Source organism: Prunus mume, linkage group LG3 (genome assembly GCF_029339155.1).
Source record: "Prunus mume cultivar Tortuosa linkage group LG3, ASM2933915v1, whole genome shotgun sequence".
Taxonomy (NCBI): Eukaryota; Viridiplantae; Streptophyta; class Magnoliopsida; order Rosales; family Rosaceae; genus Prunus; species Prunus mume.
Window position 1 is genome coordinate 27,172,457 of NC_142700.1, and position 72,089 is coordinate 27,244,545.

The 72,089-nt window shown below is 37.0% G+C and overlaps 5 protein-coding genes and 2 long non-coding RNA genes across 7 annotated transcripts; 3 read left to right on the top strand and 4 right to left on the bottom strand.

The window, feature by feature from the left end:
- Positions 1-863: 863 nt before the first annotated feature.
- On the bottom strand, positions 864-6,373 carry LOC103327054 (N-acetylglucosaminyl transferase component family protein / Gpi1 family protein). The gene is made up of 10 exons (XM_089048977.1): positions 5,905-6,373; positions 5,392-5,691; positions 5,136-5,276; positions 4,946-5,049; positions 4,629-4,850; positions 3,587-4,081; positions 3,135-3,136; positions 1,853-2,269; positions 1,301-1,394; positions 864-1,222 (listed from the first exon to the last, which is right to left on the bottom strand). Exons 1-10 carry the CDS (start codon positions 6,076-6,078, stop codon positions 1,111-1,113), a joined length of 2,061 nt encoding a protein of 686 aa, XP_088905103.1. The 5' UTR covers positions 6,079-6,373; the 3' UTR covers positions 864-1,110.
- Positions 6,374-10,268: 3,895 nt separating this feature from the next.
- Positions 10,269-10,629, top strand: LOC148919275 (uncharacterized). The gene is made up of 3 exons (XR_016124996.1): positions 10,269-10,322; positions 10,407-10,491; positions 10,563-10,629. It is a non-coding gene; the product is annotated as an uncharacterized LOC148919275 (long non-coding RNA).
- A 12,694-nt stretch (positions 10,630-23,323) lies between these two features.
- Positions 23,324-28,704, bottom strand: VPS20.1 (SNF7 family protein). Its single transcript, XM_008229197.2, has 6 exons — positions 28,424-28,704; positions 27,855-28,007; positions 27,445-27,597; positions 26,201-26,284; positions 23,639-23,786; positions 23,324-23,557 (listed from the first exon to the last, which is right to left on the bottom strand). Exons 1-6 carry the CDS (start codon positions 28,523-28,525, stop codon positions 23,532-23,534), a joined length of 666 nt encoding a protein of 221 aa, XP_008227419.2. The 5' UTR covers positions 28,526-28,704; the 3' UTR covers positions 23,324-23,531.
- A 3,604-nt stretch (positions 28,705-32,308) lies between these two features.
- Positions 32,309-33,623, top strand: LOC107881471 (uncharacterized). Its single transcript, XR_016125483.1, has 3 exons — positions 32,309-32,611; positions 32,751-32,862; positions 33,508-33,623. It is a non-coding gene; the product is annotated as an uncharacterized LOC107881471 (long non-coding RNA).
- Positions 33,624-34,340: 717 nt separating this feature from the next.
- On the top strand, positions 34,341-35,165 carry LOC148919276 (protein FAR1-RELATED SEQUENCE 5-like). Its single transcript, XM_089048836.1, has 2 exons — positions 34,341-34,815; positions 35,053-35,165. Exons 1-2 carry the CDS (start codon positions 34,341-34,343, stop codon positions 35,163-35,165), a joined length of 588 nt encoding a protein of 195 aa, XP_088904962.1.
- A 5,958-nt stretch (positions 35,166-41,123) lies between these two features.
- On the bottom strand, positions 41,124-41,627 carry LOC148919277 (uncharacterized). Its single transcript, XM_089048837.1, has one exon. It carries the CDS (start codon positions 41,625-41,627, stop codon positions 41,124-41,126), a length of 504 nt encoding a protein of 167 aa, XP_088904963.1.
- Positions 41,628-45,077: 3,450 nt separating this feature from the next.
- Positions 45,078-47,324, bottom strand: LOC148919278 (uncharacterized). The gene is made up of 5 exons (XM_089047699.1): positions 46,806-47,324; positions 46,637-46,721; positions 46,470-46,565; positions 45,579-45,985; positions 45,078-45,483 (listed from the first exon to the last, which is right to left on the bottom strand). Exons 1-5 carry the CDS (start codon positions 47,132-47,134, stop codon positions 45,339-45,341), a joined length of 1,062 nt encoding a protein of 353 aa, XP_088903825.1. The 5' UTR covers positions 47,135-47,324; the 3' UTR covers positions 45,078-45,338.
- Positions 47,325-72,089: the final 24,765 nt, after the last annotated feature.

The window sequence follows — 72,089 nt, forward strand, 5'->3', positions numbered from 1 at the left end:
AGCCGTATCAATGACTTAGAACTGGAGCTGAATGTTCTTCATCGCGGAGCCAATGAATGGATCCGACACCAGCGCAATTTCACCCCATGGCCAGTTAACAGAATTGAATGTGGTGCTTTTCACAACGGAGAATTCTATTTTTTCGCCTGCGGAGGAGACAGGTTGATCCAGGTCGCTGTCACTACTGCCGGCAACCTACAGTGGCAGTGCTTTTCCATTATTCCTGTTTCGGCACCAGCTCCGGCACCAGCTGAAGATGAAATTGTATCATTGAGAGATGAAATGGGTTATTTGGACAAAAAGAATGTGAAGCAGCAGCTGGGGATGGGAAGGGACGTTTCAATTTCTACTTGTGGAACACAAATCCGGGCGTTGGATGGTGAAGACTCTGTTGTTTTCAATGAGAACGAGAACATTGTGTCTGCTGAACAATCCTCCTCATCCACGACCAAGAGCCCTGATTTTAAAGGGATTTGGATCCACCCAAGATTCTGTCAAATCTCCCCAATTCATCAGAGTTGGTGATTCCGTTTTGCTTTCTAAATTGTTGGTCAACTTGGTTTCTGAATTTAGCTGCTTGGAAAATTATTATAGCAGTTTATCTTTTGCTGGTAAACTTGTTTCTTGGTTAATTCTAAGTACCTGATTTGTTATATCTTCTTTGCTATGCATTGCTAGAATTAACCTGAATTGAAAATTATAATACAGCTAGTTTAAATCCAAACATGTTTGCTCTAGAATTCATTCTCATGTTTCTAAGCAACGCAGGTAATAGAGGTCGGGTAGGCTTTAACTCAGGGCAGCTGTAATAAGTAGCTAACAACAATTCAAGCAGACTTTCTAGATTTAACACTTAAACTAAGTTTAATAAGCTGAAAAAATAACCTACTTTTTCTTTACATAAAACCCATCCTACAAATCCTCCAAAATTGAATCAGGTGTGGAGCCTGAACGGTCCTAAAAGCAATCAATGGGCAGCAAGAGTGGTTACATGAGAGAGAGAGAGAGAGAGAGAGAGAGAGAGAGAGAGAGATCGCTAGCTAGGTTAAATGAAGAATGCAATTAGTTGTAAAAAAAAAAACATATATAAAAAATTTAAAAAATCTCTAGTCATCTTCTGTAGCATGCAAGAATTGAATCGTGGCAAAGCCGCCAATACTCTTTGTAGGAGATTAGCATCCATGGAAATATTGGAAGATCAGTCCCAATTGTAGATGGAATCCTGGAACCAATTTTAAAAATTAAAAAATTGAAATATCCACAAAATAACCATCAAAACTATATTCAAATTTCAACTCACCGTCTGCCAGTAAGGACTCCATAAGCTGCTGTAGCAACCAATGTCCGAGGTTTCCCAGAAAGAATCTTGTTGTAGTGAGGCATGACTATTTGTCCTGATATGCATGCCCCATTAATAACAGTCGGCAGAACAAATACCAGACATAAATAAGTACTTCACCACTTCAACAGTAGAGATGTATCTTTCAGCTATTATCATGAATATGCATGCATATGCATATGAGTTACCTTAAAGCTTTTAAAACAAAATCAGCATATAACTTGCATTTGGAGCTAGCTGGACTACTCCTTTTAACCATTCAAATTATCAAAGATCAATGCTACAGCACATGCGCACACACGTAAACAGAGCCTCACAACTTTACACTCAAAATTATTGAAGTTTTAAGGCCAAAGCTAATAATGTTACATGGTCCTGACTCCTGATAAGACTTAAAAATGGTGAATTATTTCAAAATCCAAGGCCAAGTAGTTGACATATGATGGTTTCAGAATTCAGATGCAATCCAATGAAACATCACTAATTCACTAAATAAAAGAATCGAGCTCTCACCTACAGTCAAGAAGTTGCTATGAAGAAATGAAACCACAACAGAAGCTTTCTCTCCAGTTAGGCCCTTTTCACTCTGCAATTTATCCGCTGGTGAACTAATATCCTTATGTGAATAAATGCAATCACTCCAAACAGATACAATTTCAAACCATATCCCAGAGGGAAATCTTTTTGGCATGACCAACCAAAGGAAAATTTTGATGTAAGGTGTGGCATGAATAACAGATATAGTGATTTCAATCAGTATATAGATAAGGCTGATGGTTGTATTCATAATGGTAAAGAAAATATAGAAAACAGAAGTTGTCGGTAATAGAAGCAGGAGTGGTGTGAACAGAAGAGATCCAACGATGTGTTGCTTGACAGTATAGTCATAGCTATCTAATCTCTGACGAAGAGGATTCCACTTTCGAACCCCTGGAAAGCATTCGGCAAGTACACAAGCAATTAGATGTTATAAAATAGAAAAACAATCATGGATAAAGGACAAATTTTACTTGCACCTTCCCCAATAATATATAATCAAAATTCTGATCGGAGTTTGCCATTCAAGAAAAGAAAAAATAAATGCCTTGAAAATTCCATTGAATATATTCTAAAGGGTATTGAATTGTAGCCGCATGCACAAGAAAAGAAGATTTTCTCAGAAAACAGCAATTTGCATCAACCAATGTCTTGCATGGAGTACAAGTGTACGTTTATTTACTTTCTTTTTTTGGTCGGTTGGTGGACAACATACACAAACATGATTCTGCTATGGGACTCAATAGGTGATATTAATAAAGTGTCTGAAGTTTTGAGTGCACACTAATTCTTAGATGGATATGTATAAATTACAGACAGTGTAAAGAACATAAAGACCATACGAAGTAGTTAACAAACATAAAAACCTTAAAAGTCACAAGTCGCGGGACTGATTCAACTGGTAGCACTATGGTAAACTTTGTCCCAGCACATTTAACCCAAGAATCTCAACGCTTCAAGGCACACTTATATGTTTCAAATATTTATTAAATTATGGGCACTAAAATTTATAAACTAATACAATTATACAATAAAATGCAAAAACAAAATCATAGTCCCAACTAGCTTGAGAAATAAAGAAAAGTCTGTGTCAAACCAATGAGGAAAGTTCCACAATAACAGCAATCATGGATGGACTTGCCTCCTTAATGGAATATTGGCTACTGGCAGAACTAGATCAAATTACACATGTACTCCCTGTATTTTAGCCTCTTTCTTACACTTCAATTCCTGTACACCTAAATTTTTCCAATTGTACCCCTGTATTTTAGTTCATTTGCAACTGAGGACAATACATCAACTCAGTCTAATACTTTAACAGACATGTGGTCGTAGATGTCTTTAGACATACCTATGTTTCCAGGTTGCCACTCCATCAATTTATTAGACGCAATTGATGTTTTGTCCTTGATTGTAATTGTAATCAACTATAGGGGTACAATTGAAATTTTGTTAACTACAGATAATTAAGTAGAAAACAGACTAAACTACATCAACTTAAAGTGTGATTTGACCGCAGAATATGTATTAAATACATAACAACCAAACCAACAGGTGATGAAAGCATTAAGGGATAGAGAATAGGTTGGTTAGAAAAATGACCCTATCGCATTCATAGGATTACCAAACAAAGTACATTTGCTTTTGGTTGGCCATATGTAGAAGTTTTAAAGACTGAAAACGCAAGAGCAAGAAATCCGAGAATAATACCTGAAAAGGCGCCACAAAGCTGCCAATGCCTGTATCTGAGTCGAATATAAAAGGGATATCAACCAGTGAAGAGTGGACACATGTAACGTTGCTAGTGCAATCAAGTCTTTTATCAAAGCAGCAGGTACAGTCACCCCAAAAATGATTCCTGATATAGCAAGTCCTCTAATGAAATAAATGAAGTGAAACCCCAAAAAGATCCAAATGGTAGACCAAATCTGGATAGCAGTTAGAGAAATCATCCCAAGAACTCCTGCCAATTCCGTGTTTAACTTAAAACCTGCGGGGACTCCCATTAACCACACACAACCTGAGCGCAATAACTCATTTGTAATGTCACTGGCAAATTTCAGGACCCACATGCAAGCAGATTCTGCATGATACAGCAGTGCCAAACCGAACAAGTTTCCCAGAAGTACATCAACAGCTAAACTTGACCACATGGAGTGCTTATGCAATGCAGCTTTCTCCGCATATTCAACACTTGATAGCGACCTTTGAAATAAAGAAGAAGATGATGAAAAAATTTGCAGTTTGTTCATAAAAGAAATAAGAGTTCAATACCAAAAAAGAAAAAATGATGATACAACAAAAGAAATAAATATCACGATAACTGTCAATTGGGGTCAAATATAAGGCAATGTAGACAAGGACGAAAAGAAAGAGATCAGGTGAATGCCAATCATGGTAGTCAAGCAAACCCAGCCTACAAAAGTACAGATCAGAAAACGTAAACATTTTATTAACATGCATAAGTTTACAGAGAAAAACTTCCTCATAAATCAAAATGGTGTGAAATCTGATAGCATTTGAAAACCAACTTATGAGTCAGATAACTTCCCAGTATTCAACATAGAACGCTAAATGAAATGGCATTTGAAACCCAACTTATCAGTTAGACAACTCAACTGTATTCAACATAGATTTCTGTATTTGCATTTGTAAATTTCATCAATAATTAGAATGCTATATGGAATGGCATTTTAAACACAACTCATCGATCAGATAAATTTCCAGTGTTCAACATAGAATTTCATATTACCTTGTGCCATTATCTTGAAGAAAGATTGGCCAATACAAGATCTGAGAACAACGGATTCTGATATTTATCCTTGAACTGCTGAATACCTTTACTGATATGATGTATACCCATGAATCTGATGCATACTTCAGAAGCCTATAGAGAAACTGAACAATGACATAGAATAACATGGACAATGAAGCCACAGACACAGCAAATAGTTGCCATGTGAAGGCAAGAAACCTGAAATGCCACACAAAGTCCATTTGAATACTACAGAGCAAAGCAGGACATCAAAAGCAAAGGAAGTGGGGAGGACAAATGTGTGAAGATAATACATGTAAACTGTGGAAAAGCGCACAGTAGATTTCTTGGGACCCATGCATCTTTCAAAAACTTTGTCAGCAGCAGCGGAGCTATTGATTGCCAGAATGACCGTATCCTGCATGAAAACAATATCATAGTCGTATTGCAATATTAACAACAAAGGTAAGTCTTGATGCACAAAAAATTCTCAAAAACTCCTACCAAGTCAAGGAGTGGCTGCTTCTGGTGAAGTTCATCAACCCACTTGGGTTTTCTCTCAGGAGCATTCACTTGATCAAATGAATTCCAAGGATGTAATGAGAAATGGTGAGCACCATAGGCTGGGGTCTCGTAGAATATTAACTACATTTGATCAAGAAAAGACAAGATTTTAATCAATCAAAACAGATGTCATGCTTAAAAATAAAAATTAAATTAAGCCCAACGCATGCCATTGAAGCATTCATGACTTACATACGTGGATATCACATGGAAACACCATTTGCCCATTCCAGTGGATGTGATGCAGTTTAGGAATCCAACTAATTTCTGTTCCAACTTGTTCTTGAGGATCACATAGCATCTGGATCCAATAACTGTTTCCTACAAAAGTTTGCCTACATTGTTCTAGTGATCCATTGAGATTGTGGCACCCACAACAAGATGAATGATATTGATCTTCTTTTGAGTGAACTTTAAAAAATTGACCCACTATACACAACATTGACTTATCCTGGAGTAACACAGGCATCCTTCCATTTGTGTCATGAAGGATTCCCTGAAAATAATAAATACTTTTCTTTGGTGAGAAGAAAAACACATACAATTTCAATAGAGCAATTTCCCAAACCATACAAAATAAGCAACAAATGAATGCATGCCAAAATCACTAAGTACAATGATAAAGAAACAAATTGAAACCTACCCAACTAATTGCAGTTACAAGTGATTGAAATCTGATTAGCATTCATTACTGAATAACATTATATACCTGAATGCATAATTTTTTATCAGAAAGGGCTTGTTCAGTGCAGGCAAAAGCTACGACAACGTCAAGAGAAGACAAAGACGACGAAATGAACCAACCCAGCAAGAAATTGGAGCAGGACGATGGTGTGCTCAATGAGAGTTGCTTTGGCCACCAAATTCTACACCTCCTTCCCATCCTTGTGAATATGATTGCTAATCAGTGGCTCAACTTACAGTCTCCATTTTATCCCAACTTGAAAAGTTTTATCGAAATTTTGCTTCTCATTCCAAAATTTGCTTTTGGTTCAGATCCCCCTTCTGAACCAGCTTGAGAGATTGGGGTTAGGGTTCTCGCTAGCTATTGTTCAGAGATGGAGAGGGAGGGAAGGGAAGCGAAATCGCCATGCATTATTCCTCTGGCTCCGATTCTCAGCGTCTGAACGGGTCATATATAATAAACGACCCCTGAATTATGTTATTCGCTAGTCCTCACTTGGTTTTTCAGCTAATTTCCTATAAAACTCATCCGCACGGCTCGTTTTTGAAGTTATAAATCTCGATCTTTTAACGAAGTTGGGTCTTGCTCGGTATATTGAAAAACAAAATATTGCGCTCAACTAGAGGTGTGTACAATGGGCCGGCCGATTTGAATATGGCTCGAGCCCGGCCCATTTAAAGAGGGTTCAGATGGCTCAGACTATAATGAGGGTAAGTTATAAGGGTTCACTTTATAGTCATTGGATCAATCCAAGGGCCGGGGAGAATTGGGATAAAATTGTGCAATCGGGTAGGTGAGGAACCCAAACCCGAATTTAATATCCAGCAATGAAGTTGGTCCCAACAAAAAAAAAAAAAAAAGGCAAGTTCGAAGTTTGAACAGAAAAAACCTATTGATCTCAAACTCATAGCTCAGAGAAACCGCTAAGCTCGAGAAGCGGTTGAAGGCAACGGGCAACGACGGTTGAAGGCAAAGGTTAACGACGGTTGAACGCAACTCCACTATTTAAACCGTGAAAAAGTATTTATTTTGAGTGGAAGGAGCAAAGGCGTGGATTCTGAAACAGTGAAAAGACGAAGCAGTGGAAGGGGAAGGAGAGAAGCCGTATTCGTTGGAAGTGATAGGTTCCATTTGTGGAGCAAAGCCGCACAGAGACCCAACACAGACACCTTGCGATTGTTCAATAACCAGCATTTGGTGAGTAATTTATGGAATTTGAGTTTAGGGTTAGAGTAACCGTTTTCCCCAATTTGTACCATGAATGTTGTTAGATTTGGCATCTCTTCTTTGTGCTTCACTTGCATGTTAATTTTTGCTTGGGTATATGTTAAAAAACGAATGAAAATAAAGTCAATAACATGTCAATAATGATATGAATAAGGTAATGGTGTTGAATTGGAGGAGGCCCTCAAAACCTTCCACATTTGAAGCAGTGCAGAGTGCAGATTATCTCTTTGGCGCTAGAATATATATAATTTTTGAAATAAATATTATTTCCGTTGTTACTAAATTTGCCTGTTAAAAATGAGAACATATAATAATAAACTCATGAATAAAAGTGCAAAGCATTTGAAAAAAGGTTGATCTATGACGATTATGGCTGACTGAAGAAAAAGCTAGAAAGAAAGAAGGATGTGGCAATGGCTTAGCAAGCAGATAGCAGAGCAGATGCTTTGCTTTGCTTCCTTCCACCATCTTTCTTATTTATTTATTTATTTTGTGTTGTGTATAAGATGACAATAATTGTCATGTGTGTGAAGTGCAGAACTTGCCTAGATTGCACTCACACTCACTCATGCATCAACCATTGATTGGAGTTTGGATCCATAAATAAAACACATGCTATTGCTTGTAATTCACAGAATCATTGCATTAACAGGTATTTGCACAAAATATGTCATATTGCTTTGATGATGTTAAAGCCTGTGATCAGTAATCCCTATGTGCATGTACTTTGTAAAATTTGTAATGTGCTGGTTGACTAGTTGTGTAAATACCAATGTGATTGTGCAAATACGTGGTAGTATATGTGTTCACGTTATTTGATCTTGTATTTCAGGAAATGGGATCCAACGTGGAGCTGGTATGGCCAGAGTCGAGGCATATTCCTCACGGGTGAACAATGCTCACATGCAAATTCATCCCTAGCTGTAATTCGAGCGAAGTTGAGTGCCGAACAATTAGAACAATTCAAGACATCATGCTTTGGCCATCTTCTGAATATAGATAAGATTCAGTTTAGCGGGCAGATTGTGCATGGGGTTGTGTTGCGTAGAGTAGCGGGGCAGGGTGTGAAAGACTTGGATGGACTGAGTTTCTTAATAGGGTGCGACATTGCTCAGTTCACTCGTCAGATTTCTCTTTGATCTCAGTGGTTTCGTTTTGGGAAAATGCATGTTTCCAGTGGAGAAAGTGATGAAATTAGACTTCAGAAAAGATATTTTATAGACGAAGGAATTACATGTAATGCTTTAGAAGAAGCATTTGTGAGGTGCACAGAGGAAGATGACGTCTACAAGCTAGCTCTTGTTTACTTTGCTGAGTTAGTGGTTTTGGGAAGGGACAAACATTTGAACATCAATCTAAATTACCTGACCCTTGTAGAGGACTTGGATGCGTTCAACAGGTTTCCATGGGGTTCGGTGTCGTTTGACAAAACCCAAGACAGTCTGTTTTCTGCACCAACAAAGTATGTGAAAAACTTTGAAAATGAAGAGGGAAGAGGGAAGGGGAAAAGTAAGGTAACCGGAACAAGCCGGAGAAATGAGAAGGGCAAGAAGGATAACCATGGTGAAGTGCAAAGGGGTGGCTGGAGTTTTAAAGGTTTCACGTATGCTTTCCAGGTACATGGTAATAATGTTCATGTCGTTATGTTTTGTTGACTTTAAAACTTAAATAATAACTTGTGTCCTGTGAATTGTGTAGATTTGGGTATATGAATTAATTCATAGGATGGCGAACCTGAATTACTGCAAGGTTATTGATCCGACAGCTCTCTCGCGTATTTTGCGATGGAGAACTACTACGTCTGTTCCCGAGATGAGAAAGTTGAACAATTATTTTTTCCAGAGCAAAGAGGTTTGGTTTGCAGCCCTTGGAACTATTTATAAGATTCAATGAAATTATGAAGTAGAATGATTGCATATGACTCTTGTCTGTTTTTAAACAATCGATTCGATTCTGGCGCTATGTCCAAGTGAAGAGGAAATGAGACAACCATATTGGAGTTGGCCACAGTGGTCACCCTGCTGTTGTCTCGACAGAGTCAATTCCTTCTTCATGTGCTAACCTTGATGAGTTGAATAAGGCGGTAAGCTTGTTGAGGTCCGGGTTGTTTCAAGTAAAGCGGGAAAAGGACGTTCTTGAGTTAAATGTCATACGGATGGAAAAAATTTGGACCACTATTTAGGTCCTCATTTTGAGCAGGAAGTGAGAAGGGACATAACTTTACTGAAAGAGAGGACGAATTGTTGTGTCGTGTCACATCCATTTAAGGGATATGAGGAAGTGGATGACATGCAATGGGATGAAGGGCCAAGTAATAGAAATGAAGGAGAGGAAAATGAAGAGGAGGACATTGAAGGGGGTGAAGGGCCAAATAACAGAAATGAGAGAGAGGACAAGGAAGAGGAGGGGATTGAAAGGGGTGAAGGGGCAAGTAAGACAAATGAGGGAGAGGAAAAGGAAGAGGAGGGGATTGAAGGGGTGAAGTGCCAAGTAAGAGAAATGAGGGAGAGGAAAAGGAAGAGGAGGGGATTGAAGGAGGTGAAGTGCAAAGAAAACCAAGGGAGGTAGAGGAAGCTCAAAGGAAAAGAAGTTAGGGAGAGGAAAAGGAAGAGAAGGGGATTGAAGGAGGTGAAGTGCAAAGAAAACCAAGGGAGGTAGAGGAAACTCGAAGGAAAAGAAGTGAGGGAGAAGCAAGTGAAAATAAAAAGCAGCAAATGAGAGGAAGCGCAAAGAAAGAGCATTGAGGGAGAGGAAGAACTGCAAAGAAAAAGCAGTGAGGGAGAGGATTCGCAAAAAAAAAGAAGGAAGGGCAAGGAAGTGAAAAGACAGAGAAGTGAGGAAAAGGAAGTGCAAAGAAACCAATGTGAGGAAGAGGATGATGAAGTTATGTTGGTTGGCGATGACATTGGCGAGAGTACGGAGGGGACAAAGGTTGAGGTTACTCTCGGGGACATTGATTTAGATCAACCTACAGCTGTGTTATCTCAGTTGAACGTTTGGTTGAATGATGAAGGTCAAGGTGTGGAACGAGGGGTCCAATTACGGAAGAGGAAGAGGATTATTCCTATGTGGAAGATGGTTGAAGCTAGTGAAGTGGTTCAAAAAAATTTGCCAAAGACAACCTGACTTCGGACGTTAGACCCAATGAAGGCGATTCCGTATGATGATATGGTGAAATTGCTGAAACTTTGTTCGGAATGGCGCCATAACCCAAAGTAAGTCCTTTGTTTTTTGAGATAGAAGGCATGAGTGTATATATTTTTTAATTGTTGTGTTCTAAAACTTTTTTATATTCATAGTTTGGTGATGCAATTTGGCAACGTGGAAGCTGAGATTGAATTCTTCGCTTCCCTCGTCAAAGCTGACGGTTGGCTGAAAGGAGATGTAAGTTTAATTGATTATGCATTTGTTTGAATGTGCATAGATTATGAGATTGACAAGGAAAACATGTGCAGCACATTGATTTGGGCTTGTATCTCATCCGGAAGCGACAACAACAGTTGGAGGAAGTAGAAATATCGGACTTGGACAACGACCGATGTATTTTTTATGGTATGTGATGCAGGATGCATAGGACCTAAATTGTTTAGTTTCCTAATTGATTTGTTAGTTTCCTATATTCTTTAGTTTTCCAAATCCTAGTAGGATTTCTAAGTTAGTTTTCCAAATCCTATTAGGATTTTTAATCAGCCATCACCTATGATTGAATCTGTACCAGCAATTGTGACCTCTAAAGCTCAGACTAGTGCATCTGATCAACTTCCACCATTATGTTCCCAAAAAAAGAGATAACCTACTAGGAAACCAAGTGAGGTATGGAATCACTTTGAGCAATATCAAACTGGTAATCCTTCTGAACCTATTAGGGTTAGATGCAAGTATTGCAAAACTATGACTATAAATATGATCCAGCAACATGTGGGACATCAAGTTTGAGAACTCATAGTACTAATTTATGCAAAAAAAAAAAAATACCCATATAGGGTGTCTAGTTCAAACCAAAAGGTCCTAACTTTTGCTAAGGACCAATCTAGGAAAGCATGTCTTAGGATGGTTATTATTGATGAGTTGCCATTTAGTTTCGTAGATGGAGAAGGGTTTCGTCACTTTTGTAGTGTTGCATGCCCTAGGTTTATACCGCCATCTTGTAGAACACTTACTATAAATTTTCTTGCACTTTACTATGATAAAAAGCAACTTTTGAAAGCAAAGTTAGCTGCATATAGAGTCTGCCTTACTACTGACACATGAACTTCTGTCCAAAACGTAAACTATATGGTTCTCACTGCACATTTCCTAGATGATGATTGGATGTTGCATAAGCGTGTATTGAATTTCTGTATTATTCAAAATCACAAGGGAAGGACAATTGACAGACTTATTGAGAAGTGTTTGATTGATTGGGGTATAGAGAGGGTACTCACAATTACCCTAGATAATGCATCTGCAAATGATAAAGCTGTATCTTATTTGCAAAGTAAGATAAAAGATTGGTCGAATGGAGGTTTGTTGTTAGATGGTGTCCACTTACATATGAGATGTTGTGCTCATATTGTAAATCTCATTGTAATCGATGGTTTGAAAGAGTTACATAATTCTGTTAAGAGTATTCGTGATGCTGTCATGTATGTAAGATCTTTCCCTCAAAGATTAGAAACTTCTAAATCTTGCATTGAAAAAGATAAGATTGATTGTAAAGGCTTGGTTGTCTTGGATGTGCCAACTAGGTGGAATTCCACCTACATGATGCTAGAAGCTGCTTTAAAATTTAAAAAGGCTTTTTCTAGGTTGGAAGATGAGGATGGACATTTTAAAAGCTACTTTGGTAAAGGGAATACACCACCAGTTGAGGAGGATTGGGCAAATGTTGTTGCCTTTGTCAAGTTTTTAAAAACTTTCTAGGACTTTACTTTGAGGTGTAGTGCCACTTTGCATGCCACAGCCCATACGACTTTTCATGACTTATTTGCAATTGCTTGTGAATTGGCAGAATTGAGTGTAGTAGGCAATCCTCTTTTATCTAACATGGCTCAAAATATGAAATTGAAATATGACAAGTATTAGGGATCACTTGATAGTGTGAACCAATTCTTGTTGATAGCTGTTGTTCTTGATCCTATGTATAAATTGGACAATTTATCAATGCATATTGTTGATTTGTATGTGCAAAATGATGCTTATGTTGCCAAGAAGACAGCTGCTGTGAGAGATCTTTTGTTTAAACTTTATGGGTTGTACAAGGCAGGTTTCGTTAGTAATACAACTCCAAGTTTTAGTAGTTCTACTACATCCTCAAGTATTGGTAGCAACATAGTGACTGATAGTTCTAACTCCTTAAGCTTTGGAGGTGATAGGAAAAAGGCTATGAAGGAAAAGTGGAAAAAGAAACAAGAAGATAAAGAGGCAGTGGTTTTATCTTATGAGATAGATAGACATTTATCGGATGCTACAGAACAAGATATTGAACACTTTGATATTTTAAATTGATGGAGGGTAAATGGTTCTAAACATCCAATTTTAGCGGCCACTGCAAGAGATGTGTTTGCAATTCCAGTCTCTACAGTTGCTACAGAATCTACTTTTAGCACGGGAGGGAGAACAATCAACTCATTCGTAGTTCCTTGAGTCCTACTATGGTTGAGGCTTTAATTTGTATACAAAATTGGTTGAAGTCCACTTCAATTTCTTTACAAGTGGAGCCCACCATTAAGGAGGTGGAGTTTTATGAAACCATTGAGTCAAGTATATCTATTTTTCTCAATTAATTGCTTATAAAGTGTGAGTTTTATTGTGTTGAAGCTAAGTTTATGATTATGTATGTTTCTTATATAGAAATGCAGAGATCAAATGCTAATGCGTCTGTGCACATTTTCACTGATTGATTCTCTATTGATGCACAACCTTACAATTATGGTAATTTTCTTATTCATTTCTTATTTTGATAATCTTGCATCCTAAAATTTGTGTTGATTGAAACTACTTTTATGTGCAGTATGGGGACATGCTGGAAACTGGGCAGTCTTTAATTAAATGGAAATTATGAACTTGTATTTTGGGTAGCCTTTCATTTCTTAGTTTTATCATCTTGTATTCATTTCTTATGAACTTTAGAATGTTCGTTTTGATGGAAATTGTGAACTTGAATGCATGCTGGAAACTAGACAGCCTTTGGTTAAATGGAAAGTATGAACTTGTATTTTGGGCAGCCTTTCATTTCGTAGTTCATCTTGTATTCATTTCTTATGAATTTTAGAATGTTTTGATGAAAATTGTGAACTTAGATGCAAGCAGAAAATTGGACAGCTTTTGATTAAATGGAATGTTGTTGTGTTTGCCTTTGATGGAATGGAATGATATAATAGCAAAATATTAGCATTATAATTTATAATGTAAGAGCAGGTTGAAAAATGCATGGTTTTGTGTTAGGTACAAGCCGGCTGAACCAATCCGAACCAAACCGATTTCAAGTGGTTTGGATTGGTTCGGTTTTCATTATGGTTTTAGGCTAATCCGAACCAAACCGGATCGTTATTTTTTTATTGGTTCAGCTGTGGTTTGAGAGTAAAACCAAACCAATCTGGACCGTGCTCACCCATAGTCACTATGACCATTGGAGCATGCTGATGAAGAACTTTCTAAGATCTAAAGAGTACTGGGATCTTATTGAGAATGAGATTGCTAAACCAACAGAAGGTGTAGTTTTGATTGATGCACAAATAAAGGTGGTAGATGACCAAAAGCTGAAAGATTTGAAGGAAAAGAATTACCTTGTTCCAGACAATAGATCGTACCATCCTGGAAACCATCCTCAAGAAGGACACTACCAAAGAGATATAGGACTCCATGAAAAAGAAATATCAAGGCATGACAAGGTTCAAATGAGCACAATTTCAAGCTCTTCGCCAAGATTTTGAGACTCTTCACATGAAGGGAGAGGAGTCAGTCAATGATTATTTTGCAAGAACATTGTCAGTTGCAAACAATATGCGTATTCATGGCGAGAAAATGAGAGATGTTGCAGTCATAGAGAAACTTCTTCGATCAATGACTTCCAAATTTGATTATGTGGTGTGTTGAGTTGCAAAGCTCATTACTGGTACATGAGAAGAGAATGACTAGTCATGTTGTAGAGGAATAAGCCTTGAAAGTTAACATTCATAGAGAAACATCCACTGGGAGAGGTAGAGAACGTGGTGGCTTTCGAGGAAGAAGAAGAGGTAGAGGAGCATTATTTGACAAGGCAAGTGTGGAATGCTATCATTGTTATAAGCTTGGCCATTTCCAATATGAATGTCTTGACAAAGAGAAGGAAACAAAGATGAACTTTTCTGAAACTAAAGAATAGATGTTTTTGATTACATCGACAAAAAGGAGACAAACTTAGGTGATACATGGTACTTAGACTCCGGCTGCAGCAATCACTTGAGTGGTAACAAACTCTTATTCTCTGATTTAGATGAGACTTTTAGGGAGAATGTGAAGCTTGGAAACAATACTACTATTTGTGTCATGGGGGAGGGTAATATTAAAATTATGATGAATAACAACATGCACTCTAGTACTAGCGTGTTATATGTTCCAGCACTCAAAGGTAACTTGATAAGTCTTCATCAATTACATGAGAAGGGTTGTGCTATCATCATTCAAAAGGATTGCTGTCAAATTCATCATCCGCATAGAATGTTTCCTTACACACTCAGACTCAACATGCTGATCAGATATGTCATCAATCAATATTATAAGATCCTTCATGGCTATGGCACTATCGATATGGGCATTTGAACTTTAATGGGCTAAAAACCTTGCAGCAAAAGAAAATGGTGAAGGGACTTCCACATATTCAATTTCTCTCGAAGGTTTGTGAGGATTGTATCATTGGCAAGCAGCATCGTGACCCATTTCCTAAACAGAGCACATGGAGAGCCACATAACCACTTTAGCTAGTCCATTCAGACATTTGCAGGCCAATTAATCCCACACTGAATAGCAACAAAAGGTACTTCATTACATTTACTGATGACTACAGTAGAAAATATGGGTTTATTTTTTGGGGAAAAAGTTAATTTAAAAGATTTAAAGCTCATTGAAAAATAAACTTCAAAAGGTTTTTGTATGATCATGGAGGTGAATTTACGCATGAATTCACTAACTTATGTGAGATGAATGGCATTCGTGACAGCTTAGTACACCACGAGAATGGTGTGGCGTAAAAAAAAATAGCACAATCCTAAATATGGTGCAAAGCATGATTGCAAGAAAGAACATTCCTAAGACTGTTTGGCCTAAAAACTGGAGCATTCATGTGTTGAATAGAAGTCCTACACTTGGTAAAGAACATGACACCAGAGGAAGTATGGACTGGGCATAAACCATGTTGATCATTTCAGGATATTTGGATGCTTGGCCTATGCACATGTACCTAACACAAAGAGAAGCAAACTTGATGACAAAAGGGTGAAATATGTGTAACTTGGTGTCAAAGAAGAATCCAAAGCATATATACTATTTAATCCACTCACTCATAAAGTAATCATCAGACGTTATGGTTGATGAAGACAACAACTTAAATTGAAATAGCATAAGAAACGAATCAGTTCTTGATTTAGATGCTAATGATGAAAGCGGGACTGAAAAGGAAGAGCAATCCCCTAGAGGTAGGTTGTCGATGTTCCTTCAAATGAGCACAAATTGAATCTTCAATTAGATGATCAACATCAAGAAAAAGACCCTATTGGATGACATATTATGTAAGTGGGGATGAATTATATGATGAAGAAATTATTGCTTATCTTGCTTTATTTGCAGATAGTGATCCTATAGTATTTAATGATGCTGTCAAGAATTTAAAATGGAGGACAGCTATGGATACAAAGATAGAAGCAATTAAAAAGAATAAATTGATGTTCCTAAAGGAGGATAAACCATTGGGGTTAAATGCATCTAAAAACAAAGCTAAATGAGAAAGGAGAAGTTGAAAAATTCAAGGCTCGCCTGGTGGCTAAGGGGTATACACAAGAGTATGGCATTGGTTATGCTGAAGTTTTTGCACCGGTTGCAAGACATGACACCATTCATTTGGTGGTTTCATTGGCAGCACATAACTCTTAGCCCATTTATCAGCTTCATGTAAAATATGCATTTCTTAATAGTGAGTTGAATGAGGAAGTCTTCATTGACCAACCTCCAGGTTATGTGCATAAAGTGGGTGAGCATAAAGTTTATAGACTGAAATAAGCTGTATTTGGACTGAAATAAGCACCTCGAGTTTGGTACAATCGTATAGATGCTTACTTCTCAAAGGAAGGCTTCCAAACATGTCCCTATGAGCATACATTGTACGTCAAATCTAGAGAGGGAGGTAATTTTATGCTTGTTTGTCTAGATGTAGATGATTTGATATTCACTGGGAATGATGAAATAATGTTTGTTGAGTTCAAAAAATCTATGATGGATGAGTTTGATATGACTGATTTAGGAAAGATGCATTATTTTTTCATATTGAAGTGGTGCAATCATCAGCTTGACTTTTCATTGGCCAAACGGAGTATGCTCAAGAAGTTTTAGAAAAGTTTCAAATGAATGATTGTAGTTCTGTTCAAAATCCAATTGTTCCATGTTGTAAGCTCACAAAAGATGAAGAAGGAGTAAGAGTTGACAACACTCTTTATAAACAAATTATTGGCAGCTTAATGTATTTATCAGTCACTCAGCCAAACATGATGTTTGTGGTTAGTCTCATCAGCAGATTCATGGAAGCTCCAACATCGTCTTCAAACTGCAAAAAGAGTGCTTCAATACTTGAAAGGTACTGTTGATTATGGTGTGTTTTATAAGAAAGGAAAAGGAAATCAATTAATTGGTTTTAGTGATAGTGATTACGCAGGAGATTTGGAAGATAGAAAGAGTACATCTGGTCAAGCCTTTATGCTAAGTTTAGGAGCTGTTTCATGGTCCTCGAAGAAGTAGTAGGTTGTTACTTTATCTACAACTGAAGCTGAATTCATAGCGGCAACTTCTTGTGCTTGCCAAGCTGTTCGGTTAAGAAGAATCCTTAAAGAGATACATTGCAACTAGGTTGGGGCAACATTGGTCTATTTAAACTCTCAAAGAATCCTGTGTTACATGGGATAAGTAAACATATAGATGTTAGGTTTCATTTTCTTCACGACCTTACAAAAGAAGAAGTGGTTGAGCTGGTGTATTGTCAGAGTCAAGATCAAATTGAAGATATATTAACCAAACTGTTGAAGCTGAAAACATTTGTGAAGCTACGAGGACTGCTTGGAGTCTATTCTATTTCCTCTGTAAACTGATTGTTTGAGTAGCATTCAGTTTAAGAAAGGGTTTGTTAGATATTTAACATTTGATTATATTCTTTTGGAGAACCCCATAAATCTAGGACTATTAGATGCATGATATTATTTTCCTTGTTTTCCTGTTCAGTTGTTTCAATAAGCCTATTTAAACTACGCCTTTGATTTCATTAAAAAACAAGTCAATTTTCACAAGTTGTTTACACTACTGTATTCAAAGCTTAGATATTCAACATGTTCTTTGGCACAAGCTGTGGTGCAGACTCCAATTGCTGGTCTTGCATTGCCTTGCATAATCCCATATGCCTTATGTCGCATGTCCACAAGTTTCATGGCAGGTTCCACATTGGATCATTGCTTTGGAGATTGGTAGGTTTGTTTATTTCTAGAGCGTCCATCCAAACATAAAGGATGCTCTCATGCATACAATTATTTTGCCCTTATCTCTAGGCTGGTCAAAAGTGAATGGAAGAAATGAGCTCCAAAAAGTAATTTTCATACCATTTTATTTCTACTTAATGTCGCATTGCCAACAAACAGAAACATGTTGATTCTTGTCTAAGGCCGTCTCCAACCTTAGAGGACTCAAATCCAAAATTTCACCCTCCAAAATACAACTATTTCTATACTTTTAGGACTCAAACTGTTTTTTCCTCCAACCTTGCGGACTCATAATTTGATACCGCAACTTTATTAAGTTGCTAAAGAATGATATAATCCTATTTTGTTTTTGTGGTTAAATTTTTTTAGTTAATTTTTGCATATTACTCCGTGATTTATTTTTTCGAACATTTTGACGTAAACATTTTGAAATTTTACAAAGATAATTTTGTTAACAAATTGATGGGTATTTATAGAGTTTATGATATGTTTTGAGGTTGTATCCAGCCAAATTTTAATATCAACCATTAATTTCTAGCATTTAGATTTGAAAAAAGATATATTGAAAACAACCCATTTGAAATGCAGCCATTGAAGTGCAATTTTTAAGTCGCCTAAGCTTTGACACGCGACCAGGAACTTAGAGTAGTGAGCAACAACCCATCATTTGCTTTGAATGAGGCCCCATGTGGCTCTTGTTTACTACAAATTAGGCCCCACAAAAATTCCGCTGGGCTGAAATCTAGGACCAAATAGTATACTTCCCCATTTTTCAGTCAACCCAAATTTTCACCCTTCCTCCAAATACATTGGTTGCAAAAGGTTTTAGGCTAAAAATCCCAAATTTGGGGTTTTGCCTTCCGTGGTTGGAGGAGGCCTAAGAGTAACTACTGAAAGTTAGAACTTCAAAATAGTGCAGGGGCTTTTTCTTCCAGCAGCTATAAATGGGTGGGTTGCCATAAAGAGCAGATTGATGAAATTATCCTGTGTCTGAATTCAAAGATCAAGCCCCAAAAATGCTTCGAAAGGATAGTGAAGCCTTAGGAAACACCTTGGTTACCTTCACCAACAAAAATAACAACAGCTTACAGATATATTTTTAGCTTGGCATGAGAGGCTTGTGGCATGGAAGCAAAATTGTCATGAGTTTAGCACTGAAGAGAAATCTATGCGTTACTGAGGGGAAAATGATGAATAGAGCACGAATTTGATAGATTTTGGGGTGAGGGAGGAAGCTTGCTATCTGGATGTGGTTGCTTTTAGCTAGTGATGAAGTAGTGGGTGTGCTTGGTAGTTTCCAGCAGCTCGACGAAAACTTTGTCAAACTTTGGAAAAGTTTACCAAAAGGGAAAATAGGAGAGATGGAAGGATGGGGCTCGAAATTGCAGAGTTTCATGGATGAGAGATGAAGCTTGCTCTCTAGATATGGGTTGTGGCTAGTGGTGAAGTATTGAGTGCTTTGGGTAATTTTCTAGTAGCCTGACAAAAGCTATGTCAGACTCTGGAATGGCTTGCCAGAAGAGAAAATGGGAGGAGATTGAGGAATAGGGCACAAAATTGCAGAGTTTCAGAGATGAGAAATGAAACTTACTCTTTAGATGTAGGTTTTTTTTTAGATGATGGGTAGGAAATGCCTTTTTTTATAGGCGTTGGAAGCTACTCTTTTCCAAGAAACCCTAATGGTTTCTATCCAATTTGGCCAAGTTTTTTTCCTTCCTTTCTCCTCCCTTCCTTTGACTTATCATATTTGGTGAAATTCTCTCTGCCCAATTGCACAAAAACAGGGATTTTGGGAGCTCAATGCTCTTCCCACAACTGCCTCAGTGGAGAACTCCTATTCCCAGCCATCCCCTTCCTTGCTTTTCCTCCTTCTTCCATGGCCAGGTCTGATGAGGGAAAGAAATGGGTATGCATGCTGGTTCGAATGGTGACTCCCTTTCTAGTAGTCTGCGTGCCAATATCCCTCGGTCCTTTGGATGTTTTTGCTTGAAACTTGTTCCCTCCCATGTGTTGGAGCCTCCCAGCAGCATACACACATGGATATTTTGGCTTGCATCGTGGCTTTTGTTTTCAGCTAGGTGCTAGAGATTTGTAGATATTTTCTTGGGTTGCTTAGGCCTTCTAGGACAATAAGTTGGTTTATCAAGTAAATGGGCTAACTTCATCAATTGTTGGGCTATTTTGGTTGAAATGATGGGCTACTTTGGTTGAAATGATGGGCTACTTTCTCTTCTATGCTCACCCACATGTTTGGGCCTAAAAAATGGGCTTGAGTTCCGAGGCTCCCAAGCAATTCGGGACTTCATTTCTTGGCTCATCAATGGGCCTCATGACAATTCATTACCATCCATACCATAACCCATTCAAGAAGGCCCCGGACATTTGAGTGGCTTGGGTCCACTTAGGCTTGTAGCATGGTCGGGGTAGGAAATAATGATTTCCCACTTGATGTGGCATGCTTTTTATCATGATGCTTAACGGGGTAATTAGCATGGGCTCGTAGAGCTAGTGTATTTTATGATTTTTATCTCAATCCTTAACATGACGGATTATTTATTGGGAAATAGCTCAAAATACCATCCATTTTATAATTTTTTGTGAAAATACCACCCCTCCCCAAAAATTTTAAAACTACCACCTATAAATACATCTTTATTGTCGACTGATTGCACCCATATCACATTTTCATAAATTTGGTTCTCTCTCACTCACTCAGCCCCCTTCTCTTCTGTCTCTCTCTCTCTAGCGCAGCTCTCTCTCTCTCTTTGAAGCAATGGTCTTCCTCCCTTAGCTATGTCTGTTCATCGAAGCTTAACTCCACTGTTCACATCCAAAAGGTACAGTTCATCATCATTTTCTTTGAGTTTAGGGGTTTCTTTGAAGTTGGTTTAGGGTGTATGGTTTCTATGAAATTGGTTTAGGGTTTAGGGGTTTTCTGAAATTGGTATAGGGTTTATGTGTTTCTATGAAATTAGTTTAGTGGTTTCTCTAAATTTGGTTTAGGGTTTATGGGTTTCTCTGAAATTGTTTGATTGTGATGATTCCTTGTTTGAAACAGTGAAGGAGTGTGTTCTTTGTTCTTTGTTTGCAACTGCTGTTGTTATTGATATCGTATTGCTGTTTTATTGCCATTTTATTATGGTTTTATTCCCATTCCATTGTGGTTTTAATGGTTTTGGAAATTTATGTAATTGGATTCTGTGTTTGTTTGTTGTTTTGTTTCATCCAAAGAAGGAAAATTGTAGGTGTTCAGTTATAGTCTCTACATTAGACACCTTTCAAAGATCACATATTACCGGCTCAAGCTTGCGATTGAGGCTTTAAGGTGGAAGGCATATATATGAAGTAAATATGATAATGTCAGTGAATTGAGTTCAGTTTTCACTTATCACTTGGGAATTCACTATGCTCCTTAATTATGTCAGGAAATCCTTTATATGAAGATGCAAACATCGAAGCTGTGCTAGAGGCACTTTATATGGTTATCCATCCATTTTGATAGGGCTATTTGGTTTAGGTATTCTGTGTAGTAAGGTGAAATAATTTCTAGGGTCTTCGGCCATGTTGTACATGATGAAATGTAATATTGTACAGTCAGTGGCGGTGGCTAATTGCCTTACATGGCACATAAATTGTTTCCATTTTTGGGTTTTGTTTTCAAGTTGCAATTGTGGTTAACATACTTATTCTTTAGATTGTGAAGTTCAACTATTTTGTATTGCTCGATATATATGCATACTTGCTCTTTATGGAGGTATAACAGTTTACTTATTTGAAATAATGTGTTCGTTTCCACTGACTTCTACTCTTTTTTGTATCCATTTTTCACATTTGGTCCATGTAGTTTTCTTCATTTTTCTATGCTTAATCCAATCATATGTAGAACACAAAATTTGCATAATGGGTAGAAAACTTAAAGGTCAAAAACTGAACATATGACAAAACTGAAAAACAGAGGAAGTGCATAATTCGTTTTTGTCTAAAAAGCAATAAAATGGCGATACCTTGGTAATACAATAGCGATATAGTGGAGATAAAAGGGTGCTAGAAATTGCTGTTTGTGTTTATTTTGGGTTTCTTGTTTTGTTTCATTTCATTTACTTATCTTGACTCATTACTAGTTAATAATGAGATGATTACGAGATTAATTTGTGTCAATTATTAATACAAGAATTACATATATGAAGATTAAGCCGAACAACATCCATTTCAGACTACATTTTAGACATGCAAAATAAATCGCCACCGAACCCTAACAATACTATCCCGCGAAGGGAAAACCAAGGCTACACTTTTAGATCACTTCATAAAAAATTTGACATCATCATTGTCCTCAATCTTTATGTGCTTCCATTCATTCGAGGCCACCAAAACTGAGAAATTTAGGCAAACCTTATCTTCCCTGCTATTTGTATTACTAAACTGATGCACACGATCCAACAGTTCAACAAATGTGATGGTTCGTGGAACTATTAAGCCTTTTGAGACACCCCCTTCGTATTTGCACATTTTCTTTGAGGTTACCCATTTTCCATTGTAGCAAACCAGAATAACAATTGTCTCCATTTTTAACCATGAAAAAATTATTTCATTAACACAAAACAATCATAATAATCATCAATACAATGGCAATATAACATCAATATAATAGCAATATAACAGCAATACCACAGCAAAATAACAGGAACATAACAGCAATACAAAGCACTAATACAACAGTAAACAAGGATTCATCACAATCACACATACAAATCCACTACATCAAATGGAAAATCCAAAGTTTCAAGATTCATATATCCAGAGCAATCTAAATGCAATTGGTAAAAACCCGGATGGATGAGCATGAAGATTCAAAAAACCTAACCCAAAACAATTACTGCCAAAACCAATTTAACAGAAACCCAAGCAATCAAAATAAAACCAATTTCACATAATCCAACAAATATTAAGAAAATAACTATCAACCCTACCTATTCGAGGTCGGCGATCCAGTAGAGATTCAAGGTTGCAAGCAGCTATTCAGAAGACATACCTAAAATATGGGATCGAGGGAGGGGTTCGTGATTCAGAAGAGAGAGAGAGAGAGAGAGAGAGAGAGAGAGAGAAACAAAAAGAGAAAAGGAGGCTGAGCAAGTTGAGAGAGAACCAAATTTCTAAAAATGTGATGAGAGCAATCAGTCGACAATAAAGGTGTATTTATAGGTGGAAATTTTAAAAATTTTGGGGACGGGTGGTATTTTCACGAAAAATTATAAAATGAGTGGCATTTTAAGCTACTTCCCTTATTTATTTAGCATGGCACATTGACTGTGACTTGTGCATGGCGAACTTTCATGTGCCCCAAATTGAGTCTTTTCTTAATAAGATGTCGTATTAGGCCGAGAATTTATTTGAGTCCCGACAAATAGGAACTAATATATTTGAAATCCCAGCACAACGTAACAATTTCACAAATGATTTGATTTTCAGATTGGACAAGTTTCATCTCCGAGCACACCCGTTTCTTTTCTTTGTTCATCATGTGAAGAAATGTATGATGTGAGAGTTTATTTTCTTTGGCCTGAGTTGAGCAATACATATCTGTACAATCCAATTTGGGGCGAAAGAAACAAGCACACAATCAACGTTCTCCACACAAAAATAATTTTTACTGGTACATGCTTGGATGGACAGTTTAAGTTTGTAAACAGCTTTGACAATATGTAAACCTAATTCAACTGCTCAATCCAATCAAGCCACCAATGGTTCTTCCATAACTGCATATTCAAAAATATTGTCAAGCATTTGCAATTGAGAGAGAGAGAGAGAGAGAGAGAGAGAGAGAGAGAGAGAGAGACCTTTTTTCTTAGAGGAAACTTCGGTATCATATGTGATTGCATCAGGTGCATCTGGTGCTTTGATTGGTACATCGGGAAGGTCCAACTTCTCATCTTCTTGAGGAGACACCACAGAAGCAGGAACTTTAGGCAGATCTTGAACAGTGATCTGAAAAAGGGAGGGGAGTTTCACTTTCAGATTAGACACAATTATGTGCTATGCGGTGGGTGGCAATGTGCCAACATAGAGAAACCAACAAAACAAAAGACAACCTAAAAAAAGAAAGTACATGCCATAATTTGATATATAAATAGTTCATAAATGATTTAATTGGTAACAGAAAATCTGCAAGATCCACTTTCAACACACATGAAGATCCATTCAGAGACCTCAAACATAGGGCTCAATAGCAGTCATTGTAAAACAACAAAATGCCCACACAAGGAGTTCATATTCATCCTGTGTTTCATTTGAAAGGTAAGAGAGCCATGTGGGTAAGAAATCATAACATATTCTTAATGTCAAAACCCCACCCAAGCATGGATTTGAATTAGACTTTCTTCAGATTTTGGACTAAAAACTAACCTCTTGGGGGATTTCTGTAAGAATTTTGTGTCAAGTATACAATAAGTGGTGAAAATCCATGGTTTGGATCATAGGACCACATTGTAGAATGGGTCTCACAAGAAAAGAACGGCATTTTTTTTTTAGTTATTGGGACATTACATTGTTGCACAATATATAAGGTGTGTATTTTTATTATTTTATTGAAAAAAAAATCATAGACCATGTCCTGTCCATCCTTAGTTCACCCTCCACTCATTCCGACACTTTGCCTCCATACCAGAAGCAACATATGAAGACAAGATTTTAAAAGCCAAACGTCATGAGCAAAGGAAAAACTCCCAAATTTTAAATTTTCATTCTCCAACCTCGCCCCTTTGCCCTTTGCATCTCAGTGTCCCCAAAATAACTATAAACACAACCCAGAAACTTAAAGGGAAAACTAACAAGAACAAGAAGAAGACAAAAGAAAAAATATCAAGGAAAATTTTTAAATTTACGTATCTAATTTGAAAATGATATTTTTAATAGACCCTTTCATACTATTGATTTACGTATCTAAGTTAATGGACCCAGAAACTAAACCCTCATACCACAAGTTTGGTTTCTCAAGAATTTCAACAAGGAGAGAGAAGAAGGAGAACAAAGGAGGGTTTCAAGAGTGTGAAGAGTTAAGTGAAGGAGAAGGAAACTAACTTTACCACTTTTTCGCTGAGATAACTAACTTCACCGTTAATTAAGGTAATAGAGGGATAAAACACGCCTTGTACATTGCGCAACAATTTAGGGCCCGTTCGGTAGTGTTTTTAGAGCCTGTTTTCTGTTTTTGTTTCCTGTTTTTCACAAATACACGTTTGGTGCATCGTTTTCGTTTTCCCTCACAAAACGTTTTCTGAAAACAAATCTGACTTTGTGAACAAAAGTTCAAAACGAAAAAAAGTTGTTTTCAGTGATTTCGTTTTCAGTGTTTTCTGAAGACACAAGAATGCATCCCATCAACAACTCTAGCTCTTTCTCTTGACAACTGATAAACCCACCAACAGGAACAACACCCATCTTCTCCGACCCAAAATAACACAAATATGAGAACTAAGAAAAAAAAATACAGAGGAAGAAGAAAAGAAAAGAAAAACAGAGACAGGAAGAAGAACCACCGCATACCCAGCTCAACCACCACAACCATTAATTAGTGGAACGAGAGAGAGAGAGAGAGAGAGAGAGAGAGAGAGAGAGAGAGAGAGATGGGTGGGTGTATGGGATTCATGTCACGGAAGGAAGGAAGAATGGGTGCAGCCTGGGAAGGAAAGGAAGAAGAAAAGGGGAAGAAAGAAGGAAACATGAAAAAAAAATAAAACAGACTTGCGAAGCAAAAGAAGAAGAAAAGAGGAGGAAAGAGAGAAAAGGAGAAAAAGAAGAAAAAAAGAAAGAAAAAAGAAATGAGATAAGATAGTTTTTGTGCTTCAATTTTTTTTCATTGTTTATAATAATTTTAGCCTATAAAAATATCATAATATAAAAAAAAATAAGAACTGAAATTAGCAAAAATAATTGTACTACTAGACACGTTTTCATTATTTTTGTTTTCTAAAGACGTTTTCTAATTAATTTACTAGACGCATTTTCATTTCTTGAAAATGCAAATTTGTTTTCTTGTTTCCATTCTCTGAAAATACTCTCAGAAAACATTCTCCGAAAACGTTACCGGACGGGCTTAATGTTCCCAAGAACTCAATGAAGGAATTGCTTTTTTTTTTCCCTTTTTTTTTTTTTGAAGCATGTAAACCTTCAGATGTTTTACATCTAACGGGTTAGAATATATGTTAGACTTGTAAAGGCTTAACACCAGTTACTGAACATCCCAGTTGCAAGTGACAAGCAAGTGGGATATGGCACTGCCCATCTACCTATTCTCTATCTTAGAAGTCTTGCAGTAACACTGCTGGAAAAGGGATGATGAGACACCAAATTGCAATGTTCTTAGGATTGGTGAGAATGTTATTAGAACAGAAATACCATACCTGAGCTTCCAAATTCTCAAATTCTGCCAAAATATCCTCTTCATCTTCTGCTGATAATTTCTCCCCTAAGATTGCATTAATTTCCTATCAAAATTATCATAGAAATGGCAGAAATTATTAAAAAGAACAAATTAAGACAGAGAAGATGCTACACAAAGATGAAGCTAAAGTTTAGATGTCATCATTGATTTATAATAAGCCCATTACAACAATATGCACAAATGATGTGAAAAACATAGGAGCAGTGATTTTTTTATGAGATCACAGGAGCAACAAATAAAGTAGGTATCTCTCATCAAACAAAGAGGGGATGGAAAGTACGGCATTTACAAGGTGGCTGACCATAGCTTATAGATATGATCCTTTACATATGGCTTATTTTCAGTTCACCATTCCATGGTTACTTAAACCATAGCATATATATATATATATGATCCCTTACATGTAATACATTTTCAAGAAAATCAATTCACAATGATCCATATGCAAATTTATTTGGAGACTGAAAACAAGAGCAGTATATAAGGGGTTAAACATAAGTGAAAATACCAAACTATACCAGGGTTTCCTCCACTGCTTGTGGGGACAAGAAGTTCATGAAAACAAAACCAACATAGAGGTAAATATGCACTCACATCTTTCTGTATTTTTTATAAACCAGATTTTGATGACTTTTTTTTGGGGGGTGGGGGGTGGAGGAGGGGGGCGCACTAGGAGATTGGGTGAGCTGAAGGTGCCCATATATCCAGAGCAGAGATATGATCCTTTACATGTTCAACACCCTTTTTAAGAAATTCATGGTGCATTTTTATCGGAAACTCAAAACAAGGGCATGATATCCTCCACTTCCTGTGAGGAAAAGAGGAGGGAAACAAACTCAACCTAGAAATATTTCCACAACTCTTCATTTATAATAAAAAAAACAACAGCATTCCTAGCATTTAGTCTCCCATACCAAAGAAAGAGAAAAGGAAGGAAAATCTCAGATACTAAAGTACCCTTATAAGTGTCTAATACGAGAGAGAGAGAGAGAGAGAGAATATGAATTGGCACATAACCAACACCAGAAATTTTAATACTTAGTAGAAATAAATAAAAAAGCTTCACAAATGGTCAAAAAATGTTTCACAGAGAAGATCATTCTAAGAATGCAATCCAAGCAAGCTCAGTTGAAATACTAAATTTTGTAGTGCGCAATAAATAAATAAAAACCAACAAAATAAAAGAGAAGAAGTCAAGCTCACATCTTGGTAAGCTTTAGCTTCATCAGTATCATCCATTAGCTTTTGAACATCCTCAAGGTTGATCTCACTTTGTATGGCTTTAATCGCATTATTACCAGCCTTCAAACTCTCAAATACAGCTTGCTGCTTGCTTGTCAGTTCAATATCTAGCAACTGAACCAAAATGTATAGTGGAGTGTCAACATGTTTTTTTCTTGAAAAAATATCAACTTCTAAGTAGAGCAGAAACAAACAGAACTAAGTCATTACTTGCTCACATGCAGTAACAAAATCATAGCAATCTAGGCACAAATGTAAAAGTATTCAATGGGATGAAGTGTTCATAGGCTTAATTCTTACCAATGACCACAAAAGAGCAAACAAAAATGAAACAAACGAAAGAAGTTGCCCGGTTGCGTTATATTACTCACCTGTTGCTCAACATTGATAACCCAGGTATCCACTTGCTTCAATAAGTCTTCTTGTGCTTTTTTCTTCTTTAATGCTAACAAAGCTCTTTCCTTTTTCTTTTCGCGGATCAAATCTCTTGCAGCTTGCTTTTCGGCTTCAATTACAGCTTCAAGCTGGAAAAGGTGGATAACAGAAATGGAACCAACATAAGAAATTATAACAAATGCTGTCAAAAATCATCTAGATATGTGAACCCAATTATTATCCTTCATCGAAAATTCAAAAGCTTATGCAAATTCACATCCTTAATAAAACTAATTTTCTCCACTTATCAAAAACAAACAAAAACAAACTTTTAAAACGCAAACTATGTTGACCATTTTCAACTGTTAATTTCCTGTTGCCCGTTTGAGATCAGAGCCACAGTTTTCCTTTTCTCAATATTACCACTGACTAACGAGAACATAAACCAAAATTTTACACGGAACCCACAACAGAAATTTTAAAAAAGAAAAATCGCAATTCACAAAACGTGAAAGTATTACGAGATAATTGAACATAAGGAAAAAAGAAATAGTAATAACTGCACCTGTTGTTGGTACTGAGCAAGCTTGCGTCTCTGAGTCTTGAGAGAGAGAATAGCTCGATCGACCTCGGTGATCTTGGGCTTCTTCACGAATAAATTCCCCATCTATTCGTATATCATATCGGGTTTGCCTTCAATATGAAGAATTATTATCGAATTATAACTATATATCTTAGTATCATAAAAAACTTTCTTCCAATAAACCAAACCCAAGATTGGGTTTGCTTCGAAACTAGACTTGAAGACGATGAAGAGGCTATTTTAGTCGGAGTCCTCCACACAGCAAAGCAAGTTGTGATGTTCGAATTTTGACCATAAAGGAAGAATTTTCCTTTTTTTTTTTTTTTTTTTTTCTGTTTTTTTTTGGGGGAAATTCACCTAAACATCGCCTAAACTTTTAAGCACGTGTTCTATTACACCTGAATTTTTTATTGTTATTTTTAACCACATGAACTTTGTAAATATTGCAAGGGATTGCAATTCATTACCTATGTCACTTCTTTGTAATATCTGTTAAGTTTAAGGGTATTTTCATCCTTTCCTTATAACTAAAAATAAATGTAAAAAACAGAATTTTTATATATAAAGTTAACCTAATTATACCACCCCTTCTCCAACCCTTACCCCACCGTACTCTATATTTTTCTATCTCTCGGAATCTTGACGTGGGTTATTGAAATTGAATTGCAAATACAGTTATAGACCAACCAAGCTCTAGCTTGCTAATGGAATTACAACCCATTTCTTATGTGACAACCCATACAACAAGGAAATTTAGGCTTAAATCTCTAACTAAAAAGACAAAGATTTGGAGATCATAGAAGGCTTAACTGCTTGGTTATTTTTATGTTTTTTTTTCATTAACTTGCAGTTTATTATAGGCATGTCCATTATAAGGACTGCACTTGTTTTAGAACTAGTTTGCCAATGGCAAATGTTTATGAAATTTTTGGGATATTTAGCAAGAAGTATGTAATTGGAAGAAAGTGAAAGGGAAGTGTTTAAATTTTCTATCTTATAACTTCTTAATCGTCATACATTGCTTAAGTATATTCCTATTATTTTGTGTCCAAAAAAAAGAAAAAGAGAAGAAGATATATTCTTATTATTATACAAATAATAAAGAAAGAGAATCATACATTGGGGTGGCTACTGGTCATGTGTTCCAAAATAAATTTTGGTTGAACACTGATGCATAGGGTGGATTAACAGTAATGACATCTTTCTTTATTTTTAAAAAAATTTATGTTTTTAAATTTTATTTTTAGTTATAAGGAACATATGAAAATATCTTTAAACTTAATGGAAAGTTTAACGGGGTTAAACATAAGTGGTGGATTGCAACACTTTACAAAGTTAAGGTCGTTAAAAATAAAAATTAAAAGTTAAGGTGGTATTGCCGCACTTACCTAAAAGGTCCGGTGGTATTTATGCAAATTTCCCTTATAAAAAAATATCATATGTGCATACCTTGATTTAACGGAAACTTTAACAGAGTTTGATGTATGTGGTGAATTGTAACACTTTACAAAGTTTAGATGGTAAAAAATAAAAATAAAAAGTTCAGGTAGTAATAATGCACATACCCAGAAATTCAGGTGGTATTTATGCATATTTTATTATTATTTTTTTTTTATAGTTTCAAGTACAAACCTGTACACAGCACAAAGAGATGAGAGAGAAAGAGAAAGAGAGAGAGAGAGAGAGAGAGAGAGAGAGAGAGAGAGAGAAGTTCCCAGCCCATTACACTCATATTTTTATTTCTTCTTTTGGGCTCAGTGGGCCAATTACAAAGAAAAGCTGGGTGGAGCAACAGCCCAACGGCATAGGGAAAAGTCACCGTTGGATTTGTTTTAAAATCATCCAACGGCATCGAACAGCTGTAAGCAAAACTTGACTGTCAATCGAGTAACCGATTAAGAAATATCATATGACAAAGTTACTTGTCAAATGGTAGTAGAGTACTTGTCAAGAATTGTCATATGTAAAAAGAAAAAAGAAAATAAATAAAAATAAAAAAAATTGTCAAATGTAAGGGAATGGAAGAGAGAAGTTAAGAAAACAAAGAGGTACAAACGTGGCAGATAAGAAACAGTCAACAAAAGTGCATGATAATAGAGGGGGAGAGGTGTGCAGCAAGAGAAGGAAATAGGATTCTATATAATCTGTCATGAAATTTGCCATAAAATCGCATCAACATACGTGATCAAAAAATACAATACTGTACATCGAAGAATCCATCCCATTTGATGTGTTTCCTTATGTAATTTGTTGGCTGGACAAGAAATCGTGGGGAAGAAGATCGAAGAGAAGGAAAGAAGAAGAAATTGAGTGGTTGAAGAATAAGTTGTTGTTTACCCCGAAAAGGACCCGTCGGCCATTCGTGTTGGCGTTTGGCCGTGGAGTTTGTTTGTTGCGATTGCGAAGGAGTGCCTCTATTGGCAGTGAAAAACTCCAACAGACTAAAAATTATAAGACTGGAAAATGCACACCAATATTGACTTTAATCAATTGATTGTGGATTGGGCGGGGAACTGACCCAATACAAGGTTCTTTTCTATGCCTCAATTAAGAGGACTTCAATATTCATCTAGCGTGAAAATGGTAACTAACAGAAGTTGAAATTGAACGATAATGGAAATGATAGAAGTTTATCGGAATATTTATCTATTCAGAAAACTTGAAAGAAAAAGGAAGTACATAAACAACACAGCCTGAAGATTTCTCTATTCATACCTAGTACATAAAATTAAAATGGAGATTGAAGATTTCTCTATTCAATCTTGTACAAGGAAATACCATACCAAGAGTTGGCAGAGCAAGATAAAGAAAATTCCTCAGGAGTTGTCAACTGGGAAATTCAAAGAATGAAAAAGGAAGGTTGTTTCAAGCTTTTGAGCTGGGTTTATAGACGTTGAGTCTGGTTTTTGTTTGTTGAGTGGTGTGTCCTTTGCTGATGATTTCTCCTTCAATATATAGAGATTGGAGGTCGTTGAGTGGACCAGCAATTAATTTGAAGTACCCACTTGCCATTGGTTTTGGTGAGTGGGTTGCTGAAAATATAAGTTAACCCAAAAAAGTTGCTAAGAGGCTTTGATGTGATTTGACAGAAGCTATCACTATTAGACTTAAAGAAATCCAAAGTATTAGTCCACTTGCTATTGATTGGTGAGTGACAGCCAAAATTAGCTGGCTAAAAGATAAAAAAGAGGTTTCTTTATTCATTCTTTAAGCCCTCTTGAATATTATTTTATTCTTCTTTCAACATTTGTGTAGACTTTTCACGTGTTGAACTTTGGCTTTGTTTTAATATTCTTCACAGAGAATATTAAATTTGTTTCCATCTACCACATCTTCATTTTATTCTTCTTTGAATCAGCTCACATGTAATGAAGTCCCTCCATTGATAAAGTGAAACTTGATTTGCAGCCACTAAGTTTCTCCTCCGAACATGCCTTGATGCATAATGAACTGGGAATGCTAGATTGATCCAATTGCTGCAAATTTCGGATATGTTGTTCTCCACATAAGTAGGAACAACATTCATGAAGAACTTAATTCCATTTGAGCAATGGAAAATCTGATTTAGCATGGTTGCAACTGACTGGTCGTCATACAAGCTCTCACGAACAGAGATCATGATTAGCGTTATGAAGATTCAATACTTGTGCAAATGATGCCAAATTCGGATATATTGTAGTAGACGTCCAAATGAACAACTTTCATGAAGAACAAATATTCATTTGAGGACTGGAAGCTGGCCCGAATTGCCACTATTATCAGCTTTCACTGTTGCTGGTATGCTTCTGATGTTTGATGTCGTGAGGATTCCACATTTATCCAAATGATCCCAACTTTGGATATATTTCAGTATACATTCTATTGAGAGTGCTTCTATAGTGAGTGGAAAGTTATAAGGGGTTTTTTTGAGGGGTATGTAAGAGCCGTTGGATTTCATCCAACGGTGAGTTTTTAAAAGAGGGTGCATGTAGAACCGGGTTGAAATCTGACCCGTTTGGAAACCCAACTTCAGCTGAAGATTTTTCCCTCTCTGTGAAAAACTCAAGAACACAATCCTCTTTTTTTTAATGTAATGCAAATCCACAATTAGAAAGATCCAAAGCTCCCAAACTCTATAATCGCTCCATTGTCATCAGCTCCTTGGGAGGCCTGCGATCTATGGTATCCTCGGTATGATGATTAATGGCTTTTACCTAGCTATTGCCCTGTTTTGATTCTATGATTGAAGTGAAAACCCCTTCTCTTTTTCGTTCAGCAGAAGAGATTCGGATGAAAGCAAAGTAGCATATCTCTTTTTCGTCTGCTGCAGTTGTTCCTGGATTTTGGTAGAGATGGAGTCTCCACTACGAAAGAATCCTCTCTAATGTCCACCACATTCTTTGAAGCTGACTGAGTTCGGAACTCCCGATTGACTTTGAGAGGTAAGTTCACTCTTGCTGGATTGATTTTGTTGGGTTTGATTTGTTTTTTGTGAGGGTGAGAAATTTGTCATTTGTGGCATCAATAATGCGTCATTTGCTCTGCTATCAATAATGCGTCATTTGACTTTGAGAGGTAAGTTCACTCTTGCTGGATTGATTTTGCTGGGTTTGATTTGTTTTTTGTGAGGGTGAGAAATTTGTCATTTGTGGCATCAATAATGCGTCATTTGCTCTGCTATCAATAATGCGTCATTTCCTTATGAATATTCAATATACTTAGTTGATTATTTTTGTTTGGAGGGGGATTGGAAATTTATGAAATGTAGGTAAAATATCCTAAACTTAGGCTTAATGGCATTAGAAGTAAGCATTTGGAGAGGATATTGGGTGGAGTTCAGAATTGCTGGTTTGAATTACATTTGAGTTCTTAGTTGAACATGTTGGTTCTAATGTTATTTTTTCCAGATTATTTCACAAGAGATGACGTAACTATTATTAAATTTTGCTTGTGTTTTGTGTAATCAGAATCCAACAAGCTAGGCTATGCGTATTGTGTCAATTTGGGCAATGTTTTGTGTAAGTGGAATGCATTGATAAGTTGTGATGCAGTAATGATTGATTAATGAATTAACATTTGCTATGCAGTAATATAGAAGTAGATCAATAATATACGTGGATAAAATGTCTGGGGGCTCAGAGAGTGATGACTCTGTAACAGCTAATGGGAGGGTTTACATTCCTAAAGTAAGAAATGAGGAAACACCAGCAGTTGGGATGAAGTTCGACTCGCTTGACCTCGTTTATAATTTCTATAATAGATATGCATTCTTGGTGGCTTTGGTATTCGACTTCATTCCAGCTTTTGGGGGAAAAATAAGAAAGAGATTCTGAGAAAAGAATTTGTATGTTGCAAACAAGGTGTATACCGGAATGATGAAACTCGGGAGAGAAAAAGACAGCGGGGAATAAGTAGATGCAATTGCAAAGCTAAGATTGTGGTTGTGAAGACACATGGAGCAAGAAGTATACCATCTCTCTTTTTGCAGAGGGACACAATCATAAGATGACACCCTCAGGAAGAATGCATTTATTGAGATCACACCGTCGTATTTCAGATTCTACAAAAGTACTTACAAAACAGTTGGGTTCGGTTAATATTCCCATTAATCAGAAGGTAAGTATTTTCGAGGTGCAATCCGGAGGAATGGATAAAATCGGTTTTATCAAAAAGGATATGTTGAATGTAGTGTGAATGGGAAGCTGAGGAACCACGATGTTGAACTAGTGACCGAGTATTTTATGGCTGAACAGAAAAAAATGAGGCTTTTTATTTCAAGATTGAGGGAGATGGCGATAACAGGTTTAGTCGATGTTTTTGGGCAGATGCAACTTCTAGACGGGCGTACGGGTTTTATGGAGATGTTGTTGTATTCGATACCACATTCAACACGAATAGATACGACTTGACATTTGCACCAATGTTGGGAGTTAATAACCATGGTCAAACAATTGTCCTAGCATGCGCATTTTTGAGCAAGGAAACGACTGAGTCGTTTATTTGGATGTTTGAGGAGTTTAAGAAAGCCATGCCAGGTGGCGAACCTAAAACGATCATCACAGATCAAGATGCGGCAATGAGCAGAGCGATTTCAATAGCCTTCCCGACTACATTTCATCGACTTTGCATATGGCACATCACATCAAAGTTCTCTGTTAAGTTACCACATTCTGCTTATAAGGAGTATTGGGGTGAATTCCAGAAAGCCATATGGGATACTGACAATAAGGATGAGTTTGATGCAAAATGGAATATTGTGGTTACAAAGGCTGGTTTGACTGACCATCCATGGCTAAGTTCAATGTTTGATTTAAGGGAATCTTGGGTTCCAGCCTACGCACGACACTTTTTTGCCGCTGGAATGTCAAGCAGCCAAAGAGCTGAATGTTCTCATGGTTTCTTCAAGCAATACATATCAAGGAAAAATTCGTTGATGGATTTCATAATAAGATTTGAGAGGGCACTTTCTCATCAACGTCAAAAAGAGTTAGTTGCTGATCACGTAGATGCATTTGAAGTGGCTCAATGTATTCTACCGATGCCAATGAACAAACAAATGGCTACCTTGTACACAAGGACAATGTTTCAAAAGTTTGAGCAAGAACTAATACAAAGTACAACATGTTTCCTAGAGCTGAAAACAGAGGATGCTTCTAAAGTTGTCTTTAATGTGAGCGAAAGGAAAAATTGGGAAACAAGAGTGGCAGAAGTCGTATATGTCAAAGATTCTGACCACGCATCGTAGCTGCAAAAGATTTGAATTTGTTGGAATTATTTGCAAGCACATCCTAGCATTGTTCAGAAGGGACCAGATTGAATATATGCCCGATAAATACATTTTGAAGAGGTGGAAGAAAACATGCGAAATTTGGATTGGTGTCGATGCAAATGGCAACGAAATTAAAGACTCTGCAGATCCTGGTCTTTTAATAAAGCGGAGTACAATGTCCCGACTTGCTTCAGATGTGGTTGAGGATGCATTAATGTGTGAAGAAGGATGTGAGCTACTGTCAGAGACTCTAAAAGTTTGCGGGTGAAGTTGAAGTTGTTGAAGGATGGACCAAGTAATAACGAAGTTGGAGGGTCCAGCTCTCAAACACAATATATGAAAGACCCTAAGAGAGTAAGGTGCAATGGAGGGTCGAAACGAGTAACGGGAGCAAAGGAAAAGGCAATGAAGCGAGGATTAGACACTGTCGGGAGTGTGGACACATTGGTCATGATAGAAGACAATGCCCAAGAAATTTGAACACACCGTAAGATGTTAACACTATTTATAATAAGACCTAAAATTTGAATAGGTAAAGTTCTTATGTGCTTCTGTTTGATGTTTATGCAGGACATCACCGTCGAACAATGACGAATCAACTCCAATAGATCTTAGTGACCCATTATTTGACGAATTTTACAGATGCACGGACCAACTCAATGATTTAGGTTTCTATTATATAAGCTTGCTATTATGAAGACTAATGATCAGGTGAAGTTTTCTAGATGCAGTTTTATTATTATTATTTTTTTGTTCATGTCCACCGATGAGCTCTGACTATGTCCATTGATAATTGAAATGAAAATTTGCTTGGTTTCATTCTTGCATGAAATTTGGACACATGTTAATTTTACGTCCTTCTCCTTATTTAGAAATTTTCATAGACATTAGATAAAGCATCAAATTTTGATTTATGTGAAGAAGCAATGACTTTTACCTTGTAAAATGGGTAGTTTATGGTGAATTATGTTTGAATAGAGATTTATTGATTATATGACAGGCTAATGCAGCATTTCCAGCAGCCAGCTATTGTTTCCATTACTAATGATTTCCAAGAAGACGCATCATTTGTAGCAGCACCCACTTTTTGCGAATGTTATGTTCTAGTGTTTTACTGGTGATTAAGATCTGAGCTGGACTGGTTATTAGGTGCACGATTTTGCAAACATTCATAGCTGAAGGATACTTGAAGCACTTTGTTGGAACAGAAAGATTAGAAAGCAACGTGTAAAAAAGTACATTGCAGCTAATCACATTTCGAATGGTTGGGTAATATGAAAGGGTACACTAACATTTGAACTACTCATAATTCCACACACAAAAGAAAATTTGATTGCAAAGCATTTTATGTGCTCCCTCTTAGCAATACCACGATCTCCCCAATAAATCTGAACAACGGTAGCCACAATCACTAGGTCGTATTGGTCAGCTTCTTCTTAGCAGGTCTCGCATGCTTATGGTCACTCATGTCCCCAGTGATTTAGACAAAATACATATTCAGCAATATTTGGAATTTTATTATATATACATAAACCATAAACCATTCACTACACAATGTATAGCACATGGCATTTTACTTATGACTCACGTGTCATGATAATGGGGCTTTACTGATTACCAACGTGCTGTGATATTGACTGCTTATTGAATAATATTTCCATAGTTGCAAAATATAATGTTAGACAGAAGGAACACATGATGACTTGCAAGACATAGTCCCAATAATTATATATGAAGCAAATGAAACTGATATTTAGGGCTGTTCACGGTTCGATAACTGTGTCTTGGAGGAGTTGCCGACCACCGAACCGGAGGTCATCGCGCACCTATTTTGGAGACCACCGACGCCGAGGAGATGCAAGACCGACTACAATCGGCACGCCGAGAAGTCGGTGCGGTTTGGTTTGGTTCGAGCATCGATGGCGGAGGATTGAATCGAGATTAAGGACCACTTCTGGTTGAGGGTATGGGGAGGAAGAAGAAGAAAAGAAGAAGAAGATGGAGAGAAGAGGGAAAGAAGAAGAAGAAAATGCAGCTATTTATCCAAAAAAAAAAAATCAAGAAGAAAATGCAGCTATTTATCCAAAAAAAAAATCAAGAAGAAGATGCAGTCGGGAGGAAGAGGAAAGAAAAAAAGATGGAGAGAAACAAGAAAGAAGGGATGTCCTTGGGGTGGGAGAAAAGAAAAAGAAAAGGAGAGTGTGTGGGCAGGGAAAACCCTAACTTTAAAAAAAAATGTTTAGATTGTAATAAATAATACAATTATACACACATTACACAAGAAGGCACATCATCCAGTGGTATTTGGGCTTTATATATTAACTGTGAGCAGAGATCGATTCCCCATCATGGCATTTGTCTAAATTTTTAGGCAATTTAATGAAATCGGTCCGTTCGTTCGCGGTTTAAAAATTCAAACCGTTCACACTTGTCGGCAGTTTTCCTACCGATTTCAATAATTTGAATAAAAAGGGACCAACATGCCAAAACCGTCCGGTTCGGCCGGTTCGGTCGGGTTTTCGAATAATGTGCACCCTACTGATATTTGTATTATTTTATATTAGATAATGACATTAAGGGAATATAGTTCTAATTTGTGCAATACCACGATCACCCCAACCAACAGAGCTGTAGCCGCAATCACTTAGTCGTATTGGTCGGCTTCTTCCGAGCAACTTTGACGTGCTTATGCTCATTCATGTCACCACCATCGTCTAGTATCTCTCTCACAGATCGGGGACACATAGTCCCAATTATAACTTGTATGAGTAGTTGCCGCGAATGCTCGGAATTTTTCGAATCCTTCGTTGAATGCCAACTCCAGTTCATTGTGGTGCTCTTCGCATCGCATATGGTTCATCAAACAACCTTTAATTTCATCATTCATTACGCATCCAACTCCTCAGCTTTCTTCCTTTTATGACTCAGCTTCAAGTACTTGTTCTTTTGGGAGAACGCTTTGTTCACTCTAATGTTAAGATCAGCCAAAATGGCCTCGTCTTCAACAAATTTCTCGTGCCATGAATTGATCACCGAATTACAATCCAGCTTGGTACTGACTGCATCTATTGCCTCTAATGGATCATCGGAGTCCCCCTCACTCCCAAATGATGTTGAAAATGGAAGGGGTCGGCGAGTACAACGTGGAAACGGAACCTGCGACTCCAATTTTTCATCTTCGATTGTGTTGTTGGCGCCTGAAGAGGTTGACATACTTGAATAATCCTATTTGTTTTGGAGGATGAGGATTGCAGATGCAATTTCGTTTGAGAAATGGAACATAGCTTTATAGACCAACATACCAAAGCTTGCGTGTAGTCAACATATCTACTTTATTTCAATTTAAAAAAAAGAGGTGTCAGGTTTTGCTTTTCAAGCATGTCAACCTCACACTCTCCTTACACCACTGTTAGTGGTTGAAAGAAACTCAATGGAAGTGACATCTAGTTAGTGAACCCAACCAAACTAAACAAACTAGTTAGGATTAAACTTACATTGTATGAGACCTTTTTTCATTTATACATTGTCAACCAAATGTTTTTTTTGGCGGGAACCCTTTTTTATTGGTATTACTATCACCCCCTTCATAAAAATTCTCCCTCCACAAAAAACTCACTCCTCCACCGAATCTGTCTCCATCTACTGAACACTCTCTCCTCCACAGAAACTCTCTCCCCCCATTGAATGGATTTACTAACCAAGTTTGATGTGAGCGTAATAAACACCCCTCCAAACAAAGACCGCCTTGAAACGCAAGTGAGTCACTGACAAGCAATGTCACTTTCCTAGACAGAATGACCATTTTGTTGGAAGTTTTGAGTCCGAAAGAGTTCTTGCTTTCTGGAAGGAGAGGCATCTTCAACTTGGTGATGAAATCCAAAGGGCAAGGGTACGTTTGGAATTTGTTGAAGGCCAAATTGAAGATGACAAAAGGCAGGCTAACTGGATAGGGCGAAGTTGCAGCGCATGAAGCGTAGACACAAACGACTTCGGAGTGTAGCTGTTCAAAAATACAAGAACTCATCTAATGCAAAGGAGTCAAAGAAGGTGATGCAAGCTGGATTCGACTACTTCCGGTCCTATGCAAAACTCGTCTGCACCGGGTTTGATTGGTCATCTATTACCGCTTCCGACGCTTAACAAATATACTCAAGAAGGGAAGTAACCATTTTGGTTATCGTGTTTGAGTAGAGGCAAATCAGAGGAACTGGAATTTTCGTTAAGCTCTGCTTCAAACCTATTTTGATGCTTACTACTATAGAATATTTCAACCTTCATATTTTCATGTCTTTAATTACGATAACACGATGCAAAGTGCGATCTACTTCAGTCATATGTTGCTGCCATGTCCATTTTTTTGTGATCACGTATCAGATTTGGACATGGTTGCATCATATGCAATGTTGCCTTTATGTATTATATGTTAGGGTAAGGTTTATGGAAAAGCATGTGTGACTGGTTTTGTGACAAAGTTATGGCATTATTTTGTACCAGTTATATATTGTTTTTTGTACTGGTTCATCTCCTACTATTGCTTTATTTCTTTATATTATATGTTTATGCGATTGGACATGATAGAAAATATATTACTGATTCCCAATGCGGCGTCAGAAGGACAACTTATTGAATACCGCCGACGTGTTGAAAACTCTAGGTGCAGGTGCATATGGACAACTTATTGACTATCTCTGACGTCCTCAAAGCTCTAGGCGCATGCGCAGTTCCAATTATGGCTTCGAAGTAGTGGTGCATTTATTATATATGTACATTATTATAACCAAAACAGATAATTTTACATCCTTATATATGAAAGGAAACTAATTCTTGTATTAGTACAAATTATATAACGAATATTAAGGAAATATAGAAGTTAAAGTGAACAACATATATAGTTAGGGTTAAGAGGAAAGTGAGTTATGTAAATCATTTTTGAATTTTTAATTGCGAAATGGATGATCTATGGGTTCCCCTCGTTTTATAACGTGACACGGAGGCCGGAGTATTTTTCGGGGCATTTTTAGGATTTTTCTACTATTTATTGCATTTTTTCAAAGATTTTGAACTAAAAAGCCAAAATAATTGCCAAATGGACACCTGGCGCGATCTCACTCACCTTTCACCCCTTGACAAGTGTGCGTCAGTCAACATGGCCACATCCTTACCTTTTACCCTAAATTATTATTTTATGACTTTTTCTTAGAAAATTCATAACTAAATACACAAAAATCACAATAATGTTCCGAAAATTGCTACGACCTCATTGAGACTTCATCTTCCTCCTGAATTCCCTGTTTCATGGTTACGCTACATTAGTATTTTATTATTATTTATCCAAAATTATTTTTATTATTATTGTTATATTACTTGTTAGCTTGTACATTTGTTAATTATATTTACTCCAAATTTTTATTTTTATTTTTATTTTCCGTGTGAATAGACCATTTCTGGTGCTAATCAGTTTCTCTCTTCTTCAATTTGTTAATGTTTTTCCTTTTTTAGGTTTAAGGGATGTTTTCAAACATAAAATGGAAATATACAAGCCATCCATTCTACAACATCAGGAAATAATTATTCAAAGTCTTTCACTGTTCAAGTTTTGCTTAAGAAACGTGTAACCCAATCATTTGGGATATGCTAAGTGGGAAAATGTCATTCCCAATAACCGGTGAAAAGACACATACTCACTTCATGCATGCGTTTTCGTTTACCAAATATTAAGATTGCAGTTGTGCAAAATATCTGTGTCAGTAAAATGTCATTCTTAGCCGTCAATTATGTCAGTAATAATTCCACTATATAGCAAATATTATACATTTATATATAAAACGGGCTAGGACAGCACAAACACTGCAGACAAAATAGATTAAAACATGAAATAGAAAACAACATTTGTAGAACATAGACACGCATAAAAACCGTAGAAACATACTCCAACTAATTATAAGGGTATGGATTCCCTGGCACAACATAGACACGCATCACCTTGAACCAAAAAACACTCTCACGGTGCCATTTGCATCGATTGCAACAAGTCCAGAAGGCAGGATTGATCTTTTCTTCACTAGGCCAGCCTGGAATAACAAAACACCAGTCGTTGTTGTTACAAGCGCTGCACTGATTGAACTTAATCTTCCCATAGTGAAACATATCTACGATATGTCTTCCAACAGAGAAAATTCCGCTTAATCGTCGTCTCAAAGCATCCCTGGTTCCTTTCATATCAATGTTGTTACGTTGATTCAAAGAACACAAGAATTCTAATGCATCCTCTTTTGACTGACCAATTCCGGACATGCCAAGTAGTCCAACTATATATGACGCTTCCATATGGCCTGCCGTGGCTGCAACGCGCATCCCGCACAATGCTTCCACATTACCCTGCCTGAAAAACATGTCGAACGCTTCTCTAAATATCGCCGTAGGCCGCAAGCCCTGCATTGGTCCACGAAATGCCGGACTTGCGTTGCGGCATAGTACCAGTTAGGATGGTCTTGGTACTTTTCCATTGAAATTGTGTTCCACACTTGTGGAGTGTTTGCCAACGTATTGAACAATGGGCACACACATGCCATACGAAAGAGATCTTCCGAGGAGTTGGTTGCCACGTATAACATCACTTTAAACCAAGCTAATTCCGGGATGAAGGCTTGAGGCACATCCAGATGGAGATGCTTCCTTCTCTTTCCTCCGACTGTAGTGTAATGTTTGGAATTCATTGAAATATTTTTGGAATGGAACGATTTGAGGACTGCAAGAGGGGAGAAATGAGAATATACGGGGTTTTGGGTTTGTTTTAGCCTCTGGTTGCACTGTTCTGAAAAGGTGTTTCCTTGGGGTTTTACCAAGTTGACCCTTTTTAAAGAAACTGAACTCAACACCCAAAACATAAGACAGGCGAAGGGAAAACGTCATCAAAATGCAAAGGGAGTCAGACCGTCCAAAAGTCAATTAATAACCTATTTCCATAGCCATTGTTAGGCTTTTCCCGCCATTAAATTCATTGATACAAATGTGATGGATTACTGACTAGTGACAGAAGGTCCCATCAGATACTTTTTCATTTTCCCACACCACACTACCCCTATTAAATGACGGATTCTTATCCAACTAGTTGCCTTAATGAAATATAAAGAAAATAATATATTTAAAGCAGTGTCCCCTCAATTGTAAGATTAATTGGTAGTGAAATAGTATATCGCTTATCGGAGTAAAATGTGTCACAATTCTGACGGTACAGGTGTCCAGATCGTGACCAACCCACCCACACACAGAAAAGAAGGATATAATTCGATTTGGGCAGAGATGAGAGAGAGCTGAGTGAGAAGTTTAGGGTTATGACTTATGAGTGAAGGGGTATAACTGAGAAGGTATGAGTCCGAAGAGGTTTTAGTGAGAAGATCTGAGTGAGAAGAGGTACAAGTGATAAGATTCAACATGTCTTCGTCTTCATCTCCCGCTCAAACAAAGAGGTGTCAGTATTGTGGAGCTGCAATGGTGCTTCGGGTTTCAAAATCAGATAAAAATCGAGGGAAGCCATTTTGGAAGTGTCTAACCTCCTATGTAAGTTCTCATTTCCAGAATATGTATGTGGGTGAAAAAAAAATCCTAGGTCTAACTCTGACAGAATTATTTTGCATATATGATGCCTGCAATTAGGGAGCCACCAGTTGCAATGGATTCGAATGGGTTGATGTAACCTCTCGCTGAAGCAGATCGACAAGCGACACGTATGATGCTACAAAGTGCTTAATATGCTGAAGTCCATTAAGGACTTGGTATTAGTTTTATTAGTTGTATCAATTGTCATATTATTTGTTCTTTTAATGACCAATTAAGTGCACGGTTTCAAGGATTGTAAAAGTTCTCCCCAAAAACACATGTTGCACGCACCACCAATGACTTTTCAAACCCAATTTGTAATTTTTGTTATTGAAATAGGTGGATTAGCATTGAGTTTAAATTATTGTTTGAAACAAAAGCATTTACTTGTCAGAAACCCAGTAAAAACTTTCCTAGACTTACTTTGTTAGAATTCGCCGTTAGTATATGTATTTTCAGATTAGGAAGAGAAGTATTTTCTGGAGAATTTAGCTAGAGAGCTTGAAGAGAAAATGAGGAAGGCACTGTTCTATTGAATTCTTACAATCTGCCGCTTACATAGTGTGTCTGACAGAGAGAGAAATGTGATTCTCTTCTAATAGAATTACAACTGTCACCCTATTAGGTGCTTACACGTGTCATACCAAATCTAAGCTAGAGAATCCACCTAGACTATGATCTAATGGTTCTCATTACATCATTTAAACTAGACAGAACAGAAAATAGAAAATTACTTCTGCTCTAAGAAATCAGGCAGAATGTAACAAATCAGCAGAATCGAGAAATCAGAATCGAGAAATCGGTAACAGGATTATATTTCAACATACTTTACAAAAATAAAGTCATACGAAGACGATAAAATGACAATACAGGGCCAATACGATGCAATAATAAGACAATACCTTTTTTTTAAGATTGCATAATTATTCAGTGTATATAGATTGTTTATTGATTGTTTACTGCATGTAAATCGCATGATATTGACTGTTTATTGAAGGTTCATTAACTGCATGTATTTCGCATGTTATTACTCCGATATTGAGTGTTTATTGAAGGTTTATTGATTGTTTACATGTTTCGTGAAGGTTTCATGATTGTTAACTGCATGTATTTCACATGTTATTGAACCGATATTGAAGGTTTATTGAAAGTTGATTGAGTGTTTACTGCATGTATATCGCATGTTATTGCTCCAATATTGCATGTTTATTGGGGGCAAAAGTAGGACTCCAGTTAGATTTAAGGGGGGAAACGGTCCTTATTCTTTGTTTTCGTAGGAAGAACAACTTAAGTAGAATTTCCTATTCAATACGACTTCCTTATGGTTGATGTAATTGGGGACTGATGTATATTGCATGTCTATTGCGTGTATATTTCATATCTATTGCGTGTATATTGCTTGTCTGTTGCCTGTGTATTGTTATTTATTTCACGTCGTAAGCAATACAAATCAATACAGACGCAATAAATGTAAAGATATGCACGCAATAGACAAGTAATATAGACCCAACAGACATGCAATATAGACGCACCAATATACATTACTGTTATGTTACTCAGCTGCCCAAAACCAATAAAATAAAGAAAATCAACCAATTTATTAACCGATTATAAAGGAGAGAGGGATTCAAACCCGAGGGGCAGTGCGGAACCAATAGGGAGTTTTTAGAGCATTGCACTTGGGGACATTTTTTCATGTGTTTCTATAAGGAGGGCATGGTTGAATAAAATATTGGAGGCGAGGCCATAGCAGCCTATTCCCCTTACAGAATTACCTTATTAAGATGCAACCCATTGCGATTAAGTCAAGGCATGTTGAACGGCTTAAAGATTGGGATCTGATATTTGGAATGGTGGCTTGGATAAATGATGACATATCACTTTGCAATGATGTAATACACTTAAAAAGCCATCAGTCCCTATGTGAATATGCATTCTTCAAATCCAAATTCACATATGCAGTCTTCAAATCCCAATTCAATGCAGTTTGGTTGAGGTTAGGTAAATGTCGTCAAGGAGTTAGGCCAATATTACACCGATGTTTGTTTCATTACATCAAAAAAAACTTTACACTCCATATGCACATTCTATGTATGGGAATGGCATGTGTCTAACTTCAAAAACGCATCTGCCTATCCATTTAGATTGCCCACGTGCAATAGATTTACAGATCCAGTTACTTTTCTCCTCTCCAACCCTCAGCATCTCCATTTCAGAGTCTTCATTTTTCTATGCTCTGCAACCAGCTCCATATACATTTCGCACAATATGAGAATAAACATAGCGTAATATCACACTAATCAAAATGAAAGCATGCATCCGCTATAATATTTGCCACTATTTTGGTTCTAATTGTTATTGTCCAGTAACTTAAATCTAAATTTCTGTACACAAATACACTAAGATTGAGAAAGACGAAGAAGAATTCAGGAGCAGAGGTGGAATTCGAAAAGGACCCATGGGTCTCTATTGTGTATTTACATGACTTTGAAATTTGACATTCCCAAAACCTATTTCATCATCATGTGCCTAAACCAAGTTCAACCGATATCATGGCATGTAAGCATCTCCCCGTGCAATTTCTGCAGCCAACTTCAACCGAAAAAATGGCATGTTCTGCGAGGTGCAAGTAGCTAAGGAAATCTCAGCACTCAACAGCTCAATGTACTTCAACACGAACATACCACAATCGCCTCTGAAGCAAAACAAGAACTCGATCAATTCAACTAATGACATTCTAACATAATTGACAAATTAAAGTAATAAAATTAAATAAAAAGTTGTGCTCACTGATTAGCCTGTTGTGGAACATCCACACGATGTATTGGCCATGGACACCACCAATCTCGGGTGCACTCGTTCGCGTAAACACCTTCTTCATAAAAGTCGAGGGTGTGCAGAAGATTTGGAATCGTAATTGACAGGGGGCCGAGTTCTTCCTTTAAGCTCTGATCTGGAATGAGTGAAACCATTGAATCGTAGACTTTGATTTCACACTGAATCAGATCAATCTCTAGAGCCACCCAATGCTTATATTTTTGCAACATACAAGGTACATACACCTTATACGTGTTCTGCCATTCCAATCCACAAGCCGGAACCTTGCCATTTACAACGTTCACTAAACTGGTTCTAATTTTCCACCCAACTTGCTCTTTTTTCCTTTTATTATCCGCAAAGCAAGTATGGATGTGATTCTGTGAAATAGAAAACAATCAATGGTTAAACAACTCCACAAAGCAAGTATGGATAATTTGTAATTATTAACTGCACTTGGTCAAGGCCTATGCCATACTGATGTAGCACAGCCCTGGGTGTGTTAGTTTAAACACTTAGAGCAATAAGACATAACAGATAAGAAAAGCTGAAGGGAAGAAAAGGTAGAAGGCAGGCAGAAATCAGAGAGTTTAAAGGAATGTTTAATCAATATTCAAATCTGAATTGTAAAGAACTACATAGGGGTATTTATAGCAAACTAAAACCTAGAGAGAATAGAATTAAAATCCCCAGGTAAAACAGAAATCCTATTCCTAATAAAATAGGAAACTTAGAAATCCTAATAGGATTTGGAAAACTAACTTAGAAATCCTACTAGGATTTGGAAAACTAAAGAATATAGGAAACTAACAAATCAATTAGGAAACTAAACAATTTAGGTCCTATGCATCCTGCATCACATACCATAAAAAATACATCGGTCGTTGTCCAATCCGATATTTCTACTTCCTCCAACTGTTGTTGTCGCTTCCGGATGAGATACAAGCCCAAATCAATGTGCTGCACATGTTTTCCTTGTCAATCTCATAATCTATGCACATTCAAACAAATGCATAATCAATTAAACTTACATCTCCTTTCAGCCAACCGTCAGCTTTGACGAGGGAAGCGAAGAATTCAATCTCAGCTTCCACGTTGCCAAATTGCATCACCAAACTATGAATATAAAAAAGTTTTAGAACACAACAATTAAAAAATATATACACTCATGCCTTCTATCTCAAAAAACAAAGGACTTACTTTGGGTTATGGCGCCATTCCGAACAAAGTTTCAGCAATTTCACCATATCATCATGCGGAATCGCCTTCATTGGGTCTAACGTCCGAAGTCCGGTTGTCTTTGGCAAATTTTTTTTAACCACTTCACTAGCTTCAACGATCTTCCACATAGGAATAATCCTCTTCCTCTTCCGTAATTGGACCCCTCGTTCCACACCTTCACCTTCATCATTCAACCAAACGTTCAACTGAGATAACACAGCTGTAGGTTGATCCAAATCCATTTCCCCGACAGTAACCTCAACCTTTGTCCCCTCCGTGCTCTCGCCAATGTCATCGCCAACCAACATAACTTCATCATCCTCTTCCTCACATTGGTTTCTTTGCACTTCCTTTTCCTCACTTCTCTGTCTTTTCACTTCCTTGCCCTTCCTTTTTTTTTTGGATCCTCTCCCTCACTGCTTTTTCTTTGCAGTTCTTCCTCTCCCTCAATGCTCTTTCTTTGCGCTTCCTCTCCTTTGCTGCTTTTTATTTTCACTTGCTCTCCTCACTTCTTTCCTTTGAGCTTCCTCTACCTCCCTTGGTTTTCTTTGCACTTCACCTCCTTCAATCCCCTTCTCTTCCTTTTCCTCTCCCTCATTTCTCTTACTTGGCACTTCACCCCCTTCAATCCCCTCCTCTTCCTTTTCCTCTCCCTCATTTGTCTTACTTGCCCCTTCACCCCTTTCAATCCCCTCCTCTTCCTTGTCCTCTCCCTCATTTCTGTTATTTGGCCCTTCACCCCCTTCAATGTCCTCCTCTTCATTTTCCTCTCCTTCATTTCTATTACTTGGCCCTTCATCCCATTGCATGCCATCCACTTCCTCATATCCCTTAAATAGATGTGACACGACACAACGATTCGTCCTCTCTTTCAGTAAAGCTATGTCCCTTCTCACTTCCTGCTCAAAATGAGGACCTAAACAGTGGCCCAAATTTTTTCCATCCGTATGACCTTTAACTCAAGGACGTCCTTTTCCCGCTTTACTTGAAACAACTCGGACCTCAACAAGCTTACCGCCTTGTTCAACTCATCAAGGTCAGCACATGAAGAAGGAATTGACTCTGCCGAGACAACAGCAGGGCGACCCTGTGGCCAACTCCAATATGGTTGTCTCATTTCCTCTTCACTTGGACATAGCGCCCAACTGAATCTGACTATTTCAGAAAACAGACAAGAGTCATATGCAATCATTCTACTTCATAATTTCATTGAATCTTATAAATAGTTCCAAGGGCTGCAAACCAAACCTCTTTGCTCTGGAAAAAATAATTGTTCAACTTTCTCATCTCGGGAACAGACGTAGTAGTTCTCCATCGCAAAATACGCGAGAGCTCATCGGATCAACAACCTTGCAGTAATTCAGGTCCACCATTCTAGGAATTAATTCATATACCCAAATCTACACAATTCACAGGACACAAGTTATTATTTAAGTTTTAAAGTCAACAAAACATAACGACATGAACATTATTACCATGTACCTGGAAAGCATACGTGAAACCTTTAAAACTCCAGCCACCCCTTTGCACTTCACCATGGTTATCCTTCTTGCCCTTCTCATTTCTCCGGCTTGTTCCGGTTACCTTACATTTCCCCTTCCCTCTTCCCTCTTCATTTTCAAAGCTTTTCACATACTTTGTTGGTGCAGAAAACAGACTGTCTTGGGTTTTGTCAAACGACACCGAACCCCATGGAAACCTGTTGAACGCATCCAAGTCCTCTACAAGGGTCAGGTAATTTAGATTGATGTTCAAATGTTTGTCCCTTCCCAAAACCACTAACTCAGCAAAGTAAACAAGAGCTAGCTTGTAGACGTCATCTTCCTCTGTGCACCTCACAAATGCTTCTTCTAAAGCATTACATGTAATTCCTTCGTCTATAAAATATCTTTTCTGAAGTCTAATTTCATCACTTTCTCCACTGGAAACTTCAGGAACTTCCCCAAAACGAAGCCCTGAGATCAAACAGAAATCCTGACGAGTGAACTGAGCAACGTCGCACCCTATTAAGAAACTCAGTCCATCCAAGTCTTTCACACCGCCCCGCTACTCTACGCAACACAACCCCATGCACAATCTGCCCGCTAAACTGAATCTTATCTATATTCAGAAGATGGCCAAAGCATGATGTCTTGAATTGTTCTAATTGTTCGGCACTCAACTTCGCTCAATTACAGCTAGGGCTGAATTTGCATGTGAGCAGCTTGTTCACCCGTGAGGAATATGCCTCGACTCGCCATACCACCAACGTTGATCCCATTTCGAAATACAAGATGAAATAACGTGAACACATATACTACCACGATTTGCACAATCACATTGGTATTTACACAACTAGTCAACCAAAGACATTACAAATTTTACAAAGTACATGCGCATAGGGATTATCGATCACAGTGCTTTAACATCATCAAAGCAATATGACATATTTTGTGCAAATACCTGTTAATGCAATGATTCTGTGAATTACAAGCACTAGCATGTGTTTTATTTATGGATCCAAACTCCAATCAATGGTTGATGCATGAGTGAGTGTGAGTGCAATCTAGGCAAGTTCTGCACTTCACACACATGACAATTATTGTCATTTCATACACAACACAAAATAAATAAATAAATAAATGAGAAAGATGGTGGAAGGAAGCAAAGCAAAGCATCTGCTCTGCTATCTGCTCGCTAAGCCATTGCCACATCCTTCTTTCTTTCTAGCTTTTTCTTCACAGCCATAATCGTCATAGATCAACCTTTTTTCAAATGCTTTGCACTTTTATTCATGAGTTTATTATTATCTGTTCTCATTTTTAACAGGCAAATTTAGTAACAACGGAAATAATATTTATTTCAAAAATTATATATATTCTAGCTCCAGAGAGATAATCTGCACTCTGCACTGCTTCAAATGTGGAAGGTTTTGAGGGCCTCCTCCAATTCAACACCATTACCTTATTCATATCATTATTGACATGTTATTGACATGTTATTGACTTTATATTCATTCGTTTTTTAACATATACCCAAGCAAAAATTAACATGCAAGTGAAGCACAAAGAAGAGATGCCAAATCTAACAACATTCATGGTACAAATTGGGGAAAACGGTTACTCTAACCCTAAACTCAAATTCCATAAATTACTCACCAAATGCTGGTTATTGAACAATCGCAAGGTGTCTGTGTTGGGTCTTTGTGCGGCTTTGCTCCACAAATGGAACCTATCACTTCCAACGAATACGGCTTCTCTCCTTCCCCTTCCACTGCTTCGTCTTTTTACTGTTTCAGAATCCACGCCTTTGCTCCTTCCACTCAAAATAAATACTTTTTCACGGTTTAGATAGTGGAGTTATGCGTTCAACCGTCGTGTTCGTTGCCTTCAACCGTTTCTCGAGCTTAGCGGTTTCTCTCAGCTATGAGTTTGAGATCAATGGGTTTTTTCTGTTCAAACTTCGAACTTGCCTCTCTTTTTTTTTGTTGGGACCAACTTCATTGCTGGATATTAAATTCGAGTTTGGGTTCCTCACCTACCCGATTGCACAACTTTATCCCAATTCTCCCCAGCCCTTGGATTGATCCAATGACTATAAAGTGAACCCCTTATAACTTACCCCTTATAACTTACCCCTCATTATAGTCTGGCCATTCTATTGATGCTCTTTTTCGGAGAGGGTCAACTTAGAGAAAAGGAGATTTGCCTTCAGCAGGAAAAGGGCCTGGACCTTCAATAAAGGCTAGCCTGCAGAAGACAAAATAGGAGAAGCAGTCGTTAAGCCTCGAACACCGGTGTGGTGCCGGCCGAAGGCTCTCTGATGCTTAAGTCCGCTAAGAGGGGTAATTTTAGCAGAATAATAGTAAAAGGTAAGAAAGTAGTTGCCTTTTTTACTAGGGTATTGTTCCCTATTTATATAGAAGTAAAAGTGGGAGGTTTGTGTAGATTTCTGATGTGGGACTTTGTGCAAGTCGATGTGGTGGTGACATGTGTCATGAAAATTAGGTTTAGCAATTGGGACCTTCAGCAGTCGGGAGTTTCGGCAGTGTGCTTGGCACCTCGGAAGAGTGTCTTCCTTTGGTAGGGAAGAAGGCGTGTCTGCCTTGGTGCTAGTTGTTTTGAGGCTGAATATGCTCGGTTGATTATGGTGTAAACACATTCTATTGAAAAACTTTCAAGAAGAAAGAAAATTCATTAGAGCATTGGAATTAGGCCCAAATTGGGCCCGAATTAGGCCTGAATTGCTGCTATAAGCTTTTTACTGGCGTTGTGCATCTGGTATTTTCGACTCTTAGGATTCAAAATTTGTCCGAATAAACCCAAATGTGGATATGTTGCAGTAGACATAGAGATGAACAACTTTCATGAAGAGCGAAACTTGATTTGAGCGCTGGAAGTTGAAGTTTTGGCCCACTCCATCTGATTGCAGCAATGCATGTCTAGCCTTATTTTGGCCATTTTGATGTTCATAGAAAACTATCATTTTAGGCAAAAATACAAATTTTTGGTACAAACAGTTGTACAAATTTTTTAAGTTTAATTACGAGGAATAACATAATAGTTGGACTATGTAATGATATGTAATTTGATGAATATAATTTATATTAATTATAGAATTGACATAATCAATTTTTTTTTCCTTATAAGATTGACATAATCAATATCTTATTTAATGAAGTATTCAAAAAAAATTAAGTAACATAAATAATATTAATTATAGACTAAATATTTATGAGAGATATACTTAAATCGTAGTTCCAATGTGTGTGGGCCTGAAAAGTTTGCGCTACATCAGGTACAAATCAATCGGGTTGAAGATGGCCATCGACACATATATCATGGAAGTGAGATCAAAGATGACCTAGGACACATCATCTTTCATACTAGTCCCAACAATTTGTAGCAAAACTACTAACCCGGAAACCACAATACCCTTAATGAACAAGGACAAAGTTAGAAATTGTTTAGCACAAAGTCATATTACTACTATTACATTTGTTAATACAAGTTACCGAATATAGATAACAAGCAAGTTTCCAATTCATGCCTAGCATCCAAGACCCTATTGATTTGCCCTCAAGTGCCACTGCCGCTACCATATTAATCAATGACCCCATCACACATATGAGTGTCATAAGCGAAAGAGATGCTTCAGAAGTGTTACCCTAATAAAGACACAAGGAAGAGAATGAGAAAGACTTTAGAAGATGAGACCTATGAAATTGAGTTGTAAAGACTCGGGCCTTATTGACCAAAAAAAAAAAAAAGATTCGGCCTTAGTTCCTAAGAAGGAAGTCAAGTTACATTATTCTCTAAGTTCAAAGTTTTTAATGTAAATGCTTTTCAACATGGCATTTATTTCTAGATTGTTTACTCTCGTAGATTTGATAGTTTTGTTGAGATACTTTTTAGCAATTATATAAGTGCATAATAGTATAATATAGGTATGCAAGGAAGAAAATTACCAAAAGATTGTTGTAAGTTGTTGATGCAGTCACGAGAACCACCAAAAGTAATGGGCCCCGAACCCAATTCTCTACCAACTGGTGATCAACTAATGCATAGTTGCTTGCATTAGGGGATCTTGTTGTGATCGCCGGCTCATTGTACAAACCAACAAAAAAATACACCGCCAACCACTAAGGTTAAACCAAACAATCTAACTTGCATTATAACCAAAGACCGTACTTACATTCACTATGAGTTTATTTCTAAAGTACATTCTAAAGTTAAACTAGAGATACAATTTCTAACTTAAAATTAACATAATATACATATTAATTTCTTGAGGCCCAAAAAATCTCAAGGAAGGTTCGTGCATATTTTTAGACCTAATTTATTACCATGCTATAAAAGGGACATAGTGACCCATCAAATACAGCTATGAAGTGCCTAAACAAGCTTTGATATTCGCACCATGCCAAGCGAGACTAGAATTTGGCACGTGGGGAGGTCATGATACGGGTTTCCAATTTCACATGCAAACCTATAAAGTTTAACAATGTCACATGCTCGAGCTCACCTAGCCCACTTCTTCGTCAAGCATTATCTAACACAACCCTAAACCACGGCTATACAATGTAGCCCAAGCATAAGCACGAAAAACATGCCATGCCAAGTGACTCCCTTTAGTGCCAAACCACCCGACAAGCTTAAATGGGCCTAACCCACATACAAGTCTGGAGCTTATTGAGCAAGTTATGGTGTGGATGGGTATGAGGGTCCATAAGGCCCATTGAGGGTTCAAACGGTGGAGGTTTTGGGCTGCTTAGGAGCACCAAAACCCAAGCCCACTTTCTTGAGCCCAACACATGGGTAAGTAAGAGAAATTCTAGTACCCTTTCCCTTGAGATCAGACTAGCCTTGCATATTCAAACCGAAACCCTTAAAATCCAGTTTATATACATATCTAGGCTGATGAAAGAGATAAGCCTCAACCTTTCTGTTTGACCATCACCTTTACCCATCTTTGCCTATATGAGCTCACAAAAGAAAAGAGAAAGGAAAGCCAAGATGGAGCAAGGACAACCAAGCTGGAGTGTTCCAGGAAAGGAAGCCTCTACAAGGTCCAGCTGCAAGAAGGCTTTGGGGCACCAAAATGTTTTGTCTCAATAGCCATGGATTCAGCTGATTTTAGGGAGATTTAACTAATTAAGGCTATAACGGAGAAAGTGAAGGGAAAGAAAGAAGAAGACTTGGCCAAATGAGAAGAAACCATCTAGTCTTTCTAGGGTAAAGAGGTTCCAGCACCTCTAAAAGGAGGCAATTGGCTACCCAGCAGGGGGGACTCAACTCAACCAAAGTGGTGGAGCGAGCTTATCCTCTAACTGCTAGAAACATCAAGCCCAAGCACTTTCCCTTCCATCTCCTTCTTCTCAATCCTAAAGAACCAACTCAGGCAAAGCGAGAAAGCCTTTCCTCCAATTGCCAGAAACATCAAGCCTAAGCACCATCCTTTCCATCTTGTTTTCTCTCTCTCTCTCTCTCTCTCTCTCTCTCAGAAAGCCTTATTCCAAATCTGAAACACTCATCCTCTCAAGCCAAGTTGAAATCATGGTCACCATTTTCTTGGTGAGAAACCCAAAGCATGAGCAACCCCATTCTCATCACCCAAAATCTCAACCCTTAATGTTTTTCTTCTGCCATTTTTCTCTTAGAACACCATGCCAAGAACTAAACATCACCCAAGCATTTCTACAAATCACCATCCTAAGATTCAAGCACTAGAATTAACCTTCTTTGTTTTAAGAAATCCGTTCAGGTTGGTGGAAGCAATTCTAAAGCTGCTTGAAGATATAGTCTAGCTACGATTCCAAGCTTTTCCCTTTCCAACTATCTCTCTCTCTCTCTCTCTCTCTCTCTCTGCTAAACTTATAAGCTCTTAGCTCTCACACCACAAGCCTCTCATGCCAAGCCTAGTTGTATCTTGATTCATCGAAGCAAGCTCTCATGCCAAGCCTGTACAACATCAATGCACAATTTCCAACTCTTTTTAGAACCGCAAGAAGCCCATCCAAACAAGCAGCAGTTGTCAGAACTGTAAGACCCTAATTGAGTTTGCATCTATTTAAGGCACATCATCTGTTAAGGAATAAAAGTGGAAAGTTTTTTATTTGATTAGCCGGATACTTGGAGGTGAAGAAGGAATGAAATAAAAGGAAATATCTATCCTATTCTGTCATGGATTCTATAGGTGATTAAGGCATGATTTAGGTCATCTTTTATGGGCAAGAAACCTAGGTTAAATCACCTATAAAAACAAGGTTTAGATCCCCGATCTTATACACATTCAAGCATACAAATTCTACCCCATATTAGGAGTGCATAAGGTGTGTAGAAAGATTGGAAGACCTCTGCTTGCTGCTCAAGATCTTTTCTGTCCAGTTCTTTTGGCTTCTCAAGGTTAGTACTTATAGCTTGTTTGATCTTAAAGTCTAACATGTGGTATCAAAGCCTAGGTCAAGCATCTATAAGTCTAAATCAAGATAAAACATAAACTCCAGACTGTTTTTCCAATTCTACATTTTGTGCTGTGCTGCAATGATTGTTTGTTAAACTCAAGAATTAAAATCTGTATTCTGGGACTGCTGTGCGTGTGTTTTAATTATTAAACCAATTTATATTGTTTAGCATATCTAGCTGCAAATGCTCGTAGAATCATGACTAGGTTTAAAACCAATTAAGCATGAACATAATGAAATTCCGCATCAAGTAAACATATCAAGGAAGTCATGTTTTGATTCAAAATCATTGTCTGATGTTCAGTCTACAGATGAACATGAGGCAATTATTTTAAATCATCTCCAGGTTTTTTATGACAAAATTGCATCACAAGACACATTGACTGTGGTTTTCTGCTTATTCGATTATGCCTTACGATGGAATAAGATGGCACATGAACTGCTATGAAGATCAAGATTTTTTCTGTTCATAGATGGGAAGATCTTGATAAGAGCTTATCATAGACGGTTTATGACGTTATACTTGTGAAAGAAACTCAAGCATATTTGATATTCTGTCCACAGATGTTTATCACATATGTATAAAGATTTTTAGGATAAAAGATTAACCATATTGCATAATTCTGTGTTTTCAGTTATGAACCTTACCTCTATCAATTTGATTGAACCCTTGACTGGTAGCAACTTTAAGAAATGGAAGCATGAATTAGAGATAGCTCTAGGTCTCTTAGATCACGGCATAGCTTTAAGAGAAGAGAAACCAGTGCTCACTGATGAGAGCACTGCTGAGCAAAGGCTGAAACTTGAGAGATGGGAGAAGGCAAATGGGATATGTCTACTCATAATGAAAAAGTCCATGACTGAAGCCATTTATGGAGGCATTCCCAATTCTGAAAATGCTAAGGAGTACTTGAAGGCAGTGGCTGAGAAGTTTAAAGAATCAGATAAGGCTGAAACTAGAAATATGATGAATAGGCTAGCTACTATGAACTACGATGGTATGGAAGATATGAGGGTGTATCTCCTAGGCATGGTAAAGACTGCCAGCAAGCTAAAGGCACTCAATGTTCCTATAGCCGATCCTTTTGTCGTTTATCTTGCTTTGAACTCTCTCCCTTCATCATATGGACAACTTAAGGTAATTTACAATGCTCAGAAAGACAAGTGGGATCTCAATGAGCTCATAACCATTTGTGTTCAAGAGGAGGCTCGGATCAAGAAGGAAAAAGAAGTTAACACTGTGCACCTTACCACCAATGCTCCCAAACGTCACTTTTCTAAGCCTGGCTCACATACTTCTGCCAACAAAGAGAACTCTAAGGCTAATCTTCCTCCTAAAAGGTCTGACACTTTAAAAACCAACAAAACTATTGTCTTTAAATGTTACTTCTGTGACAGAGCAGGTCACGTGAAGAGAGAGTGCCACAAATATAAGCGTTGGGTAGAGAAAAAAGGAAACAAAGGTAAGTCTGAAACTGTCCTAGTTTGTTTTGAGTCTAACAATGTCATAGATCCTACTAACTCATGGTGGATTGACACTGGTTCATCAATCCATGTCGCCAATTCCTTGCAGGACTTCACAAACCAGAGGAAACCAAGTAGAGACCAAGACCATCTGTTCGTAGGGAATGGGAAGAGAGTATCAGTCCAAGCAATAGGCTTAGTTAGACTCCAATTAGTTTCAGGCTTTCCTTTAATTTTGAAAGATGTTGCTCTTGTACCTTCCATGAGAAGGAATTTGATTTCAGTTTCTACATTAACTAAGGAAATTTTCAGTTTTGTTTCTCTGAAGTTGGATTTGATTTAGTCTTTAATAAAAATTTAGTAGGCAATGGCTCTTTGATTGATGGTTTGTATTGTTTAAATCTTTATAGTAACAATGTTGTTTTCACCATTGAAACTGTAGGACAGAAACGATCACTAGATAATGAGAAGTCTACAAAACTATGGCACAAAAGATTAGGCCATGTGTCTAAGAAAAGAATGCAAAGGCTAATTCAAGAAGGAATTCTTCCTTCCTTGAATTTTGTAGACTTCACTGAGTGTGTTGAGTGCATAAAGCAAAAAAAGACTAACTCTAGAAAATTGGGATCCACACGCAATTAGCAACTCCTAGAGATAATTCACACTGACATTTGTGGTCCTTTTCCAGTTGAAACTCTATAAGGACATAGGTACTTCATCACTTTCATTGATGATTTCTCTAGATTATGCTATCTCTACCTAATCCAGACCAAATCTAGTGCCTTTGAAGTTTTTAAAATATTTAAAACTGAGGTGAAAACCAACTTGAGTTAAAGATTAAAGTGTTAAGATCTGATAGGGGAGGAGAATACTATGGCAAGTATGATGAGCAAGGCAGACATCCATCACCATTGGCTCGATATCTTCAAGATTGTGGGATAGTTGCTCAATACACAAACCCTGGAACTCCTCAAGAGAATGGAGTGTCAGAAAGAAGGAATAGAACCTTGAAGGATATGGTGAGAAGTATGATATGCACCACTGACCTTCCAAGTTTTTTTTATGGGGAGATGCTATCAAGACAGCTAATTATATCCTAAATAGGTGTCCAAGTAAATCAGTGCCTAAAACACCTTTTGAGCTATGGAATAAAAGGAAGCCCAGCTTAAACCATCTACATATTTGGGGTTGTAAAGCTGAGGCAAAAGTTTACAATCCAAACTTGGGAAGATTGGATCCCAAGACTGCGAGCTGCAGGTTTATAGGATATGCAGAGAGATCAAAGGGTTTTCGTTTCTATTGCCCCAACTATACCAATAGAGTTGTTGAGACAGGAAAGGCTAAGTTTCTAGAGTATGATGAGGACAGTGAATGGGCAAACAAGAATTTTACTTTTGATGAAGAAGAAGAAATAGGAGTAGAAGATTGCAATCCAAGCAATATTCCTATCATAACCTATGAGTTAACTCAAACTTTGTCACAACCTGAGGCACCAATTGAGCTTAGGAATGAAAACTAAAATGCTGGGGAAATACAAGAAGAACTAAATGAAATGGACCTTCCCATAGAACCAAAACTACAACAACAAGAAATTAGAAGATCCACAAGAGAAAGGAGAGCTAATACATTGCCAGATTTTGTTTATTTGAATGAGACATATTCTGATGATTGTGATTTTAATGACCCAATGAGTTACAATGAGGCTATAACTAGTGAACATTCTAAAAAATGGCTTGAGGCAATGCAAAGTGAATTGGAGTCAATGGAAGCCAATAAAGTGTGGGAGTTACTTGAATTACAGCAAGGAATTAAACTTATAGGGTGTAAATGGGTGTTCAAAACCAAAATGGATTCAAAGAGCAATATTGAGAGGCATAAGGCTAGACTTGTAGCTAAAGGTTTCACATAATAAGAGGGGATTGATTATACTGACACTTTCTCCCCAGTTTCAACCAAAGATGCTTTTAGGATTATTATGGCACTTGTGACGCACTTTGACATGTTTTACATCAAATGGATGTAAAAACAGCCTTTCTAAATGGTGAATTAAGTTAGGAGATTGTTATGCAGCAACCAGAAGGATTTGTAGAAGAATATAGTAAGCAGTTAGTGTGCAAATTGAAGAAATCAATCTATGGTTTGAAACAGGCCTCAAGGCAGTGGTATTTGAAGTTTCATAAGATAATTACATCATTTGGCTTTGTTGAGAATAGGTTGGATGAGTGCATATACTTGAAGAACAGTGGGAGTAGATTTATCTTTCTTGTTCTCTATGTAGATGATATTCCCCTTGCTAGCAGTGATGAGAGCCTCTTATATGAAACAAAGAATTTTCTATCCATGAATTTCGAAATGAAGGATCTTGGAGAAGCTTCCTATGTCCTAGGTATTAAGATTCATAGAGATAGAGCACGAGGGCTGTTAGGTTTATCGCAAAAAGCTTACATAGAAAAGGTGTTGAAAAGGTTCAATATGCAGCAAAGTAATGGAGCAAAAGTGCCAATTTCAAAAGGAGATAAGCTGAGTCAAGAAGATTGTCCAAAGAATGATTTTGAGAAGGCAGAAATGAGAGACAAGCCATATGCTTCAGTTGCAGGAAGTATTATGTATGCACAAGTGTGTACACGACCATATTTAACTTTTTCAATCAGTGTTTTGGGAAATACCAAGCTAATCCAGGTTTAATTCATTGGAAGGCTACCAAGAAGGTTCTCAGATACATGCAAAGGACTAAAGACCACATGTTGGTTTTTAGGAGGACAGATGAATTAGAATTAGTTGGCTATTGTGGTGCAGATTTTGCAGGATGTACAAACACTGCTAGATCAACTTCTAGTTTTGTTTTTATGATGGGAGGTGGAGCTGTTGCTTGAAAGAGTGTGAAGCAGTCGACAATAGCTACATCTACCATGTATGCTGAATTTATAGCTTTTTATGAGGCTGCAAACCATAGTAGTTGGCTTAAGAATTTTATACATGATTTGAGGATAGTAAGTTCCATAGAAAGACCAATTCAGTTGTACTGTGACAACAAAGCAACAGTTTTCTTCTGTAGAAATAACAAGAGATCCTCAGGAGTCAAACACATGAAAGTTAAGTACCTATCCGCTAGGGAACAAGTCAGAGATGGTGAAATAAATGTTGATTACATAAACACTACAGAGATGATAGCTGATCCATTAAACAAGGCAGTGCCTAATTCAGTTTTTCATAGGCATGTCAACAGTATAGAAGTGCTATCAAACTTTGAAGATGCCTTGTTTTAGTGGGAGTTGTCTTAGATTGTGTTCTTATTTTTAAATATTTTGGTACTGTGCTTTCATGTTATTTGACAATATGAATAAATATTTTAACTCTGATTCTGTTGAATTTTGCAATATAAGTAAGGATTGATTATAAATATTAAGGAGCTCTTTATATATATTGAGCATTAAAGTTAAACCACTCAGTGGTTATAAAGTGGACCATTCATATATCAGGAATGATACTTCACAGTTAAGCACTTCTGATATATGTAAACATAATCATGACTTGCTGGTACTCTATGTGGATTTTGTTGCTTGTGGTGATTGTAGGTGGATGATACCATATCATTTGGATATCATGTCTGCAATCCTATGAGTTGATGAAATTTGACACAAAGTTTGATATAGATATCCTTATCAAATGAGCTTTCCAAACTCAAACTCTGCACATAAGGAACCGATTCTGAGGCAGTAAGGAAGTGTTTTAAATAGATGTTGCACTCAAGTGGGAGAATGTAAGACCCTAATTGAGTTTGCATCTACTTAAGGCACAACATCTGTTAAGGAATAAAAGTGGAAAGTTTTTTATTTTATTAGCCGAATACTTGCAGGTGAAGAAGGAATGAAATAAAAGAAGATATCTATCCTATTCTGTCATGGATTCTAGAGGTGATTAAGGCATGATTTAGGTAATCTTTTATGTGCAAGAAACCTAGGTCAAATCACCTATAAAAACAAGGTTTAGGTCCCCGATCTTATACATATTCAAGCATACAAATCCTACCCATATTAGGAGTGCATAAGGCGTGTAGAAAGATTGGAAGACCTCTGCTCAAGATCTTTTCTGTCCAGTTCTCATGGCTTCTTAAGGTTAGTACTTATAGTTTGTTTGATCTTAAAGTCTAACACACCTATTCCACTGTGTTTCAAGCAAAGCCCTTTCAGTGCCTGCTTAACTCTATCATCGAGCAATGTCAGCTGTTGTATTCTTCTCATCAAAACTTGCAATGTACTGAAGAGCCATTGAAGAAGACCAAAGCATTCCATAAGGCTTCAACTTTTTAGGGGTGTTTTGGGGTCTGGTGCCACAAACTCAAACATAGGTGAAAGAGAGCTCAGTCTACAAGCCCATTGCAACTCTCAACAAAAAGACCCCTACATAAATGGTGACTTCATTGGGGACTAAGCCGTGATTCGATGGTTCTCTTATATCCATAAGTTCTACGGTGCAATACTTTTGTTGGTGCAGTAAACCATCACGAAAACTAAAAGATTAGAAGCTCCATGTTTCAATGTTGTGTTGGCTATTTATTATTGAGTCAATAATGGTTTCTAACATCTTTTATGTTGTTTTGCCTTCTTATGGAATATTTGCAATCAATTTGGTTTTGATCTATTGCTAGAAGATCCCGTTGGAGGAGATGAAGCCAATCAAGCTTTGCCCATAGTCAAACGCCAGAAGAGATCTCAACAGCACATAACCATTGCTTGTTTAAATTACAAGGGGGCTCCTCTTCAAAAGTTGTCTTTTACTTGGTGCAAGCAAGAAAAGTCTTATGTTTTTGTTGGCGATGAATATTTTTCCTAGTTTTATTTATACATGCAGCTCTAACATTTGGAGCATAGGCAAAATCATTTCACAATAGGCTATAGTGAAGTTTATATGCATATTTTGAATAACAAGTTGTCGCAGGAAACAAGCAAAGCATGTTGAGCCAAGCTGAAGCTCTCATCGATGCAAGCTACAAATTACTCTCGTTATGATCATCAGTGCAAGCAAATAAATAGTTGTACATTTACCATATACTTCTTAGGACTACTTGAGTCCTTCAACAAAACCAAGAACGAAAGAAAAAAAAAATTGGATTCTTCATTATCTCTAAGATTGAATTTTTCATGTTCTTTTCATCCTACATAACCTTTCTAGTGGCTATCCCTCCAAGTCCATGCACAATTCGTGAAAACAACATATTACCAATCCAACATCTATTGTGACATGTTGTCTACAAGTGCATATCATCACTTTCCTTTTTAGAGCTCAAGCTCATACATTCATGGAGTTTCACTAAAACACCCAAAATGGGGGTTGAAATTATAAAAAAACCCAAACACTATTTAAACATATAAACACACCCAAAACCCATCATTACACACACTCAAAACCCATTTATAAACACACCCAAAAAGTTGACTTTGGGGTTGATTTTGGGTGTGTTTCTATGTTTAAATAGTGCTTGGGTTTTTTTATAAATACATGTCTAGGATTGGATTTATTTATAAATTTGTATACATTCTACCCATGCTAACTTTCAAGTGTTGTTGGATTATCTATCCATATAATGCAGCTAGTACACTTAGGCTCCTGCCAAGTGCAAGCCATAATGGGGCTTCATGCGTACCCATCAAATCCATGCCAAGCAAATGACTTTTCTCTTTTATTTACATTGGCCCAAGCAAACCCTCAAATAATGATCTGCATACCTAACCATTTTCAAAAAAGTCAATTTTCCAAGTCATTATAATAATTCCAAAGCCATAAACCTTATCAAAGTCCATGAAAAATCCATAGTCTACATTTTGAATTACAACCCCAAGCCATATTTATGCTAGCAAGACCAAATGATCCCAAAGCCATCATGCAACTCTAGCAAAAAAAATATCAACCTTTTAGGGCTTATCCAAGGAATAAGGAACCATACCTTTAAAAAAAGAGATGAGCGAAGTGAGTATTCAAACTCATTGTCAATTCTATCGTGGTTATTGTTCAAACTCGTGCAACTACATGCTATAAGTAATCAAGAAAACTACATGTGACTATGCAAAACTATTCAAAGGAAGCGCAATCTCATCAAACTAGCAGCTGCCAAAAAAGGGAAAATTGAGGAAGAAGAAGGTACTACACGCAGTTCATGCAAACTTGACCTGATCGACATCTCCCTTGCTCATTGCAGTCATGCCATACATGCTAAAATTCTTATTTAAAAAAAAAAAAAAAAAAGAAGAAGAGAGCACATCTTATGCAGTTGTGCCGCTACAAGAATAAAGTAATCCAATAATAACCAAGAGGCAACTAGACTGCTGCACTTAAAAGAGGGGTCACTTCAAGAAAATTAAATAAATAAATGGCTTAATTATCAATATGCCCCTTGTGCTTTACCGAAAATCACACTTTACCCACGGCAATTCAAATTGGGTCACTATGTCCCCTGGGCTCACCTTTTGTGTCCCACATTACCCTAATCTATCAATTTCATAACGAGATACATTAAGTTTGCTTAGGTGGCAGCCACATGGTGTCATAGCTTGGGTATATTTGTCATTTGATATTCGTTTACACCTCAAGTGTATATAGGCCGCAAAACTTAGAATGATAGTTTAGGTTTCCACCAAATTACCCCCAAATTGATCCCCATATTATAATAGGCAGTGCCCTAGAATCATTTAGGAAAAAAATTGAAGTCACATACCCTAAAATTTTGGTGTTCGTAGCTCAAATCGAAGTCAACATCAAGTGAAGTTGTTGGGGTTGTCGGGTGAATCGAAGAAAGAGATGGACATCGGATCAGCAAGGCATAGTGCTCATTGTCACTATGGAAAGATGGTAGTGATGGTGACTTCATGGACTGATGCAAACCCAGGACGAAGATTCCAAGTGTGCCCAAAGTCAAAAAAAGGTAAGAAACATAAAATGCCACGGTTGTAGGTGATTTGTTGGACAAGAAGAATTGATATTTGGTATATGTGGGTTAATGCAGGGAAGAGGACATAGAGGATGTCAGTTTTGGGAGTGGTATGATCTTGAAATGTGCCCACGTTCAAAGGTGGTGATACATGGGTTGCTGAGGAAGATTCATAAATTGGAAGAGGAAAATGGCAAAATTTGAAGGAGTAGAATATTGACTAGAGCTGTATTGGTTTTCTTCTTGTATGTAATAAAATGGAATTGAAAGGATGCATTGGTTTTCTTTTTGCTATGTAATATGTTAAGAATGTTTTGCAATGAAGTTGATGTCATACAAAGATACAAATATTCCATATAAAATCCATCTCCAACAACACATTTCATTTCATACCAAGATACAAACATTCTATTTCAATCTTAAATCCATATCCATTCAACCTGAGCAGCAGTTTAAAAAAGTAGTTTTATATGGAATCATCCCAAAACCAAAATCCATTACTAATATTCATCATAAACATACATCACAATTCCTCCAAAAACCAAAATGCACTGGCTTACAAATGAAGTTTTGCACATCCTAAAATAACATATCCATTCAAACATCCCAAAAGCAACATATCCATTCAAACATCCCTAAAACCATTTCAATTCAAACATCATCTTCAAGGGTGGAAGAAGGGATCTTTGATAAAGTGCTTCCTCTTTGCATTTTTTTTCATCCTCTTCCTAGCTTGACTCCCTTCTGCAGTGGTAACATGTTGTGAAATTGGCTTGATTGACTGGTCTGCAAGCCAAGCATGAGCTTCCTCATCTAAACATCATACCAAGGAACTGTAGTACTCCTTGCAATATTTTCCATTTGCAGCTTCAGAGCTAGACCTTTATGCTCAATATTAAAGTTTGAATACAAATGCTTCAAACAATGCCTATGCTCTGCACTTGTGAATAAAGTGGATACAACATCTATTAGTCCCTTCTACTTGTCAGTCATGAAGACATATCCATGGCTATTGCCTATATTCAGATCTTGACCAAGTAATTCCAAAAACCACATCCATGTGTTGAAGGCCTCAACTTCGGCAACAACGTAGGCAATTGGAAACGTGCCATTATTCCCATTAAACCCAATAACACATAACAATTGCCCTGGGTGAGGCCCTTTTATATATGTTCCACCCAAACAAATTACAGGCCTACAACCATCCAAAAAGCCCTTTTTGCAAGCTGCAAGACATATAAACAGCCTTTCAAACCCAGGCCTTTCTCCTTCCAATGAAGACTTGACTATAATTGTGCTTCCCACATTTCTATTTCTCAACTCATTGTAATAGTCCCACAATGCTTCATATTGATTTATGAAAGATCCCTTAACAATATCAACTGCCAATGCCCTTGCTCTATACACCACTATCCTAGAATGCTGGTAGCCACAGTGTGTAAACACTTGCTTAGCAAATGAAGAAGCTAACAGAAACGGCAATGCAGTTTATGATAGAAAATCAAAAAACTTCGAATATAAACCAAAAGGAAAAGCCACGATCAAAGTACTAAAACTAATTTCTAAAAACATATAAGTCGATATAAACGAAAGAAGGTTCTCAAGTACTCATATCTCTACACCTAAGACTACAAAAAAATCTCCCCAACCAAACAGCAGCTCAAAATCAAATCTGATCACAAAACGAAGAAAATACAAAATCGCGCCACAAAACTGAGCTCGAAATAGCATCACAAAAATCAAACCAATCACATAAATCGCAAGCCAAAACTGACCCTGATTCTGCATGCAAAAGCAAAATTACTCCCAAAACATAAAGATCAATCTAAATAACACAAAACATAATCAGAATAAAAAAAACGAACAAAATCAAACAAAAACCTACTAGAAAATTGAAGCTCTAATCGCACCTAAACAAACCAGAGCTTCAAAACGTTAAGCCGAACGAAAATGAAAGAGAACACTCAAATCGCGCATAGTTTAAACATAAAGGGGGTAAAAAAGTCATTTACTTTGTAAGTTTTAAAGTTGGGCCAGGCTTTTTAAGAAGAATGGTAGAATTGTCTTTTTAGTTATTATTTTAAGCTGGCCCAACGAATCTGGGCCTCCTCTTTGGCCTAATCCAAAATAACAATTCTTTCCTAGGTATTAAAACCCAAACAAAAATACCTAATGTCTCAAATACTAATTAGTAAAGTTACTTACGTCTAATACCTAATTTTTCATTAAAATAATAGGTAAATTATTATCCATGAAAAACTAGGTACAATAAAACTTTAATAGATATATTATCTATATATATATATATATATATAAATCAAAAGGGAGAGAATGGTGAAACATTCAAAATACCAAAAAATACCCTTAGTTAGTCCAAACACTAAGAATTGAAATTATTAATTAAATGAAGATAGCACGATAATTCACACTTTTTCATATTAAAAAAATTAAAAAATAAAACAAAATTAGATAATAGGGGAAAAACAGTCAACCTTAACAAATCCAATATAAAGGGGGAAAAACAGTCAAATGCAGCAAATAAACAAAACTGAAAAAATATAAGAAAAGACAAAAAATTGAAGACACGTTGAAAATTGATAACCGTCAAACCAAAGGTCACGATGGAAATTTAAGCAAAACTCACCGTTGATTTCTCACTCCCATCTCAAATCTGCTGCAGCTTCATGTCAGTTTTAACACATCCCACACGACCCAACATCCTCAGGCCATTACACAACAGTTCCTTTCAATTTTTTTGCTTCAATGAATCTTCTTTCTGCAGAGCATCAAGATGTCAGTGGTACGAATCTCTCTTTGTCTCTAATTTTTGGTTCCAAATGGCATTTTTGTTTCAATTTCGGCTCTTTTTGGTTTAGTGAAGAAAGCATTTAGGTTTGATCTGCTTACTATCCCTAATTTTTGGAACCTAATGGAATTTCTTTGATTAGATATGCTCTTTCTCCATAGCACCAATGAAGAATGGTATGAATCTCTCTCTCTCTCTCTCTCTCTCTCTCTCTCTCTCTCTCTCTCTCTCTCTCTCTCTCTCTCTCTCTCTCTTATTTTGGTTTTGTTTTTGGTTCACCAAATGGTTTTCATCTTTTCTGATTTTCTGATTTTTTTATATGAGATGTGCAATAATTGCGGCTCTTAATCCTTCAATCTTCTCCATCTTAGTTGCTAAAGTCGAAAGTTCAGATTAGTTTGGTTTTTTTGGGTCTTCCTACTAACTACTTAGAACATGCATTTTAAGTTCAATTTTTGTTGGCTTGGCATTTCCCTTTTTTAAGAATCTATTTCATTTGTTTTAACTTTTCCCTGTATCCAATTTTTTTTCTTTCTAATAATCGAGGTTTTCTAATCTTGGCTGCATTGTAACTGTTTGCCCTTTTACTAGTGATTCGGGCCTCTCTAGTCTTGGTTTCTAATCATGCCTACCAAATGATTGTTCTGATATGAGGATTAAGGGTACAATAAATTTTTTCCTTTTATACCACGGAAGTTGGGATTTTTTAGGAAAAAGGAATATATCTATGTTTAGTAGTTTCAACCATTTTGGATTTTTAACTGTCTTTATGAAGATGTTGATTCTTTCTTATATTCATGTCACAAATCAGTGGCATGCCCCTCAAGAGTTTTATTATTATTATTATTATTTTACGTGATATTTAAGCTTAAAGTAGTTAAACTGCCATATGAAATATTATTAATTGAGTTGTGTGTCTTCTGGATATTGTTAGCAAACTGAAACAAATTAACAAATTTCCTTTTCTCTCCATCTCTACTTTTGCTTACCTAAATTGCTTTTTTTTTTGGAATCCGCATATGGTTTCTCTTTAGTTTCTGATTTTTCAAAGCATGAACATGACTTGCAAGACACCCTACACTTCCTTTTTTTCTTAAGTAACGCTCTGATTTCAGCTCTAGGTTTTCATGCATGTCTAATCATGTTTTCCCTTGTACTTACTTGGATTTCATTGCGCACTTTATATTAGTTTTTCGTTGTATGCATTTAGTTTAAGTTTCATGCTTCATGATTTGTAATGTTAGAATTCTTTTGTAGTTACACTGTTAGAATTCTGAAATTTAAGTATTTGCTTCAATTTGGTTGGTTGGTTGGTTGGTTGTATTTTGAGGTTATGTAATTATGTGGTTGTTGTACTTCATTCTAATTACTATTTATTTATTTATTTTAATTATTCTTCATGTGCTTGCCCCTTTTTTCAATTACTGTTTATTTAAACTGAATGCATACAACCAAAAACTTAAATGAATTTCTAATATCTAGCTATTTCTTGCTTCCAATAATTGGAGTAGGCATGTAGCAAAGGATAAACTATCAAAATTGAAGGTGATATATTGTTAGAAATATGACCTTAAAGCCAACTAATTATGTAATAGTCAGAGTTAAGGACATCTTTGATAAAAGACATATTATGTTATCAATGGGCAAGAAAGGTTGTTTTATACATTAAATCATCCTATATTATCTTTCAATATGTATAACAACCATAGTCCAAGGAATACATAAGTGGAATACATAAGTGGATATTATGTTATCAATGGACAAGAAAGGTTAGTCAAATCTCTGCTCAGAGTAGTAGATAAGACATGAAAGAAGAAGTCTTCAAATCTTACCAGGATAATCATATAAATGGAATGATTCACATTAGAATATTGACATTTGGATTCCATGATCTAATAATGTGAATAAGGAGTATTGACATAAGAGAAGGATTCAATTGTACGGTCATTTCAATTTAAATAGGTTCTTTCACAACGTCTCATTTAGCTCGGATAATCGTGACTTGTTGCTAGGTGACAACTATGGTTTGTGGTAGGGCTCGTCAATGGGCCGAGCCGGGCCGGGCCGGGCTTTAAAGAGGAGAGAGAAAATATTGAGTTGGGCCGGGTTTTTTAAGAAAATTCAAAGCCCAAGCCGGACCCATGAGCCGGGCTTGAGAAAGCCCATCAGGCCGGGCCGGGCCTAAATTGGCCTACTTCATTAAAAAAATCATAAACTTAATCATAAGGGCTTTTTAGTCCAAATTTGAGATTAAACTCACTTAATTCCAATAATTTCACATCAAACCAAATTCATAAAACACCCAATAAAGTCACACAACTTAATAAGATTTTCCACAAAAATAATAAAACCAAGTATTATTTTTGAGGTTATTACATAATTAGACCGTAATACGTTTTAAGAAATAATTTTAAAAAATAATAAGTATCAAAAAAATATTTTTTTTAAAGGATGGTATGAATAAATATGCAAATATTTGGTGATGTGTTCAAGAAAAGCATGATTATATTTGGTGGTACGATTATGTTTCATGATATGATTATATTTGGTGATGTGATATGTTATTCATCTTATATATATACAGAGAGCTTCCATTGAGGGATCCTCAAATAAGCTTATTTGAGGGACACCCTTGTAGGCCTCACTCCGGATTGTATTTCACTAATCCAAACCGTCTATTTTGTAGATACTCATTCAAAGATCATCTCTACAAAAAATCACTTGAATCCGATATCATTTGACCACTCAATTGAGTTATTGAAATTTTAGTACTTTCTTGAAGCACCGTATTCATTGATTTTGTAAAACACAATTAGATGTCGAAACGGTTTCTAATTTGTCTAATTTTTTGTAAGGATGATCTATGAATGAATACCTAAAAAATGGATGGTTTGGATCATTGAGAAAAAAATTGTAGGGTACCCTAATGGGCGTCCCTCAAATAAAATTATTTGAGGGATCCCTCAATAGAAGGGGACTATATATATATATATATATATAATTGTTGAATTAATTATTGACACAACTTAATGTGATAATCATCCAATTATAAACTAGGAATGAGTAAAGAAAAGTAAATGAAATGAAACAAATTATATATGTGATTTAAGTGATATAATCCTAAACCTAAACTCTTATTTATACATAATTATATATGTATACGGGCCTAACGGGCCGGGCTTTCTTGGGCTTAATCGGGCCAGGCTTATGGGCCGGGTCGGCTTCAGACACCCAAGCCTGCCTAGCCCGGCTCAAGGCGGCGGCCATCTCAATGCCCATAACAGGCCGGGCCGGACTTTTTCGATGGGCCGGGCGGGCCCCCATCGGCCCATGAGCCCGCAGGCCAAATGATGAGGCTTAGTTTGTGGATGTCCTAAAAGGTTTCAATTAACCTTTATTAATAGGAAGAATTTAATTGTGGAATTTAATTCTTATATGATTTCTGAGGATTTGAGTCAACCCATTATCTTGCTAAAGGCAACCTACAAATCTGCGCACCCCAAAAATGTGATTAGAGGTACAAATGAGAAGAAATGAAATGAGGAGACACAAGTCAATAGTTGATAATCAAATGTCAAAGTCAACGGTCAAAAGTCAACATGTTGACGGAGCAATTGACCAAAGTCAAATAGTTTGACCTAGTCAATTAAGTAAGACTATAATTATAATTTAGTAGTTAAATTATAATTAAAAGATTAATTATGGAATTAATATTGACATATAGAAATATTGGTTTGGGCTTTTAAATATGATTTAAAAGGAAATAGACAAAATAGCCCAAAAGGCTATTGGGCCCAAGGAATAAGTGACATAAGATGACATAACCCACGGACCAAATGGAGCCCCAAATACCCACCCAATTGCCTTTTGTGTTGTCCTATATAAGCTAAGTGTTGGAGAAAACCTAGTTAGGGTTTTTGGTTTCCTACTTTGGTTGATGAGTGATCATCTTTGTATCTCATCTTCCATAAACCAAAAATTGGTCCAATCAAGAAGTAGACTAGCATCCATACTTCTTGATTGCCTTCTCTTCATCTCTAGGAGCATTTAGTGTGGTGAGGTAGAGAACTCTAATCTTGGAGCCTTAAGGTGATGGAGTCAAAATCAAGAGAAACAAAAAGTCTTTCCAACAAAGGTGTTCATTCTTGAGAAATCAAGAAAAGGTCATCAAGGGTAAAGGATCTATTCCCTTTTTCCTTTTTCTTTTTGTGTTCAAAGAGACTAGGCTAAGATGCTTGGTTTAAAATGAAAAGGATTTAGCTCAACTAGTATAAACAAAATGAATCTGCCATTTAGAATGTTTTTGTTGTATAGGTTGTGGCTAAAGTTCATTTCCTAAGCATTAGATGCATGTTTCCTTCAAGTATATGTGTTCCCAAATTATGCTAAAATTTGATTAGTACAAATTTAAAAGTATATGTTTAAGTTTGGTCTCATCTCATGTTATTTATGTATAGATTGATAATGAAAAAGTGAAAGATCAATTAGAGAGGAACGGGTGGCGTAAGTGGTCTTGATCGTTTGCATGTCTTCATCCTATGTGCATATTATGTAAATATTTATGTACATAATCTAAAACTACGATGTTGTGTAAAATGAAAATATTATTGCACTTAAATTATTTGAGATTTTCCTATTAATGTTGGATTTGCTTTTGATAATATTAACGTGTACGGGTAATTAATTCAATAAGAATCCCCTTATTTTACTAGACGTCCATCTTAATAGTTTCTTTTTTCTTTTTCTTTTTCTCTTATAGCATCTAAACTGTTAAGATGGATGTCTAGAATTATAGGTGAATGAAGGAAAACTTTTAGGACGACGATTTATCACACGCACGTGATTAAAATATAAAACTGTTGAAAAGGATATCTATATAAATACAATTGGGAAAAAATATTTACGAAACTTTGTAAGCCACGCGTAGCATAATTAAAAAGTCTCTCACACACGCAGAAGCGAGTGTAGGGAGGCTAGTTATTTATAAAAGAGAAAGAATCTATTTATAAATTTTGTATTTAAATGAATAAGTCATAAAATAGGTACGTTAGAATAAAGATTAGTTGGATTAAAATGTTAAGAGATAAACACATAATAGCATAAAGGTAAGTGTAAAGAACATGACTTTTTCCTTTTTTAATGGCAAAAAAAAAACAACCATACAAATCCCTAAATTTATGATAATCACCATTTGAAATTTAAAAAACTTAACGAAACAGAAACACATGGCCCCGTTTGGGATTGCTTTTTTTCGCCAAAAACCTGCTTCACTTTAAAGTTAAGCAGTTTTAGGTGTTTGGTAAAAATAAAATATCTCGATTATTTTAAAAGTTTTGTGACTTTTAAAAAGCAGGCTATAGGTTGCTTTTCAAAGTTTTCAAAAGAAGCAGAGATGAACCTTTAATGAATTTTTTTAATTCCCAAAATACCATCATTCATTTTAAAAAATAACCACCTCCACTTCCACATCCAACTCCACCACTTACACTACCACATTCACTACCTCCACAACCACCACCATCGCCACTGCCACCACCGCCACTACCACCTCCTCCACCACCATCAGCTCCACACCATCAACTCCACCACCACCACCACCAACTCCACCTTCACCTCCACCACCACCACCACCTCCTCCACCACCACCAACTCCACCACCACCACCACCACCACCACCACAACCACCACAACCAACTCCATCTCCATCTCCACCTCCACCACCACCATCACCACCACCACCACAACCACCACCTCCACAACCAACACCACCACCACCACCACCATGCTGCCACCTCCACCACCATGCTGTCACTACCACCACCTCCACAAGCGCCATCCCTACCACCACCACCTTCACTCCATCACAACCACTACTACCACATGATTAGTACATAACACTTTTAACATCATGTCGATTTTAGTCATTATTCACAGTTACAACAATTTTATATTAAAACTTACCAAACGGTTTTGACACTGCTTTTTGTACTAACAGCACTTTAAAAATATTGTTTACCAAACACAGAGCTGCTTTACTTTACAGCTAATTATTTTCAAAGCACAATGAAGCAACTTTTTTTAAAAATGACAGCAATCCCAAACTGGGCCTAATGCCAATTGAATTGC

Bases quoted from the DNA above. Each gene is read 5' to 3' on its own strand.
- LOC103327054 (XM_089048977.1), bottom strand. From the start codon at position 6,078: ATGGGAAGGAGGTGTAGAATTTGGTGGCCAAAGCAACTCTCATTGAGC. The intron at 4,851-4,945 runs GTATTATCTTCA...GTGGCATTTCAG, and splicing joins CGCTTTTCCACAGTTTACAT to GTTTCTTGCCTTCACATGGC. The intron at 4,082-4,628 runs GTAATATGAAAT...TTTATTTCAAAG, and splicing joins CTTCAAGATAATGGCACAAG to GTCGCTATCAAGTGTTGAAT.
- VPS20.1 (XM_008229197.2), bottom strand. From the start codon at position 28,525: ATGGGGAATTTATTCGTGAAGAAGCCCAAGATCACCGAGGTCGATCGA. The intron at 26,285-27,444 runs GTGAGCTTGACT...TAATTTTGATAG, and splicing joins AAGCTAAAGCTTACCAAGAT to GAAATTAATGCAATCTTAGG. The intron at 23,558-23,638 runs GTCTCTCTCTCT...TTGAATATGCAG, and splicing joins AGTTTCCTCTAAGAAAAAAG to TTATGGAAGAACCATTGGTG.
- LOC148919276 (XM_089048836.1), top strand. From the start codon at position 34,341: ATGTTGGGAGTTAATAACCATGGTCAAACAATTGTCCTAGCATGCGCA. The intron at 34,816-35,052 runs GTTTCTTCAAGC...CATGTTTCCTAG, and splicing joins AAGAGCTGAATGTTCTCATG to AGCTGAAAACAGAGGATGCT.
- LOC148919277 (XM_089048837.1), bottom strand. From the start codon at position 41,627: ATGCAGGGCTTGCGGCCTACGGCGATATTTAGAGAAGCGTTCGACATG.
- LOC148919278 (XM_089047699.1), bottom strand. From the start codon at position 47,134: ATGTTGGTTGGCGATGACATTGGCGAGAGCACGGAGGGGACAAAGGTT. The intron at 46,566-46,636 runs GTAAGTTTAATT...AAACATGTGCAG, and splicing joins ACGGTTGGCTGAAAGGAGAT to CACATTGATTTGGGCTTGTA. The intron at 45,484-45,578 runs GTGAGCACAACT...GTTTTGCTTCAG, and splicing joins GTTCCACAACAGGCTAATCA to AGGCGATTGTGGTATGTTCG.